We start from the raw sequence: 72089 nt of genomic DNA, 5'->3' as shown, positions 1-72089 counted from the left end.
GTGAGTTTTACACCTAGTTCATGTTATTAAAAGTATTGAGTAGTTGAAAGACTTAGATTAGAGAAGAAAGTAGAATATGAGCTCAAATATGGAAATAATGGTATTTTGAATAGTAAGTTAATTTGAGTCATGATTCTTAGTATCAGATGAGTACAATCTTGTTATGAATGATGCTAATGATGTTGAGGAAGTATTATGTGAAGAACGAATATGGTGTTGTGTTGTAATTATGATTATGAATGACTTTGGAAAGGAGTTTTGAGGATTGAACCATGCTTAACTTGAAGAAAACGATTAATTATGATATTATGAGTGTTTACTATGATGTTTGGGAGTTGTTTAGTACATGGAGAAAGTTGTTGAAACAAAGGAAATGTTGCCCAATTTTCGTTAGCTCTTAGTCGCTTTAGTTTAGACTAAAAAATGATCTAATTTAGCACGAATTCTCTTGAATGTAGAGTTGTGGGCTTGGAAGGAGAACAATTAGTCATTAAGAAGACATAAAGGTATGTTAAGGCTAGTCCCCTTTCTTCCAAAGGAATGACTTCTATATTATGATTTCCTCTCTATATTTCCATGAACTTCTTACATCCCAAAAGATGAAATGTTAAAGACTTCTTAAGAGCTTCTTATGAGAAAGAGATAAGATGTGTTCTATGATAATGATGACGATGATGATTTTACTTCTAGAGACTCCAAAGCTTATGAATTGATGCTATTACGAGCTTAATCATCTTATTTCGTAAGTTCCTTGATGTTATTCATTGTTGGCCATCTCACCTCATGATATTAGTTCCTTCAAGGTGAGACATAGTGATGATGGTTGTCCCATAATGCAATCGGAGGTTACCGACCTTACGTCACTCCGATAGAGTTGTAGCTTTCACTTGGGCTCTCATGCATGATTTATGTTATGTATATGTATGATTACACCGTTCCTAATTGGCCGGGCAGATACCACTGCGCGAGGCGTAGTGGGCGGCTATGATGATAATTACACCGTGCCTAGTTGGCCGGGCAGACACCACTAGTGGGCGGCATGAGATGGTTACCCCGGACGTGGGAGGCCCAGACGCGGGCTAATGATGATCACACCGTACCTATATGGTCGGGCAGTTTATGTATGTATGTATGTGTGATATGATGTTGTTTATTATAAAAGTTAGCATGCATGACTCCGCCTTAAGAGGCCATCAGTTACAGGTTATATTTTTATTTTATGCTCTCTTATTTCTCGATTATGTTGTTATACATGCCTTACATACTCAGTATATTGTTCGTACTGACGTCATTTATTTTATAGACGCTGCGTTCATGCCCGCAGGTAGACAGGGAGACGGTACAGACGTCTAAGAGCTTTATCAGCAGATATTCAGGACCACTCCACTACTCCGGAGTTGCCGCTTATTGGTATATTCTTTTGTGTACATATTTGGGCAAGGCGGGGTCCTGTACCGTCCTTATGATTTCAGTACTCCAGTTAGAGGCTCGTAGATACAGATATGTGGGTAGTAGTTATCTCATAATCTCTTCAGTGTATCTTTTGTATGTCGTTTTGTAGCCTTGTGGTCTTACGTACATATATGTTTTGGGAGATATTTGAGGATCATTTCATGATAAGCTTGTGTTGGAAATGGTGTATGTTCAGGCTAAGTTTGATGATAAGTCTGATGGGTGTTGCTCGGTAGTCAGCTCCGGATACCCGTCATAGCCCTCTAGTTGGGTCTTGACATTTTGCTCCTGATTAATTTCAACAATATTTCATAAACGTCATGAAATGCACCAATTAATTTCTAAATAATACATGATTTCGTAAAAATCTCTTTATCAAATTTAAAGGGGTAGAATATTGACTTGAATAATTTTATAAAATTATTTAATCCCTTTAAAGGCATGGCTCACTTTATTTATCATCCAAGGACCCGGAGTAATTAAAATAAATTATTAAAGGTCAAAAATTAGGTGTCAACAAACATTAAGCGAAGAAAGTTGGTGATGAAGTCTTACCTTTGATGGAGAATAGTGCCCTAGCCTTAGAAATTTGCCTCTATGCTCTTGGGAACTGTTTTGGGGATTATGAGAAGTGTGGGAGCGGAATAACTACATAAACTCATCATTAGACTTAAGTGATCTTCATTACAGCGACCCAAGTCTCGCTGCAACGAGTCGGGTCCCTCACTGCAACAAACCCTGGATTTTCCCACCCTTCGCTGGAGCGAACCAAGTCTTCGCTGCAACGAGGCGTTGTGAACCAGTGAGCACACAAATTCCAACATTTTTATACTTAGTCTCTCTTAAAATCATTCTAAGGCCCTATGAACACAAGCCAACAACTAAACCAAGTTAAAAATGTCACACCCCGACCTTACTAGGGTGTGATGGGCACCCGACCCCATACTTGGAGCCGAGCGAACCCGCTGACTCTTATTACATATATAAACTCTGGAATCAATTCAGAATAAAATACATAGTAAGCTCTCAATATTTTTTTTTCTTTTTATAAGTAAAGTCTATCATCATATAGGACCCGTGACGTGAAACATAATAACATATCGACGGGTGAAGCCGTCTACAAAGCTGACACTCTATACCCACGACTCTGTCTGCAAAGTCTCTAACATAGAACAAAACATCATAGTATAGCACGCTGATTCGGCTACACTCCAGGGCCAAGTGGAGCTCGCCAACTTCGCTGGAACATCTTCTATAATGGCTTCGGCTCATCTGGGTGTACCTGCGTGGCATGAAACGCAGCCCCCAAAGAAGAGGTGTCAGTACGAGCAATGTACTGAGTATGTAAGGCATGAACGACAATACAAGGAGAGGTACCAGTGGAGATAATCACAAAGGAATCATATGGCATCTCGTATGGAACATATCATGTCGTGTCATATCATATCATGTCATATCATGTCATATCGTATCATATCATGTCGTATCATATCATATCATTTCATATCATATCATATCATAGGGAGTCATATAGTGTATCATAGGCTGATTGAGATACCTGTACATATGAATGCCACTTAGGGCGGAAACCATGCATGCTTATCGGGTCATATCATATCATAGCACCGAACAAGTCGGCTCGCCCACATTGCGCCGAAATATGTCGGCTCGCCCATATATCCCGCGTCCGGGATGATAATGCCAGCTGACCAGGTGGCGATGAAACATGTGTCCCTTCCCCATATCCTCATATACATGTATCCCTTCCCCCCCCCCCCCCCCCCTCCCATATATATATATAGCATGCATGAGAGCCCAATGAAAGTCATGTGTCTATCGGAGTGACGTAAGGTCGGTAACCTCCGATTGTATTATGGAATCATCATGGTCGTCATGTCACGCCTTGAAGGAACAATTATAAGGCAAGACTATCAATGAAGAACATTATCTCGGGAAAACATAAAACAGGATCATAACATATTACTTCATATACTTTAAAACCTTCAAAGTAGTCATTATCCAAAAGTAGCTTAACATTTCATATCGTCGTATTCATGGTAAGAACATATCCTTGGCATATTCGTCATAGACACTTTCTCATGTCTGGCTTCATTATTGTCATCATAACTTCGTAGACGTTGTTTTAGTTATAAAAACTTTCAAAATCGTAAAACTTGGATTTTGGAGAAAAATATATATTTTGGAAAACATTTATAACTTTTGGAAAGGAAATCATGTTTTGAATTCATAACTTCTAGCTTTTGAAAACAAGGACGTTATGGGGAACATTTATAAGACTACATCATAGGATTCATGCCATAGAAAGAAAGGGCTTAGCCTTAACATACCTGCGTCGCGCCTTACTAGCTACGCTTATTCGTCCAACTTGTTAATCTACATTCAAAGGAGTTCACACATTCATTAGATCTTTTGTCATATACTTGCCTTAACCTTTCAAGCACATTCATTTATATTCTGCCGGAATTTCGGCAGCATTTCCCCTGTAAATACACCACCCCCGAGATTCTAACTCGGCCAAATTTAGCAACGACAATCCGAGAATGGAACTCGGCCAAACCAACAACGATACCAACAATTTTTCTAGCCACATTTCAATATTCATTTCAATCCGATTCAATTCAATTCGATTCACATAATCTTTCAACGACTTAATCAACATATTACTTTACCCAAAACCTTCCAATTCAACAACAACCATGCATATCATCATCATTCATGTATGCTAACTTCGACAACAACCTTCATTCTTCATCGCATAATCCGTAACGACGACTACTAGAATGTCAAATGACATCAATTTACATTAACTTACCAAAACGTCTATTATTTGACCATAACCACTTCTTACATATTTTCGCGCATTTTCATCCATCCCTTTACATTTCAACAATAACCATACCTTTCACCCATTAACAACATCATTTTCATAAGAGTCTATGTTAAAGTCATATTAATTTTCAAAACAGCCCGCAACCATTACAACTTCAACATACGTCATTAAACCTTCATTCTTTACCATAAATTTTACAACAACCACAACTAGAACACTAAGTAAAATCAACTCTTTCCTTGTCATACCAAATCAGCCCATAAACACAATAGCTTCAACACAACACTTTATGACCCTTCTCCATAACTATTTTCGTTTTTAAAGCTTGCTAGACCTTAAAATAAACTCAACACAAGATATGGGATGAATAAAATACCTTATACTTGAAGACACTCAGCCACATAAATTTTCTTCAACGCCACACTTGAGTAGAAGGAAGAACAATCACCTTTCATGAACTAGTTTGGCGAAATCTTGTTAAATTCTTGATTTTTCAAACTATAATATTTGGGAGAAATTTTGAGAGGCTTCTAGGACTTTTGGAATACTAATCTTGCTGAAAAAATGGGATTTATGGGGTATTTATAGCACCCCTAAGTCGGTTTCACCGACCTCCCCACGTGGGGCCCGCGGTTCTCTTTATTATTTTTTTGGCAGTTTAAGGTATCTCTCTTAAAATGGCCATAACTTATGATTCCGACATCGTGTGAGGGTCCACAACCTACCGTTGGAAAGCTAATTCAATTATCTACAACTTTTATTTCTGGGGGTTTTCCCAAATTCCAAACGTATAATGCCGTTTTTGCCCCTCCAAGTCAGGTCATCCGGAAACGTTTTCTTAAATTGTCCTTTTGGAGGGCTTACACTCATTTTTGGCTTATGGGTCCTTCTTAGGACTTGCTCAACTTCACATGTACTACTCATATATCTCTTTATATGTCTTTTATAAAGTCCCGATGAGTGGGCCCCACCTTGGCTTATGGTTACGAGGGCTATCATCGAGTGATCACGTTAACCGATTTACTTCCTACGCTCTCCAAATGCCATGTATATACATTCTCATACTCAGATAATATAATATTTATCTCTGATCCTTGTGTGAAATTCCCGTTTTGCCCCAGTTCTTCCGCATTATTTCCATGAACCATTTTGCGAATTCCTCTTTTTACCCTTAACCTTTCCCGATATTTCCATACTACTAATATTCATAACCAACTTGTACATTAAAATAATTTTGGGAGATGGTCATTCCCTTAGCTTTTCCACGACTACCTTGAAATATCCGAACATATAAAATACGGGATATAACAAAAAACACATCACAGATTCACTTACAAGTCACAAAACACAACATACATCACAACCAAATTATTTAGGCTCGCTCATTTCTAGCCTCGGGGAAGTACTAGCAAGGATAGAATGGTCAAAGCACGCATAACGACCGAGCAGGTCATTACAATTCAAAACTTTGTCCATTCATTCACTGTTGACACGCTGGTCCTGGAGCATCTAGTCCTTGAGCTCATCTACCTTCCGTGTTAATCTCTCATTTTTTGCTTTGAGCCTCTCAATCTCAATTCTTGCAGCCTCTAAAGTACTTTGAGAACCAGCTTCTTTCTCTTTGTCAAATAGTCGAGCCTGAAGAAGAGCATTTTCAGCTTTGACCTTTTGTAATTCGGCAATGTTTATCTCTTGTGCCTCAAGTAGAGTTGAGACTGTGGAGGTACTTCCAACACCACCTTTCCTAGGTGTACATTCACATTCTTCTGGGGTGGGCATGGTACGGTATGGTACAGTGTTTGAAACTTCAGAATGGTAATTTCGATTTTCAGTTTCTAAAAATACTATACCATTACCGTACCAAATTAATTCGGTATGGTTCAGTATTTTAAAGTTCGGTTTCGGTATTTTATGGTACAGTAAATCGGTACCATAGTTTGTTCGACTTTGACTTACATATACTCATATCGTGGAGAATTATGACTCCCGTTACTTAAGAAACATCTCGATTATTACGTACTAAACACTAAACACCTCACACATGTACAAATATTAAAAATAAAGTACAAGCAATCCCCTTCATAAATCAATTACACAAAAAAGACATTTAAATCAAGATAGAGTAGTCACAGTTCCAACGTTTAAACAATAAGTTTTCTAATAATGCTAGTTTATATATTTGTTATTATTATAATACTAAGATATATGAATTGTATATGCAATTATATACTTTGGTATGGTATTCGGTATTTTGATATTTTCTTTATGAATACCCAATACCGTACCAAATACCAAACTTTTTAAAAATGCATACCAAATACCATAATACCGAAATCGCGATATAAAAAATTTCAGTTTTGGTATGCTAATCGGTATCTACCATACCATGTCCACCCCTAGCCATGGAGAACATATGCTTCTTGGATCCTTTGGTAGCTTTGTCAGTCTTGACCTTGAAATGCGCAAATACCTAGGTCAGAAAGAACCCGTAAGGAAGCCCATGTTTTCCTTCTGGTGCATTTACCACCTTGATCATATGCTCAATCATGATTGCAGGAAGGTTGATGGATTGGAAGTTAGTCAATGCCTCTATAAGCACAAGGTCTGTGATGGAGGCAATAGTGCGACCCTCAGCCCTTGGAAGCAGCACTTTGTTGACCAACTCAAACATGAGTTGGTACTCCGGTTTGAGTTCTTTTTTTAGGAGTCTTGTCATTCCACCTGAATCTTCTACCACATCTTTGGCAATCATGACTTTGAAGTTGCTTGAAGCAGCTCCATCGATGGTCCTTATTCCTTCAATAGGAACATCTAGAATTTCACCCAAAACCTCTTCAATTAACACAAACTCAGTCTCGCTGACTGATGCAATAAGGGTACTGTGATCATAAGAGTAGCAGAGACTAGCAAACAACTCAGCTACTTGTACCCCGTAAGAACTTAGGACTGGTGGAGCAAACAAATGACTCCATTTCTAAAATTCATTGATTTCAAGCAGTCCTCTCGTCCCAAATTTGTCAGCAATTTCATTGTCAAACACCCTACTCAGCAACACTTTTTGTTTCTTCATATTTTCCCTTCTTTCTTTTTCACTCTGAGCAACAATTTTGCCCACCATCTATTTCTTTGAGGAACATGATTCCTCATTTCCTCTATCCTTCCTTTTCTTAGAAGATTGAATTCCTTTGGTAGATTTGTCACCCCCAACTGGTATGACCCTTTCCTCACTCCTTTTCTTCTTTTCCTTCTTTCCTTTCTTTGAGTTTTTTCTCTCAAGTGGAGCATCTTCCACTTTTACCTCTTCTTCATTATTTTCATCAATCAATCGACTTCTCACCAGATAGCCTCTAGTATTTTTAGTACCTTTTGCTTTATTGGCCTGAAGAGCCGAATCCAAAGCAACCTTTGCAACCTTCTTTCTTGGCCTAATTCTCGGTGCAGTTCGAGCAAAGGTAGTTCTCACAGTGGATGCAGATTCTTCGGATTCTTCAGCCCCAGATCTTTTTGCCCGCTTAAAGATTAGAGGTATTTTATCCTCATCAGATTCATCAGCACGGTCATTATGACCATGATCCTTCTCCGGTGAAATCTCAGCCAGAGGTACAGTATCGTGTGGCACAGGTTCAGGATTTTAAATTAAGTCTAAGTTCATTCTAGACGAACCTGGTGTCTTGTACCACACAGGAGATATCCTAAGTTCAGATTCAGGTGCTCTTTGTACTAGGGGAGCAGGTCCCTCCTTCATTTGCTCTGAAGGCCTTACACTCCCTAAATCACTTATAATGATCATGGTTTGTGCAATCTCTTCCCTAAGAATGGCATTAATGTCCAACCCACCAGACCGCCCTTGACCAATCCCAAAAATAGACCTATCCACTTTGATGGGAGACTCATCTACTAACTCATCTACTCCTTTAATAAGATCATATGAAGGAGAGTTACTTTCATAGATGTCCTGAGAGACCAGGTTTTCTTTATCTAGGTTCGAATCCTCAGTTTTCCCAATAGATTGACTCATAACTTCTACTCCATTGTCTTTTCCTTCCATTTCATCAGTAGTCAGAAAGTATCTAGAAACAGATATTGTATGGCCACTACTGACAGAGTCAGGTTTTTCGATTTGATCAAGAATGGTTGATGAAGGTACAGTTTTTTTGAGAGTTTGGCTGGAGACGGGGGATTTTCAGGAAGTGGTGACGGGATTTTGATCGATGGGAGTTTGGGGTTTTGGGGAGGACATACGCTGTTCTGATTCAGGAGGAGTTTGGACTTTGGACGGTGAGAAAGTGGGGGCAGTTTCAGTTAAAGCTTGAATGGTGGATTCTTCGTTAAACATTATGCGTTTTTTTTATTCTAAGAAGGATGAGGAGAGTTTAGAGAGAGCAGGTTTGTGGGAAAGAGAAATCAAGGGTGTTTTAATGGGTAAAGTGATGAATGGGTTGGGTTGTGAGTTTTTTTTTATCGGGTCGATTTAGAGAAGGTGTAACGTTTGGAGGAAGATTTGTAAAATTAAGAGGGAGCAGCTTTGGTGACTTGGCACTTAAATGACAGATTCAATTTCATACAGGTGTTGAAGAGACTACTAACCTGAGTTGCAAAGACCAGGTCTCTTGACTGTTTTTGTTTGAAAAACATCTAGGCAAACACTCTGAAATATGCAGTATCACTTATGCTTGTGTTGTTCTGAAACATCCATGCGTGTATATGTGTGACATTACATATGCGAGTTAGATGTCACCGAAAAATACTTTTTACTAAAATGTGCCTCTCCTCTTATCATAGCCATTGTAGAAGGGAAAGAGCTTCTTCTAATCATTTTGTCTGCTTAGTGTCAGCGACCTGGTCTTTCATGTTGCATAGAATGTTTTTCCTTGTTGAATAAGCTCATGCACTCAGCAACCACACTCAGAAACATCACACTTTCTTGAGAGGTAGGAAGGACCAGGTCTCTTTATGTTTGCTCCAACACGGCATCTTTGATTACATATCTTCACTCTGTGCCTTCTGCACCTTTGCTGCATCTTCTTCAGCAGTAGCCATTTTCAATATCATGGGAGAGTGTCTTGCTTATAACTTCTATTTTCAGAAACACACCCTCTCCTTGGAAGCTCTTGAGTGAGAAGAAGAAAAAAATTATTTTTCTTGACAGGCCTTTTCTCACCCAAGCCTTCTGACTGGATTACTGACTCCGTTTGGGAACCAGCACCAAATTGGGTCCCTTGGAGTGATGATTAGTGTGGATTGAGCTTCCTCTTTTCAATTCAAGTAAGTTTTCACCTTTCTGGTGCTGATCGGATTCCTCCTTTCTTGGCTTTTTTTAGCAGTGTCTTCATTGTGGGGATAGTTGGAAATACTGGTCTTTTGAGATCCACACTCTTGTCTGCCCTTTGTGCTCATCGGTGTGGTTGAGAAGCAGTTCCCTTGTATAGACTCCTCTAGCTTGATGTTCACGATTTTCTGAGGTTCCTTATTCTTTCCGAGCTCAGCTTTGGGACCCATTTTGGATTGTACACGCTTGATCGGAGCTCTACTATCCTTCTCCTTCCCTCTAAACTATTCATCCATCAGCTCTTTGATATAACTATTTAGAAGAAGGTTTTCCTTATTTACTTCCTCAACTTGTTCCCTCAGATCTGCAATGCAAACCACCATGTCATCTCTTTCTTGTTTGGCACTGTTAAGTTTTTCAGTTAAAATATCTTTTTCTTTAATGAGTCGACAATGCTCATTTATCAACTTCTTCGCCAAAGAGACTAATCTTTTATGAGAACAACCCTCCAGATTTACTTGATCGTCAAGAAGATTCCCTTTATCCTTCTTGCTTTCATCATCAGTCCCAAATTGTTCCATGAGAACAATATCTGAGTTACCTATTGAGGATTTATTTCTGACAGCAGTCTTGGGAGAATTTCTTGAGTTAGCTTCATCTTCAGATTCTCTCATGAAGTCTTTCAAGCAGTTAAAGCCTACCTCATTTGATTTTCAGCTACTTCTTTTCTTCTGAGTCCTTTGTCAAGCACCTGGTTCCTTGTAGTTGTTTTGTTGGAGTTGTCCTTGAGGTAATCCTGCTTGAGATTTTTGTCATGGCTGTTTTTCTTAATCTAGCACTTCTTCGGGCCAAACTTTAAAGTCTGTGAGTGAGATGCGCCATTTCTGATTCATCATCATAACTTGAATATCTCCTACTCCCATCATCCAGACAATTCCTTTTTTCTTCCCTTGCCTCCTCTTCTCTCAAATCTGACTTTCTCCTGAGCTCATGTATCTTGAGATCACTAATGAGTTCATAAATGGTTAGATTTTGGAGGCCCTTAGTTTAAGTAATAACATTTACCTTGTTTAACCATATTGTGGACAGATTCACTGTCCTTCATTACGAAAAACTCATATTTTTCGGTGAGCGGCTGACGAGCATCGCAGAAGTTCCTTGCAGATCTGCATGAAGATTTGCCCCTGTACTAATCAGTCTCAATACATTTACTCTTGAAGTTTTGCAACCATAAGCTGGATTTTCCTTCTTTGTTTGGTAAAGCAGCCATGAGAACGATCCTTTCTAGGCGTCAACCTTTTAGAAAGAACCCCCTCTAATACCAATTGTTAAAAGCTATGCGTCCACCAAAACCATGTATGAAGGGACCAAGTTATCTACCAGTTCCCTTATGCAGTATAGCAAGAAAATAACATGGGATATTCACATGGAAAACTCCTTGCTCAAGGGATTAAAAACCACGACCTACCACGTAGGATTTCAACTCCACTAACTAAGCAACTTTCAGATTACAGCCTTTTGCAATATAGTCTAGGAATTAACCTCTTAATCCCTCACCCTTACAATACCTCTATTGTAAGCTACACACTCTTGACTACCTCTAGCCAAGCACTTAACAAAGTTTGACTACCTCTAGCCAAACCAACTAATACACCTTGACTACCTTTAGACAAGTGTACCACTCAAAAACTTAAGTAGGTAAACAGCCTACAAACAACTTTTGAGAATTCAGTATACCTACACAACAGCTTCCTTTAGAGAAGAGTAGGTTAAAATTTATATAGAAAAAGACAAAGACTCAACAAACTTAAGGACCTAAAACATCTTCACTTGTAAGGAGCAGGTCTTGCAGCTTGTTGTAGCTTTGCACTTAGAGGCACTTGAAGAACCCTGTGTCAGCTGCTTCTCAAAATGGTGAAATTAGGTTTTTCAAGGTTCACATAAGACCTTGTAACATGTTGCTTATTTACTAGGGAAACATGAGAAGTGATATGGAGATAACTCATCTTTATGTTTGACCTTTAGTCCACTGCAGCACTGCTATCCTTGCACACAGTGAACAGTTGCAACTTTGCAGCTATGACTGTTGACTGCAGGTTGTATAGAGAGAACAGATAGAAGACTAGCTCCAGCTCTGGTTCTTCACAGTTTGACAATCATCAAAACATAGAACGTATCATATCTTATCACTTCCAATGGGCATGGCGATTTTGGAGCCGGATTGCAATTTGTCTTGGTCGCAAGTCTAACTCTTGTGTCGTGATTTTTATCGTGTTCTTTAGCAGTCTACTTTCAAGTATCGAAGAATCAAGCCTGAAAAACAAATTACTTGGAAAATGCAGTGACTTTTATCGCGTTCTTTCGCAGTCTTATAACTACTTGGATGATTTATAGTTGGAAAAATGTTTAATTTCATCTTAACCCAAAAAGGGGGCATGATTTAACTATCGTACCCGACACAGAGATTAATCAGCATCGACAGATTGGACATGGAGTAGTGAACGGGTTCGGGTCATGTCAATGGTGGACCTATAAAAAAGGAAAAATTTGTGAAGGTCAAAACGCAATTCGCGGGTTTTTAAAATCCACTATGAAGGAACAAGTTTTGAAGATTTGGATGAGTATTAAAAAGAGAAAAAAAGAAAAGAAAATGGTTGAGTTTTAATTTTTCGTCGACCGGCTCGAATGGGTGGGTTAAAAAAATTTAAATACGTCAGTAAATTTAATTGGAAAAAAAAAACACATAGATGCCACGTGAGAAAATTAAGGTGGTACACGGGGAATTGACAGAGTACAGATAAATATGACCTTTTCTTAAAGTACAAGGGTAAATATGTTGAAAGTATAATGAAGGTAAATATAGCTTATTTGTGAGATCACAAGGGCAAATCTGATCCTTTTTTGTTCTTTGTTTATAGTGTAAAAAACATTAAGTCTTTAACTTAATATTATTGTAGATTTTATATTAGTAAGGATTAATTCAAGTTTATAAAATTTTAGTCATTTGTTTGCAATACAATCTATTGGATGGTGTTGTATAAAGTTTTAATTACTAATCAGTGTTTTAAAAGGCGAGGCGTTTTACACAGTACGAGGCGAGGCGTAAGCCCCGAGACACGGGGCATAAGTCTCATGGATCTACGGGGCATATATCTCATGTATGTTCAATTTTATAGTTTTATTACTAAAAAATAAGTAAAAGTAAGATTTTAATCAAATTCTACAAATAAATTCAAATAAATCACCAATAATATAAAAATAATTATTATACTTATTATTTGAGAAAGGTAACACCACAAAAATGATAGTATCCTAGATAATCATTAAATGAAATCTTCATTCACTTCAACATCAATCTCCAAATCTATTAGTCCTTTCTACCCTCAACTAATATTTGCACAGACCTATATTTGTATATTCAAAGGAGAAGGGCAAAAAGTGTAAGAGCAATGAGAAAAAAATGGATAATGTTGCTTGAGGAACATGGTGCTATGAAATTTCTATCATATCAATATCAGACATAATCATCTAAAAAAACTATTTATGGCGGTGTTGTTTTCTATAAGAGTTGTTTTCTTTATTTATATATTTTAGAAAAAATCACTACAATATGAAAACATGTAACATAAAGCTAAATATCATACACCAATATTAAAAAGCATAATCTATAGCAAAAATACTTTTAAAACAACAAAAATCAAATTTAACGCACTGGGCATACGCCCGGGGCTTATGCTTTTGCCCCCGGGGACTTACGCCCCAAATTTTAGGGGCGTACACCCTACAGATCTACGTCTTTCATTTACGTCCCGGAGTGTTTTTGGTACGTCCCGCCCCAAGACTCGCCCCGAAAACGCCTTTGAAAACACTGTTATTAATATGAAGATGTGAGTAGTTTAATAAATTCTAAAATATTTACTATAAAGAGTAGGCAATTTTTTTAATAAAGGTTTTTTTATTTTCTATCTTTTATACAAATTTCAATATTATCTAAGTAAAAACAAAATCATGAAGATCATTATTAAGTTAAAAAAATTATGGACCAAATTTTTGGGGGCCTAAAACAAAAACAAAACAAAAAAACTTCACTAGCCTCCCTCGAGCCACCTCTGATTATAACAACACCCAATAGTTTAGGAACGTAAGATACATGAGTTTTCATTTTGAAGAAAATAGCATTTCTCAAGCCAAGTGGCTTAAGTTGACACGTGTACGGTGCGGGAAATTCACCCATCAATTCAGTTTCATTCAGGGAGATTTTAGGTCGAATAATTATAGTTCATGGGGCATATAGCAACAATCTTCTTTTTTTTGCACGGGTTATCCTTCTTTTGGAGTGGTCTTTAACTTTTGACCCTCAAATTGCTAGTCTTTAATTCTTGTCCTTCACTTAAAAAGGTGGCCGAAAATATCTCGAGATTCTACGTTTGCATTCCCGCTCCATAAGAAAAAAAAATCTCAAAAAAATAGTTTATTTAAATAGAAAAGGGTCAAAATTGCATTAAGACTATGTTGGACAGTTTTACGCTCTGTTAAAACTTGGTATCAAATCTATCCGTGCCGTGATCAAAGTGGCTTAAAATTGCCCTTATGAACTAACCAAGATCCCTTTTTATTTTTTATTAACATCCCAACATTTTTATTCCAAATGTATCTTAATTAAATTAAAGTGGACCAGATTCACCCTTACAATATACATGATTCACTTTTGCCCCTATACTACATGTATGATTCAAATTTGCCTCCACCAGCACGACCATTACTAGTTCTTTATCACTATAGTTTTGACAATATGCTTGTATCTTAAACCAGAAAAGTCTTATTTTATTTACAATTGTACCCGAAGTTTTGATGGTTTAGCTATTTCAACAAGATGAAGCCTGGACATAAATGCATGTTAACGCTACATCATCCAATCATCGTAAATCAAATATCTCTAGTCTTAGACATGAATTAATATAGACATTGGAGCAATCCCCATAGAGGGGACTCCCATCAACTGGTTCTTTATGAAGATGAAATCCTTTCTCTGGGCAGTCCTTGAGGATTTTCTTTCCACCATCAGATAGCTGGAATATTCCATATGCCCTAGCACATTTCAATTAAAGATAAGCTTCACCCCTGATCTATAATTACTGAGATCATTACAGTTCAGTGCTTTTCGATGATCTAATATACAAATTAGCCAGCAAATGTATAGATTTTGTATATTAAGTATAAATATACATATATTATACATATGATATGCATAATCAGTGTATAGATTTTGTATATTTCGGCTAACGCCCGCAATTAATTTGGCCGACAGGCCAAAAATGAAAAGAAAAAATACCCAATAGCAATTCCACAGATAAGCAAGTTATGGTTATCTCTATGTGTTTCAGACTGCTTTTGCTTACGTTCTACTCCCTCCGATTCAAAATAAGTATCCACTTAGCCTTTAGCACACCCCTAGAAAATACTAACTCCAAGAAGACAATAGATATCTTTACTCAAATACCCTTAATTAAAGTTTACATATTACTATTAACTTGAGACATCGGGAAATGGTCACTTTACACTTAAATAAGGGTAAATCTAGAGAAAAAAAATCTAGAAAAATAAAGTTAATCCTTCTTGATTATGTAAGTGGATACTTATTTTTAACCAAAATGAAAAGGCTAAGTGGACACTTATTATGAAACGGAGGGAGCAATACCTTTCACAAGGACTATTACATTTCAACTCACTACTAAAGTGCCTTAATGTTGCAAACTGTCAAACCATGAAGCAAATATCCCTTTCCTTCTTTTCCTTGCAGTAATGAATTCTCATAATTTCCTATTAGAGGTTATTGTTAAAGTTTTTTCTTTTTTTTCGAAAAAGGTTGTTAAAGTACTTTGCAATTAATAAATGGTCCAAAAAGAAATGAGGTAAATCTAACAGGCAGTAGTCATAGATGTGCTTTCTTATAACCTTTTTTGAGATGTGATAGAGTGATTCATTTAGCAAAACTAACAGAGGAATCGTCATGAATAAATTGGTTTTCTGCCGACATGGATATAGCTTAAAGCATTTTTATCAGCTATGTACCAGAATTTTGATGGCAAAGAAGCATCTCAAACTTGACAAGTACACTTAGAAACCTGCAAATATAATCACCAAAGAACAAGGAAAAGACCTTGATGTATCGGTAGGAGCCATGACAATTCCAATAGCCTCTGGTACCATGACCTAAAAATAAAGCAGAAAGTGAGAAAATATGACAAATAGCACGGATGTAAATGATCACAAGCGCAAGGTGTATTATAGCACAATAACAAGTTTAGTGGAAAATCTTGGGAAGTAATGCTGAAACAAAGCACGTAGGTGAATGCTAAGGGTAAAGAATGGACTTGGGCCTAACTCAACCCCAAAGACTAGCTCATGAGGGGAGAATTGCCCAAGTCCATATAAGGAGACCGTATACTCTTTAAGCCACCAATGTGGGACTTAACGCCTCACCTCACGCCCAGGGCTGGATATCTAGTGCGTTGGATATCTAGTGCGTGGCAATTATAATATGGGGGCCCAACATCGGAAACAATGAACTGGGCGGGCCTGGCTCTGATACCATGTAAAGAATGGATTCAAGAATATTGCTTTAGTTGATATCATTTATGTGACTATTTGACAGTCTAACACAAGAAATGGCTTGAGGAGTTCAATTCCAAATGGATATAGGTGTAAATTTGAAGTTGAGATACTGTTCCTATAAATTGAAGTTGTTAAACTGAACTATTACGCTGATAGATGGACGGTAAAAATGGAAAAATAAATGAAGGATAGAACAGCTAATATCATTTAAATTTGCTATTCTAAATTTATAGCACATAAAAGGGAGTAATGACACCCCATTCACAATTAGTCAAGGTTAAGCGTTTCAAAAGTAATTAAGTGCATGACCAAATGTTCATTTGGCAGGCGGAGTTTCTTGATTCTCAGTTTAAAAGTGTAGCATAAACATATGAACTCCAAATATTTTGGACTTAAATTTCTATAGTCCAAAGTTAATATTCCTCCTAAATCACGCATTGCACTATATTTTTGGTTTGCGTACCTTCTTCTTCAGTGTTACCAAGAATGGTGGAAGAATGCTGATTTCAGTGATAAAAATATTCAGTTTTAATTGGAAATGAAAGCGTGGAAGCTAGAAAAAGGAGTGTTTTCTTTGTCTGACTCACCTATTATTTATAATGACAGAAATACTTTTAGATATTCCAATCACATCGTGTACCACAAGTTAGCACAAGTTATACCTGTAACTCAGTTCTATCAATCACAATCAGAATGAAGTAATCTCTTCCATTAAATTCTCAACATCTTAACTATCTCCAATAATGAAATGCACAAAGGTATAAATCCATCAGGAGTGAACGTACCTGATACGAATATTGAGTATGCAAATCGATCGATGACATGAAACAGCTCTGAGATGGATGCGTCTGGAGAAAAATTAGAACAAAGCCAATGGCAATGGAAGTTGATTTTCAACTATATATTTCAAGATATTACCTTAAGAATAATTGAAATGAGTATTAAACTTGACAATCAATTTGATCTAGACAGTTCATATTTAAGGCGTCTCTGTAGACTATCAAAGATGAAGCTGACAACAGAGAAAAATCTTCCCTGTCGAAACTCAAAAACATATAACGGTGGATACATCTTGATTACTGGTGCAGAATTAAAGGGAATAATAGCTCTAACAGATGTTCTGAAGATTCTATAATATCGGAGTTCAGGACTTTCTTACAAATTTAATTATCTCGATGTTATTCAAGTCGCAGAACATAAAGTCCCATATGAATAGATTAAAGGTTCTTTTAAACTCTTGAATGTCATTTTACGGATAAAAGAAACTCAAACCAGAGTTTGCAGCATGTTCGCCATCAAAAGTAATATACAGGTCAGACGCCAAATGCATTAAGTCACTTAAAATTCAGTTTTCTTTCAATTATTTTATCGCCTTATATACGATTCCATCTAAATATATATAAAGCACATTAAAGTTAACTGAGAAAGAGAAGAGGACTTACATGAATCCATCCAATTGGAAAGAGGGACTGTTCATGTAGTATGGCAAACATTTCCTCCTCTTGTAGGGCTTGACACTAGCAGTAAGTACAAATAAGTTTAGAATCTTGTTCTGCTTACCAAATTGGCCATGAGTAGAGCAACAATTCTCAGATGTTGAATTACTTACAGAATTGGAGGTTGATTCTTGTTTTGGTATTATTAGAGAGGTAATATAAAAGATGTCATCTTTCTGCATGTATTATGGAGGAAAATTGCAAAAAGTCAGTGCATGAAAAGTTCAGTTTCAAGCTACTCTTAACATTCTCAATGACGAAAGGGGAAGAAATGTCTGCAGGAAGGTGCCAGTAAACAGGCAAATAGTTTACCTATCAAAAAGAAAAACAAAAGGAAGAAAAGTTTGCAGGAAGGTGTCATTGAATAGGTACATAGTTGATGCCCCAAAATAAACAACATTACAGCCAATGAACATGGTCCTAGAAAGCATCACCTAGAGACTATAACAGAAAATTAGAACCAAAGTTACATAATATAGCCACTGAATAATCTGTGCAGTTTCTACTTCACGAGAAGTCATCACTACAAACATTGAAGAGGGGAACAATAACTACTGCCACAAGGATAACAGCTCGTGCCAAGTAGAGCAGGTTATGTGGCAACAATCGGATAATCTATTATAGAATGCCACAAGACAGTAACTTGGTGAAAAGGCATACATGGCACACAAGAATACGGAGATTAATCTCAACGCTGTAATGTAAAATTGCAGCTTCCTTAACCACTACCATGGTACTAGTTGCACACCTTGATGGAACATAAGAGTTGCATACCTTGGAGGCTTGAAGTATAGGCTTGTTACAGTGAGAGATCATTCTTTAGGGGTGTCACCGGTTGGGCTGGATTTGGGTGGGTAAAAATTAGCCGAGATAATAAATGGGCGGTCATTAACCCACCCAAAGTTACTTGGGCTGAAATGGGTTGTGCTAAAAAGTGGGTCATAACCCAACCCGCCCAATTCTACTAAGTTATAATTTTGTTTTTATAATTCTTTAAGTACCTAATAAAACTATATTTTTTTTCTTTATTATGGTTATATATAACATATAAAAAAAAAGGTTTTTCTAAAAATATTTTGACAAGATTTCTATGGTTCAATTTAGGCTACATTTCACCCAAACGTTTTTTTTTTTTTTTTTTTTTTTGGGTAAGGAATCAGGCCAAACTTTAGATGGGCCGAAATGGATTGGGCTGAACTAATAAATGGGCGGATCAGCAGATTTGGCAGGTCATGGTTTCATGGCTAAACTTTGCCACTCCTACATTCTCAAAGACAACCACAGTACTTTAATATGAAGTTACTCACACAACGTGGCACAACATCTGTATCAGCCGATGCATCACTAGTTCTATTTCAGAGCTCCATTCAAGTTTCAACTGTTTCCAATTGTATAGTTTGGAAGCTTGGAGGGTAGGCAACCTTAGTACTTCAATTTGAGACAGTCACTCACTCACCTTGGCAGAACATACATATCAGCCTATGCATCACTAGTTCTGTTCTTACAGGCTCCATTCAACCGTTACCAGCTATAGTGATATCAGCTATAGTGCAAAATCTAGAGCACTATAAATAGGTGTTACTCATCATTCAACAATATGTCCTTAAAGTATCATTCCAGAAAGAAAAATGAATACTAGTGAGCTTACAAAGATGCACCAAGAAATCCATAGGTCTCTATATCCTTCTTAGTGTTGTCGCTGGCGATTTCCAGAAAATTCTCCATCAACCTTGTTGGCTAAGAAGAAAAAAAATGTTACCTTGTCAAGGATTTATTATGGGATTTTTTAATTTTTGGCCCCACAGCCAAAATTAATTACGGGCGCTAGCCAAAATATACAAAACGTATACACTGATTATGTATATTATATGTACCTTATGTATATTATATGTATATTTTGGGCATAAAATACGTATATTATATGTATATTTATACTTAATATACCAAATTTATACATTTGTAGGCTATAATTCTTTTGAGCAGTCCAAAAATGTAATTATGGCATTTATTTATTATCATGCATGACCTTGTATTCCCAGCACGACACCCTGGTTTTGGTACCAAGGGAAGGAAAATAGTGAAGCAAAGTATTTAGGCTACTGCTGGACCTCTGTTGTATCTCAGAAGGCATAATAAATTGAGTACTTACTACATGTACATCTTTGAGAGGCCCAGATTTGGTCTGCACATTGCGTGAATAGTTTGAAGGACCACTTGATGAATCAGTACTTGAGACACTTGAGATTTCAGCTTCATGAGGCAAAGTGTGTATCAAGGAGATTCCCGGAGAAGGAGCAGTCTGTGAAACTGTATGCACATTAGTCTGGCAACATACTCCACCAGCCATGAACTGCGAGGAATTCAGACGTGCTCAGATTTGCTGATCATTTCTATGCAAAAGCTACCTAATAGTAATACTTAACAACAGAAGTAAGCTTATGCTACTCTGTATCGAATGTTAACAGCCCAACGCAGCAAGTGATGCAAAAAAGTATAATCCAAACCCTAAGAAAAAGGTTGAGATAATTATAGTCCAATGCCTTTCTTTGATCTAATTTACAAATAGCCAGCAAATGTACAGATTTTGTACATTAAGTATAAACACACATATAACATACATAAAATATACATACAATATATATACAATATACATAACCAGTGTATAGGTTTTGTATAGTTCGGATAGGACCCGTAATTAACTTTGGCCGATGGGCCAAAAATGAAAAACGCCCTAAATATAAACACATATTTAAATGTAAAGCTCAGCTTTAATATAAGAAAGACAGCATTCCTTGGTGGTCTCTTGTATAGTCTTGCATCCATGCGGTGCATAGAATTTGGACACAAAGGTACTCAATATTGAGATCATACATAAAGGTAGATAAGGTTCAAAAATCATGCTCTTTACGGAACCAATTGAATCATTTTCTTCTTGATTAGTTGAGTACAAGATATAGTATCCAAGTCCAACAATGAACGTCGTATCTATCTTTTACCCCCCCTCACATTCTAATCATAAAGTCTCTATCTTTTCCTTTCTCTCTTTTTTTCCCTTTCACATTCTGATCACTCAGTAATAAAATTCATCACAGTGCACAACTTCAAAAGGAATATTTCATATTACTATCATGATCCAAAGGAAGGTGGAATATATTACTCGCTCCCTCCGCCTATATTTACTTATCCATGTTTGACTTGACACTCCTTAAGAAACAATAAATAAAATTATAGTTTTACTATATCACCCCCTAATTATTACTCCTATAAGTCATCTAAATATTGAGAAATGAATAGTACTTAATAATAAGGATAACACATGTATAAAATGGTAAATTATTTCTGATTTTTCAAACTGGACATGTAAAATTGGACATCTATTTTAGTATGGCGGGCAAGTAAAAGGGGATGGAGGAGTAATAGAAAGGACAAGAAAAGTAGAGATACAAATCAAATGGATATACACAAAATTCTTGATTGTCAATATACCATATCTAAGTTACTACTACTCCAAAAGAGTAAAGATTTTCAAGATTTATAGATGATAACCCAATTAACACCAGTCCAATAGAAGAACATCTGAATAATCTTGGGCATGGAAAATCATTTCATTATTCAGAAAACTGAAAACAGTATAAATTAACTTTGACAAATTGTTTTTTTGAAAAAAGAAAAGCAACTAGTTGGAATACATAAGACTCTTATAAAGGGGGTGGAAGGGAAGAACCTGATACCTTCTGTACTTTGTTTATGATTGTTTCTTTTCATCTCAGCTTAGCATCACTGGAGGACATGAAAGGATTGTCTCGTCATCAAGTCAACCCGACCAAAAATATACCTTGTGGGGTTGTTTGGTTTGCCAACATGTTATACTCCCTCCCTCTCAATTTATATCATGTTTTGACTGGACATCAAATTTAAGAAAAAAAAATATGTTTGACTGAACACGAAATTTAAGAAAAAAATGTGTTTGACTGAACACGAAATTTAAAAAAAAATTATATAAGGTGTGTTTGATTAAGGCACGAAATTTAAGAAAGAAAGTAAAAAATTTGAATCTTGAGATCTCAAACAAGCTAAGTACAAGCTAAGTAAACTTTTGTGACTAGAAATTATTCCATTAAGATTGTTGTTAAATATAAAAATGCATCATTTTTTTTTTTTTGACTGACTAAAAGAAATAGGGTATCATATTAATAGATCGGGTGGAGTATTTAGATTATAATATAAAATTAAAATTGTTTTATTGATATATATTTTTTAATATATATTTGTTCATTAGATTAAAAATAAAATATTACGAGTATAATAAAAATCATATGTTTGGCTTTGACACTAAGACAAATTTGGATAAATTCTTATTTCAATTTTAAATTTTAATTTTGGCCTTCTTAAATAATTGGGAAAAGGGTTATATTTGCCCATCCATTAGATCTACTAATGGAAAGGGTTTAATATTATCTTTTGTTATGCTATCGGTCCACATATATATCTAACATCATAAAAATAGTTTAAATTTACATATCTTCTGTTAACCAGATTCATTTTAGTCAAAATGACATGTCAACCCACAATATCAACCATCTTCTATCACTACCTAAAATTAGAAACACTTTCACCATACGTACCAACTATCACCACCACCAACATAAATGATCTACACATCTTCTATTTTTTTAAAATAAAAATTTAACAAAAAGACAAATTTGCACATAGGAAACTTGTTTTTGTTGTTATAGAAATGGAAGTGTACAAAGAGAAACTGTAGAGGCTTGTGTCTAAATAAATGGAGAAAGCACTAAAATTCTCCGACCTTTACACCCTTATATGATTCGAACTTAGAACTATATACACAGCTATATTGTATGTGATTCTGCTTTGCACGGTTATAAAAATAACAAATTGAATGTATAAAAATATATTTTGTGAACGTAGCCAAGATTGAGGAGATAAAAAAAATCTCCATATGACCTTATACTGATAAATTAAATTACACTTATATCGCGAAAAAGATACAAAATAAATTTTATAAATTAATTAAATCATATGTATAAATAATTTATCTTCACCAGAAACTTGGTGAATTTACCGGAGGATGTTATTACTTCCATTATTGTGGAGTAATTGAGCTTTATAGTACTGAAATGTTTTACCTCCTCGGTCTGCTTCACCAAAAGGTTGTCATTACATTGCTTAATTAAATAAGTTTCAGTATTTTAAGACAAATGAAAATAACACTCAAATAAGTCATACCTTGAAATTTGAATCAAATAGCTATTTTAGGAGTACCAAAATTTCAGGAACCACAGACGTATAAAGACAATTAATCTTGTTTAGTGTAATAATTGATATCAGGTTATTTATTTGCTTAGTTTTAGCTTTTTCGGTTTTGAACGATATGTCTTTTCCAACTATGTTGGATTATCCTATATATTCTCATGTTTTACTTTGATCCAGCACCATGATGCTGAATCGGTTAATGGTTAATGACCCTAATTTACTCAGGAGAATGAGGTGAGGAGGACATTCAAGTCTTCAATTAAAAAAAGAGACAAGTGGGTCCCTTTTTTTTCCTTTTCTCTTTTACTCACTTAAACACTAATTAAGTAAAATGGGGGCTAACTTGTAATGTTAAGAACTTAGAGATACAAAAGAGCCCCTTTTTTTTCAAAAATCAAAAGGCATTCACTTAGCCCCAAATTTTCTTTCATTATTGAGTTGTGAAGCTTTTGGGTTATAATTAAATTTGTGATTGAAATTCAAAATTAATGGTAAATTGTTGCATAACTAAGTAGATATTATTTATTTGTGCTTAAATAGGTTGTTAAAACACTACTTGGAAGTGGATTTTGTGTAAGAAAAATTAAAACTCCATTGTTGGGTTTGTTGAAGTTGAAAATTCGGATCTGAAAATTGGTTATTATTTTGAGTGGGTGTTCTTGAAAATCCTTGTAAACACCTGTGAGAAGCTAAATATCAAATTTGAGTTTATTCAATGGTGATTTGAGTGAATTTTGAAAACAAATTTTAGAACCAATAAATAAAATTTTGCGCTCGCGAACAACTACAAGAGTTGTTGGACAACTACACTAGTTGTTAGACAACTATTAAAGTTGTTGTAACACGTAATAGTAAAGTTCTTGAAACAACAACTATTATTGTTCCCACAACTTCAATATTTGTTCCATCATCTGTCGAAGTTGTTCCAACATTTAATAATCATAATTAAGTTAATATTTTACTATATTAAAAAATCTTACTGGTTCAAATTCGATAGTGGTTGGGACAACTTCAGCAGTTGTCCATCAATCGCAGTAGTTATTGGGACAACTTTAACATTTGTTCCAGCAACTACAATAGATGTTGGGGACCTACAATCATTTGTATTATAGATTCTTAATAATTCTTGTCCTTTTATATTTCAGGTACGATGTAATGACCTCAAATATTGCTAAGTTTGTTATATAGCTTAATGTTTCGGAGAGAAATAGATTTTATTTGTCATAAGTATTTGATGTTGCTATTATTACTGATCTACGTTTAATAAACAACCTTGATGTATATTTAAAAGCTTGTGGTAACAAATCATTCTATGAATTACGTTGCATTAATGGAGCCATTCTACTACAGTAGTCACCACATGTTAAAATTATTGAGTTTTTTCAACAACTTCGGTAGTTGTTTGTCAGACAACTTCTGAAGTTGTTGAAAAATTCTATTAGGTGTAAGTCAACAACTTTAGCAGTTGTCGTACAACTAGATTAGTTGTCCGACAACAACTACTAAAATTGTTGGAACAACTTCTTTAGTTGTTACCACAACTAAAATAGTTATTGGGCATAAATGTAGTAACCCAATGATAATTGAAAATGGATCAAGTGATTATATAAATTATTACACATAATCTAAATTATTTAGAAAATTGAAGCTAAATTATGAATTATTAAGGATAAATGTAGTGATTTAATGACAATTGAAGATCGGTCGATCTATTATATGGATTATAGCACACAAACTAAGGGATTTAATAAAAATTGATAATCAATTGAGTCATTCGATAAATTATTAAATATAAACATAGTGATTCAATAACAATAGTGCCTCTATGAATTATCACACATAAATTAAGTGATTTAATGATAATTAATGATCAATTGAGCGATTCTATGATTTATTAGGGATAAACATGGCAATCCAATGCCAAAATAAAAGATCGATCGAGCAATTATATGTGTTATTACACATAAACTAAATGATTTAATGACAATTGATGATCAATTGAGTCATTTTATGGCTTATTAAGGATAAACATAGTGATATAATGACAGTTGATGCTCAATTGAATCATTCTATGTATTATTAAGAATAGACGTAGTGATTCAAAGACAATTGAAAATCGATCGAGTCATTCTATGAGTTACTGCACATAAACGAAGTGATACAACGACAATTGATTATCAATTGAACCATTCTATGAATTAAGGATGAACGTAGTGATCCAATAACAATTCAAGATCGATTGAACAATAATATGAATTATTACACATAAAATAAGTAATTTAACAAAAATTAATGATCAAAGGATAGACGTAGTAATTCGATAACAATTGAAGTTGATGGAGTGAGTATGAATTATTACGCATAAAGAACATAATTTTATGAAAATTAATGATCAATTGAGCCATAATACAAATTATTAAGGATAAAGTTAGTGATTCGATAACAATTAAAGAAAGGTTGAGTGACTGTATTGAGCATTACACATAAACAAAGCAATAATAAAATGGATAATCACTTGAGCCATATTATGAATAATTTAGGATAAACATAGTAGTTCAATAAGAATTGAAGGTCGATCACGTGATTCTATTATTATGTTGGGAAAAAACATAGTGATTCAATAACGATTGAAGATTGTGTGATTTTATGAAATATTATACATAAAGTAAGTAATGTATTGACAATTGATGATCAATCAAGAGATTCGATGAATTATTAAGTATAACACAGTTATTGTATTAACGATCTATGAATTATTTAAGAGTTGTTAGGATAACTACATAAAATGATGGAACAACTAACATAGTTGTTGGGACAACTAAAGAAATTGTTGGAACAACTCAAGCAGTTGATGGGACAATTAAAAATATTGTTGGTACAATTGAAGCAATGGCTGGGCAACTATATAAATTATAGGAGCAAATAAAGTAATTATTAGGACAACTATAAAAATAACGACTAATTCATTATAACTGAATATCAACAGAGCGATACAATGCATAATAAAACATTAGCTAAGAGATTTAATGATAGTTGGAGATTAATTGAGTGATTCAACATATTATTAGACATAAACTTATTGATTTGATTATAATCGAACATTAATCAAGTGATTATACACATAGTAAAATATTAACTTAAAGATTATGATTATTAAATATTGGAACAACTTCGACAGATGATGGAACAATTATTCAAGTTGTGGGACAACTATCGTAGTTTATGGGAACAACCATAGTTGTTGTTTCAAGAACTTTAATATTACTTGTTACAACAAATTTAATAGTTGTCCAACAACTCCCGTAGTTGTTCCCGACTGCAAAAGTGTCACGACCCAAATCTTGGATCGAGCGGGCACCCACGCTAATCCCCCTGGTGGGCGAACCCTTCGCTTATTCAACATTCAAATTAAGCATACCAAAAGAAACAGAATTATCTAAGAAGTCTCCATATCATATAAAGTATATAAGTGCGGAAATACAACAACTAACCAAGGAACCTGGTTAAGTGTCATGACCCAACCAGAGGGCCGCGACGGGCACCTGGAGCTAACCTACTGAGCACCTCCTAACATCCATCTCATAATCATATCTAGGTGGGCCACATGGCTAACTTATAAATATCACAAACCATAAGAGACACGAGTTCAATAAATATATGCATGTCTATATAATCACCATCAACTATGCCCATGTGTACAAGCCGGCAACGCTGCCAAAAATGATATACAAATGTGACCTGATAAGGTTATAGAGCATCTAACTATATACATCTGTCTACGAGCCTCTACATGGAGTGTATAACATCATAAAGACAGGACAAGACCTTGCCATGCCTATATATATACACAAAAGAATAATACCGGCTAAACTGCAGCTCCGAAACAAATGAAGCGCTCCTGAACAATCACTGATGAAGCAACCTAGGGGTCTGATCCGTCTCCCTGCCTACCTGTGGGCATGAACGCAGCTTCCACAAACAAAAGGATATCAGTACGAATGATGTACCGAGTATGTAAGGCATGAGTAAATAAATAAGGAAAATATGAAGACAACATAAGATAAATAGATCAATATGTACTTCTGAATGCCTTTTAAGGCAGCTATCATGCATGCTTAGCTTTTAAAAAAAATATTTTCATACATACATATATATAATATCCTGCCCGACCATTGAGGCTCGGTGTTATCATCATAATCCCGCGTCCGGGGTAACATCATAACCTGCCCACTGCAATGGTGTGCACATCTACGTGCCTGCCCGGCCGACTATAGCATGGCGCGGTGTGAGCAAATACATACATAGATATAAAAGCATGCATGAGAGCCCAAATGAAAGGTATAACTCTTATCGGAGTGACGTAAGGTCGGTAAACCTCCAATGTGCCATTATGGAATCATTATCATCGCTATATCTCACCTTGAAGGAACAACTACCATAAGATGATATCAACATCAATGAATAAAATAAATAATCATATGAGAAGGATCAACAATTATGGGGAAATTATCAACAATATCATATGAACCTCAAGAATCATAAGCTTTAGCTTTTCTAGAAATAGAATCATCATAGAGGACGTTTGTACGTATGTTCGTATCTAAGTGATCATGCCATAAGAAGGAAAGGTGTCACGACCCAGCTAGGGGCCGTGACGGGTACCCGGGGCTAGCCACCGAGCACCACTCGTTCTAATACTCATCTTACTCATTTAATGCCCTTTTACCAATTTTATACACGAATTGTAGGAAAATCATATTTTATATAGAAACATAAATACTTATATACATTTGCCTCTCGGCCATCAAAATAATATATACATAATAATAACATCTTGTGAGACCATCTGACCCACACTGCGTATCTACGAGCCTCTACTGACATACTAAACATATAGACGGAACAAGACTCCGTCGTGCCCAAAATATGCATATATACCAAAAGAAGAATCATAAGCACCTCCGGACAATGGAGTGCTCTCAATCAGCTGACAGTTACTAAGGGTCTGGACCAAGCTCACCTCCTTGTCTACCTGTGGGCATGAACACAACGTCCAAAGAAAACGGACGTCAGTACGAACATTGTACTGAGTATGAGAGGCATAAATAATAAAGAAAGACAGTGTTAATATAATGTGAACATCAATATGAAACATCTAAATCTGAATGACAATCATAAAAGAAGTAATGCATGTTGTCTTACTCATACTCATCATAATATCATATATGCATAATATGCAAGCTGCCCGTCCATATCGGAACGGTGTGATAATCAATAACATTAGCCCGCGTCCAGGCCTCCCGCGTCCGGGGTACCATCTCATGCCGCCCACTAGTGGTGTCTGCCCATGCCAAAAGGTCATGGTGTATCCGTATAGCTGCCCGCCTTAGCGGTGACTGCCCGGCCAACTAGGCACGGTGTAATATGCTCATGACATGCTCATAAAAAAATACTTGTAATAATATGCTTATCATAGTACATGCATAAGACTCAAGATCAACTGTACTCTGTCGGGGTGGCGTAAGGTCGTGATCCCCCGATTTCATTATGGAACAATTATTGACATTCTGCCTCACCTTGAAAGAATTAGTACATAAGGTGAGTGTAAGAAATAAATAGCATCATTATCAATATGGCATCATCATATCATATCTCTTATCTCTTATCTTATATAGACATTTATGGACTTAGGCTTCTAGCTTTCCGGAAAATAGGAACTCATGAAGAGGAAAAGAACTTATGTGATTCATGCCATTAGAAAGAAAGGACTAGCCTCACATACCTTTGTCGTTTAGCTATGTTATCGTTCACTTGCTCTCCCCCAATGTCACATCGTTACCTTCACCGGAGAATTCGTATTAACATTAGTTAATCGATTATAAGAACGCGTCGTAAATTTTAGAAAAAGAATTGGGCAGCATCTCCCCTGTAAACTTAACAAATCCTCGAAATTCCAACTTAGCCAAACATCAATAAAAATACCAACAACAACAATACCAACAATTTCATATCAAACTAGAATTAAATCCATTCTTAAATTACTCCTAAAACAGCCCAATATACATTCTCATACCGATACTTGTATACCCTTCCTTATTTTTGCATATACATAGTATAACAACAAGCACAACCACAACAATTACAGCCAATTCCACGATATTCCAGTACACCAAACAATTTATAACGACCACCAAACAGTCCATATGATAACAACAACAATAACTCATCCGATTTCCCGCAATTAATTTTGTAGTTCTCATCTCAAATTTTAGCTATGACGGGGATGAATTTAAATATATCAAGTAGAGGAGAATTCTTACATACCTAGTCAAGTCCCGTAGCAATCTTTATTCCATAGTAACATCCAAACCTTATATTGTTGCTCGTTTATATTCTCCAAAATAACCTCTCCAAGATTAAAATTGCTGGAAAGTTTTGTGTTAAAAAAAAATATCCAAGGTTGAAATATGAATTCTCAAAGTAAGGAATAATTCTCCAAAATGAATGTATTGATGCTCATTTTTCTTGCAAGTTTCGCTGCTGCCCGCATCCTCTCAAGATAACTCTCTTAATCCTTATGAAATATCAAAAGTGAACTCCTTTAAATAAAATGTGGGGCCCACCTAATTATTACATTCATATGATGCTCTTTGTTTTTAATCCAAGAGGCAGTCATCTTCCACGTACATGCATCTGCCTCATCATTACATTCATATGATACTTTTTAATCCAAGAAGCAGCCACCTTACACGTACATGCATATATACAAGTCATCTTTCTCATTTCATAATAATGCTCCACGTGGAAATATGAGCACTTAGTACTTGTCATATTTAAACCTTAATTAACTCCCTTAATCTTCTATTGTATTCCACATTTAACCAATTATGCCCATAATTAATTTCTTGACCTCAATTCACTTAAATAGTAATAACCTTTAACATACTCCATATATCCATTACCGTGACCATGTGATACAACACTAGTCCATAGCCTCATTTGTCACTCATAAAATATTATTTTCAATCATCATCGTTACACTTTTTCATCTTAAATAATGTCGGGACGTCATTCATTGTATACACCGAGTTTTTAATTTTCATACTTGAATATGACCAAATTCTTTGGGCTTGGGTAAATTTACTCATGTTGGATGGTTCAATTTCCTAATCCAAAACAATATGAGGTATTATAGCTTAGATTGTATTTCATTCAAATAAATTTCGAACCTCAATTTCATTGTAAATGATAAAAGTTTTATAATTACCAACAATTACTTACTCATCTTTGATCCACTTAAGTGTAATGATTTCCATGGTGACAAGACCAAAAACGTGGAAGCATAACATATATAGTAATCCATACTCATCCTTGCTGGCACATGAAATATTCTTAGCTTTTCAACCCAATGGTTTACCTTTAATTATTACAAATAATGAAAGTGTCAATGAAGACCATGTGGGATGGCCCACCATTTGTCACAAAAACATATCCATTTTTTTTTCTTCACGTGACATTTCTAAAGAGCAATGCTCTTGTACCAATTCTTTCCTTAATCCTAAGTACATGTATAAGTATATCAACTTGCTGCTTTATGCCAACAACTTACATGAGATTTTTCCATATAATATTTATCCCACAATCTTAATTAAATTATGTCTTTTGCTATAATTCTTCGGGGCTCAGGTCCACTTACTTATATCGAGGGGTTCAAACCATATCCCGAAACTCAGCGTATTATATCGATGAAACTTATACTTCCGTTCGCTTAACATCTAACCTTCACGGACGTGGTCTTAAATCCTTATGTACTCGATATAAACATGTCTATCTCATAGGACCTCGAAGATAGTCCCGCTCTCCAATTGTACATTGACTAACTCATTGTGAAACTCGACGTACTAAAGTATGAGATGTAACAAAAGGGTTAGCCTTAACATACCTCTTCGTCTCCCTAACTACTTAATGTTTCTCCTCCCAAGCTGGCAAATCTACATTCAAAGGGATTCACACTAGAATTAAGTCTTGAAAAAACTCATAAGTTCAAACTAGAGTAATTAGTAAGCTAGCAGAATTTGGGCAGCATTTTCCCTTTATTGTCTACTTCCACCAATTTCCAAAACAACTCCAAATAAACAATAACAACATCAACAATAACATAATCAAGAGTTTTCCTTCAAAATAAGCTTAAATTAATCCAAATTTCCCTTCCAATTGACCTCATAGTCATCAACTTCAATTCAATACTTTGTGACTTCTCCACTGTGATTCTTTGCCTTCCCAAGAGTTGCTAAACCTTTTAACCAACTTAATAATATTGATAAGATGAATAACATACCTTATAATAGAATAACTTCACTTCACTCAACTTCTTCCAAGACCAAGTTCATCACAACATTGATTAGAAGCAAGGATAATCATCTTACATAGATTATCTTGGGGTTTTTGGAGTTTGATCTTCTCTTTCGATGGTGTGGAAGGTTTTGGAATGTTGGATAACCTTCAAGAACTCTCTAATAATGTGGGGAGATAAGTGTGGGAGGTGGATATGAAAAATGGGATTTTTTGGATATTAACAAGGGTTGAAAACCGCCCCACCGCTCCGTGTTGCGAGGAGTATACGGCACCACATACTCCCTCCAAAACATGGGGGTGGTGTTGGGCAGTAAGGTCACAAAATTTTGGGAGTTTGTGGCTATTATGCTGCATAGCAAACTCAGTTTGCGGCCGCATATTGGCCCACAAACTCCAATTTTCGCGAAAACGCGTTCTTTTCAATTCGTTTGACCTCCAATCCTTATGAAACCTTCTTGGCACTTGTATAAAACTTCATTAACCATCTAATGAGACCTATAACTCCCCATCAAGGTAATTATAAGAAATTTATAGCTCAAATGATATGAAATCTTCCCAAAAACATGACATAAATCCTAACCTTCAACGAACTTACTTCCGTCGATTCATTTAACCTCGAAACCTTAAGGTACATACTTAAAATTATTGGATACCCTCCTTAACCTTGTAAGGACTTCATATCCACTTTAGGCTTGTGTTCGTTTATTTATAATGCAAAAGACGTGAAATTCCAAGGTGTAACATTCTTCCCCCCTTAGGAACATTCGTCCTCCAATGTTAGACTCTTAGGGATTCTATAAAAATTTCGGCAGATTTTACCCTGTAAATATACCACTATCATCTTGTCACAATAACCCAAAATACATAACACCTCACAGGGCCATAACAACAATAACAATAATAGCCCCACACGACTAAGAAATCACAAAAGAAAGCATTACGCACCTGAAGACAATGATGTCTCTATTTGAACCTCCTATGGAAATAGAAACAAGTGTGGATACCTGAACCTCATATCTTCTTCAGCTTCCCAAGTCATTTCTTCCTTATTCCTATTCCTCCAGAGGACCATCACTGAAGCTACATCTTTAGTCCTTAATCTCCGAACATGTCTGTCTAGAATAGCAATGAGAACTTCTTCATAGGATAATTTCTCGGTGACTTGGACATCATCTATGGGTACTGTTACACCCAGGATTTTCACACGTTAAAGTCGCATCATGAGTTAGTTGACGCAAGTTCAAAAGAAATTATCTTAAGGTTAAAAGGGATTGAGCTTATTAATAGAAATGGTTATAAGAGTCTATAAATAATATTAGTAAGTGGCGGAAGGTTTGAAGGGTGAGTGAATCGAAGAAGGATGAGTTTCGTCAAAAGTCGGCAAGTTGGGAATACGATAACTTGTACTTTCGGGTGAGATTAGAAGTGCTTCACATGCTAATCAAGTAATGATATGAAGTATTTGAATCGTATAATGGTCGCTTGTTAAGTTTGGAAGTCAAACGAGTTGTAATACGAAATTCGACAAAGGGTGTCACAAGTGAAGTTTGTAAATTTCACTGAAATTTGGGTCAGATGTCGAAGAGCTTTTCTCTCAATCTACTTGCAGTTACGGGGTGATCCACCTACCAAATCGAAGTTCTACGAGTCTATTTTCCAGATCATTTTACCGTTCATCAATAAGACATCGGAGTAGAGAGATATTCCCATTTTCGTCCAGGGACATAAACTGTCGCGGGAACAGTGCTCTAGGTCGGTGGCAGCTTATTCCTTTTTATATAAAAGACCCACAAATCAGATTGGAACCTCATTTCTCTTCAAAGAACAAACCCTAAACACTCCCTATACTCTCTCAAACATTTCTCCATCAATCATAAGCAAATACAAAGGCTAATCAAGTAACTTTAACGTAAGGAATCACGTGGTAATCGTACAATCGTCGTTTCTTCGTTATTTCGCTTTTCGGAAGAAATCTTCAACTTGAAGAAATCTCTGTTTTGGATTGATTCTGGGAATATAAGGTATGTTTTATCCTCTTAATCATCTCCTTATGATTCTCCAAGTATTTAACCTAAGAAATTTGGAGGAAAACCCATGTATATGAACCATATGAACTAGTATGGATGAAATTGATTGGTTGAGCTGATTTATGTGGTTTAAATGTATTTTCTTGGAGCTGTGAAGGTATGGATGGATTGATAAGGAAGACTAGGAGTAAAGGAAAATAAAAATGGTAGTCTTGAATGAAGAAATTGAACTACAAATGACCCTACGAACTTACGCCCGCAAGTTGTTCGACGAGATGTCTCATTGAGTATTTCCATAAGCTATGAACTTGGAATTGATCCCATCATATGATGTAGGTGATCATTCGTAAGGCATTCGAGGACTCGGGAAACACATATAACTCCATCGGCGAGGTATGTAAGGCTTTCTATTCTCTTTGTGGCATGACTAGATTTCAAATGACCTTTCATTGAAAAGTTGTTCCGCTAACTTAGATCGATCGCGTTCCATGATAATTGAGCTGAAACATACTCATCTATGACTTGTGCCAAATTATGGTCCACTTCTCCTTTTGGCTATCGATTAAAAGACTTTCCGTTCAACTTGTGTCGATTATGTCCCAAAATGGTTAAGCTTACCCTTTTCTCATGAATAGCTTGTATTGAGGTACCTTTCACATTTCGTATCCCTCTTGTTTATCGAATGAAGAATGATATTAGTTATGGTACTCTTCACATCAAAGTTGAGTTGATTGTACTTCCTTTAATTGAGTTAATCCTTATCTTCTTGTCTATTGCTCCAAGGTGACGAACCTCTCGTTGGCTCACTCTTTCCGATAAAAGTTGTGTCGATCATATTTCATAAGAGTTTGGCTAACTTTGGCTTCGTGAATAATTCATAACAAGATGTTTCCTTGTACTTTTACTTCTTTGGCCTAATGATCAAATAATGATAAACGCAGCGACAATAATGATAGTCGGAGGATAATGATGATAGGTCACTCCGACTCTTTCCATGATATTTCTTCTGACGTCAGTCTTTCATTGCACTTATACATACATACATACATACATACATACATATATATATATATATATATATGTATGTATTTATTTTCATTACCGAGCCGCGCTATAGTCGGCCGGGTAGACACTTATATGTGCACCTAGATGTATTTCTTTCTTTACCGAGCCGTGTTATAGGCGGCCGGGTAGGCACGTAGCTGTGCATTGCCACTGATCAGTTGGGCAGAGACGATGTTATGATGATGAGCTCACCCTACAGAGGGATTTATTATTGTTATATGATATGATATATGCCTCCACAGTGAGGAATGATTTTACGGGCATACATTTACATTTATATCATAATTATGGTCGCCCTCAGTGACCTCGTTCAGAGTTTCAGGTTGTCTCTACATCTTTTCCCAAGTTATCTGTATCTTTTATGCTTATGTTATGTTTATGCTTACTGCCTTACATACTCGGTACATCTTTCGTACTGACGCATTTTGTGAGCTGTGATCATGCCCACAGGTACGGTAGACGGATTGTTGTACCTTTCTCAGCAAGATACCAGAGTTCAGCAAAGATGTTCACACTCCATTCTCCGGAGTTACTGGTCAGAGTCATTAAATAGGATGCATGCATGTATATATGTATTATGAGTATGGCTGTGGGTACGTCGGGGCCACTGTCCCGACCAGTTGATGCATATTAGTGCTCTTAGAGGCTTACAGACTATCAGTCAGTGTACAGGTATTGTGTTTGGCCTTGCCGGCCTTCTGACTAGTTTTCTTTCTTGGTTGTGGCCTTGTCGGCCCTAGTTATGCATATATGTGTTGTTGGCCCTTTTCTGCTTGCAGGTTCTCATGATATACTTCTTACAATTGTTATTCAGCGGCCTTGTCGGCCTATGATTCATGTTACAGAGTTCAGATACCACAGTTGGTTCGCTCGGTCCTTCGGGTGCCGAGTGCCGGCCACACCCCCCCCCCCCCCCCCCCCAAGGTTGGGGTGTGACAGGTACAACTTCGAAAGGATCTCCAATGCACTTGCGAAGCATTGATACATGGGAAATTAGATGAACTGACTTCAAGTTTGAAGGTAGATCTAACTCGTAGGCCACTTGGCCCACTTTGCGTACAATCCTGTAAGACCCAATATACCGAGGACTAAGCTTACCCTTCTTACCAAATCTCACAACATCTTTCATAGGTGACACCTTCAAGAATAACCAGTCATCAACTTGAAACTCAAAGTCTCGTCGGCGATTATCTACATAAGACTTCTGATGACTCTAGGCTTTCAATAATGGGTCCTGAATAAGCTTGACCTTCTCTACTGCTTGCTGAATCAAATATAGTCCTACAAAATTAGTCTTCCCTACTGCGAACCATCTAATTGGTGATCTACACTTTTGCCCGTATAAAGCCTCATATGGGGCCATTTGGATATTAGAATGATAAATATTATTATATGCAAACTCAATGAGCGGAAAGTGATAATCCCAACTACCTCCAAAATCTAACACACATGACCGTAGAATATCCTAGAGAGTCTTAATAGTACGTTCAGCTTGTACATCAGTCTAGGGGTGAAATGTTGTGCTAAGACTCACCTGATTCCCCAAACCTTATTGAAACGACTTCCAGAAGTTAGCCGTAAACTGCGCACCCCTATCGGAGATAATGAATACCAGAACACTATGGAGTCATACTATTTCCTTGATATAAAGCTTTGCATAATCTTCAGCTGAATACGTAGTTCTAACAGGCAGAAAATGAGCTGATTTTGTAAGTCTATCCATGATTACCCATATAGAATCATCCTTATGCTGAGAACGAGGCAAGCCTGTAATGAAATCCATATTAATTACCTCCCATTTCCAGGTCGGAATCTCCATGGCTTGGAACAATCCACTAGGTTTCTGATGCTCGACCTTTACTTGCTGATAGTTAGGACATTGACCTACGAACTCTGCTATGTCTTTCTTCATTCCATCCCACCAATAAATTGAATTAATATCATGATACGTCTTTGTCGCTCCCGGATGAATAGAATAACAGGAATAATGGGCTTCCCCTAAAATCTACGACGCAATTCTGCAACATTAGGAACACATAATCTGCCTCGATACCTGAGAACTCCATCTACAGAAGTCTCAAATGGTGACTTTTTATTCTGAGGGAATGCATCTCTATAATGAACTAACATGGGATCTTCATACTAGCTCTCTTTCAACTCAACTACTAAGGACGAAACAGCTGAATTCTGAATAGTAACTCCTGTATTGCCCGAGTCCATCAATCGAACTCCTAGGCTAGCTAACTGTTGAATCTCACGAGCTAACTCCCTCTTCTCTGGCTGAACATCACATAAGCTACCTATGGATCTACGGTTAAGAGCATCGGCTACGACGTTCGCCTTCTTCGGATGATACAAAATACTAACATCATAATCTTTCAATAGTTCCAACCGTCGCCTTTGCCGCAAGTTCAACTCCTTCTGCTTGAAAATATACTGGAGACAATTATGGTATGTATAAATATCGACATGAACACCATACAAATAATGTCCCCACATCTTCAATGTAGGAATCACCGCAGCCAACTCTAGATCATGGGTTGGATAGTTTTTCTCGTGTTTCCGTAACTGCCTTGAAACATAACCAATAATCTTACCATAATGCATCAATACACAACCTAGTCCAACACCTGAAGCATCACAATAAATAACATAGCCTTCCGATCCTTCTGGAAGTGTCAGAACCGGGGCCGAAGTCAATCTGTTTTTCAACTCCTAAAAAATGTGCTCACAAGCATCCGTCCATTGAAATTTAGTTGATTTTTGAGTCAGCTTCGTCAGTGGTGCAGAGATAGAGGAAAAACCTTCTACAAATCTTCTGTAATAACCGGACAAACCCAGAAAACTATGAACTTTTAGTAGGTGTTGTAGGTCTCAGCCAAGTCTTTACAACTTCAATCTTCTGGATATCTACCCGAATACCATCAGCTGAAATAATATGCCCCAGAAAAGTCAGAGAATTCAACCAGAACTCACATTTAGAGAACTTCGCATATAACTTCGGGCCTAAAGAACTCTAAGAACAGCACGCAAATGATCTGCATGCTCTGTCTCGGTTCGGAAATATATCAAAATATCATCGATAACACAATCACAAACGAATCTAGAAAAGGCCTGAATACACTGTTTATCAAATCCATAAATACCGCTGGTGCATTAGTCAATTCGAATGACATTACCCGAAATTCGAAATGACCGTACCTTGTTCTGAACGCCGTCTTCGGAATATCATTCTCTCTACCTCTCACTTGGTGATACCTTGATCTTAACCATTTGGCACCTTGCAGCTGATCAAATAAATCATCAATTCTTGGGAGTGGATACTTGTACTTTATTGTCACCTTATTCAGGTGCCTATAGTCGATACACATCTGTAACGAACCATCGTTCTTTCTTACAAACAACACAGGTGCTCCCCATGGCAACGAACTAGGCCTAATAAAGCCTTTCTCAAGCAAATCCTTCAGTTGCTCCTTCAACTCCTTCAATTCTGCAGGAGCCATTCCATAAAAAGGAATAGACATTGTCTTAGTATCTGGTAACACATCAATGGCAAAATCAATCTCTCGTTCTGGCGGAAGGCCTGGAAGCTCGTCCAGGAATACATCCGAAAATTCATTAACTACTAGGACAGACTGAAGAGTCGGCGACTTTGCTTTAGTATCTTGAACCCGGACTAAATGATAAATACAACCTTTAGTAATCATCTTCCTTGCCTTGAGATAGGAAATAAACCTAACTCTCGGATACACTGTATTACCCTTCCACTCTAGAACTGGTTCTCCCAAATATTGGAAACGACCATTTTCATTCTACAATCAACATTAGCATAACAAGAAGCCAACCAGTCTATACTCATAATAACATCGAAATCTAATATATTTAGCTCAATCAAATCAGCTATGGTATGACGGTCACAGACTACAACCACACAATTTCTATATACCCATCTAGTTATCACTGGGTCACCAACGGGTATAGACACCTCAAAAGGTTTAATCGACTCAGGTTTCACCCCAAACCGGCCGGCAATAGAAGGAGTAACATACGACAATATAGAACCTGGATCAATCAATGCATATACATCATGAGAAGATACTGATAATATACCTGTAACCACATCAGGTAAAGACTCGAGATCCTGTCGCCTAACTAGTGCATCTTGAACTAGATGCTCCCCCTCTACCACTACCACTGCCTGCTAGTGTATGTGAACTTTTCCCCAGAAGGTGTACGGATGATGAAGAACCAGCTACTGATCCTGTGAGCTGAATCATACCTTTACCCCCCCCCCCCCCTCCCCCCCTTGATGGACAATCTCGCATCATATGGCATGTCTGACCGCAGGCATAGCAAGCATCTGAACCTAAGTGGCACTGTCCCGAATATAGCCTACCACACTGAGTACATCGTGGTAAGGGTGCCCTCATCTGGCCTGAATCACCCCTATGCTGGGAACCCGAGGCTTTGGAGCTATGACCCGATCCAGAATAAATAGGTCGATCAAATCTCTTGCCTGCAAATCGCGGAGGTGTACTAGTTGTTGAATAGCTGGAGTGTCTAGAATACTACTGCCTCTGACTCCCCCCTAAATTTACTAACAGCACCTGAGGACCTAACTCTCTTACTATAACCCCTATCATGCTCATGCTCAACCCTTCGCTGCTGCTGTCGCTCCTCCAAATTCTGGGCATGGGCCTGAATGCCAGAAATATCCATACCTTCCTGAAGTGAGGCCGTCAAGAAACCATCAATCAAATGGGGTCCCAATCCATTCACAAATTGGTCACGATCTCCCATATCAGCTACCATAGCTGGAGCATACCTAGCCAATGAATTAACACAAAGACTATACTCCAGAGCGCTCATGTGCCCCTGTCTAAGGTCCAGGAACCTATCAGCTCTGGCCCGTCAAACCTCTGGCGGCAAATAATGTCGAAGAAACGCATCTACAAACTCCTGCCATATGGGTGGAGGTGCATTCGCCCCTCTAGAAGACACCAAGGTACTATACTAATGAACAACCACATCTCGCAATCTATAAGAGTCCAACTCTACCGATTCAACATCTAAAGCATGCATTACCCACAATTTCATCAACATCTCATCAATGAAGTTTTGCGGGTCCTCGTCTGGTTTTGACCCAAAAAATTCTAGAGGCTCTAAGTTGATGAAATCACGAACTCTGGCGCTGACAGATTTATCACCATGACCCACATCCTGCCTCTAGGCCTGAGCGGCTAATAATTGGGTCAGCAACTGAATAGCCTCCCTCACCTCCTGGCCTGAGGCATCCGATGGAGGAACTGGGGGTGCTGGAGCTGGAACTCCTCTATGCTCCTCTGGAGGGGCAGAGTGTGAGAGGAACTGGGGGTGCTGGAACCTCATTCTGAGACTTGCCCTCCTCCACATCTGTAGGCATTACCCATTCAGTCCTCCTACCTGCCGCTGACTTTCCCTTCTGGGCAGCTGTAGCTTTTCTCTTCACAGGGATTACTGAAATCATAACACACGATTAGGAATAAGAGAATCCTTATATCATGGCTTTATCCCACGATCTAAGACGAGAAAGAAAGGTCAATCATTCTTAAATGCCCCGCAGCCTCCTGTTTATAAGTGTGGTGCACTTCACACCCATAAACAAGACTCTATTGGACACGGCTCGTAGACACACCCTAAGACGAACTGCTCTGATACCACTTTTGTCATGACCCAACCAGAGGGCTGTGACGGGCACCCGGAGCTAACCTACCGAGCACCTCCTAACATCCATCTCATAATCATATCTAGGTAGGACACATGGCTAACTTATAAGTATCAAAAACCACAAGAGACACGAGTTCAATAAATATATGCACATCCATATAATCACCATCAACTATGCCCATGTGTACAAGCCGACAAGGCTGCCAAAAATGATATACAAATGTGACCTGATAAGGTTATAGAGCATCTAACTATATACATCTGCCTACGAGCCTCTACATGAAGTTCATAACATTATAAAGACGGGACAAGACGCTGTCATGCCTATATATGTACACAAAAGAATAATACCAGCTAAACTGCAGCTCCGAAACAAATAGAGCGCTCCTGAACAATCGCTGATGAAGAAACCTAGGGGTCTGATCCGTCTCCCTGCCTACCTGCGGGCATGAACGCAGTGTCCACAAACAAAAGGACGTCAGTACGAATGATGTATCGAGTATGTAAGGCATGAGTAAATAAATAAGGAAAATATGAAGACAACATAAGACAAAGAGATCAATCTGTACCTCTGAATGCCTCTTAAAGCGGCTATCATGCATGCTTAGCTTTTAAAAAAAAAGTCATACATACATATATATAATATCCTGCCCGGCCATTGAGGCTCAGTGTTATCATCATCATCCTGCGTCCGGGGTAACATCATAACCTGCCCACTGCAATGGTGTGCACATCTACGTGTCTGCCCGACTGACTATAGCATGGCACGGTGTGAGAAAATACATATATATATATAAAGCATGCATGAGAGCCCAAATGAAAGCTATAACTCTTATCGGAGTGACATAAGGTCAGTAAACCTTCGATGTGTCATTATGGAATCATTATCATCGCTATATCTCACCTTGAAGGAACAACTACCATAAGATGATATCAACATCAATGAATAAAATAAATAATCATATGAGAAGGATCAACAATTATGGGGAAATTATCAACAATATCATATGAACCTCAAGAATCATAAGCATTAGCTTTTCTAGAAATAGAATCATCATAGAGGACGTTTGTACGTATGTTCGTATCTAAGTGATCATGCCATAAGAAGGAAAGGGTTAGCCTTAACATACTTCTTAGTCTCCTTAACTACTTAATGTTTCTCCTCCCAAGCTGGAAAATCTACATTCAAAAGGATTCACACTAGAATTAAGTCTTGAAAACACTCATAAGTTCAAACTAGAGTAATTAGTAAGCTAGCGGAATTTGGGCAGCATTTCCCCTATATTGTCTACTTCCACCAATTTCCAAAACAACTCCCAATAAACAATAACAACATCAACAATACCATAATCAAGAGTTTTCCTTCAAACTAGGCTTAAATTAATCCAAATTCCCCTTCAAATTCACCTCATAGTGATCAACTTCAATGCAATACTTTGTGATTTCTCCACTATGATTCTTTTCCTTCCCAAGAGTTGCTAAACCTTTTAACCTACTTAATCATATTGATAAGATGAATAACATACCTTATAATAGAAGAACTGAACTTCACTCAACTTCTTCCAAGACCAAGTTCATCACAACATTGATTAGAAGCAAGGATAATCATATTCCATGGATTATCTTGGGGTTTTTGGAGTTTGATATTCTCTTTTGATGGTGTGGAAGGTTTTGGAATGTTGGAGAACCTTCAAGAACTCTCTAATAATGTGAGGAGATAAGTGTGGGAGGTGGATATCAAAAATGGGATCTTTTGGACATTAAAAAAGGTTGAAAACTGCCCTACCGCTCCGTGTTTCGGGGAGTATGTGGCACCACATACTCAATATGCGGCCGCATACTCCCTCCAAATCATAGGGGTGGTGTTGGGAAGTGAGGTAACCAAATATTGGGAGTTTGCGGCCAGTATGCTGCACAGCAAACTCAGTTTGCGGCCGCATATTGGTCCACAAACTCCAATTTTCGCGAAAACGCGTTCTTTTCGATTCGTTTGACCTCCAATCCTTATGAAACCTTCTTGGCACTTGTATAAAATTTAATTAACCATTTAAGAATCCCTATAAATCCCCCCTCAAGGTAATTCTAAGCAATGTATAGCTCAAATGACACGAAATCTTCCCAAAAACATGACACCAATCCTAACCTTCAACGAACTTACTTCCGCCGATTCATTTAACTCCGAAACCTTAAGGTACATACTTAAAATTATTGGATAACCTCATTAACCTTGTAAGGACTACATATCTATTTTAGGCTTGTGTTAATTTACTTATAATGCAAACACCGCGAAATTCCAAGGTGTAACATTAAGTCGCAGTACAAGAGCTACTAAGTAAGTGCATAAATCTGAATTGTAGAAATACATCAAGTCTGAATAATACTGTCACAAATACAATTGAAAGATATCATGATAGAAGAGTTTTTTGGGTAGCAGATTGGAACATGGCTCACCCTGGAAACTCTAACTACTGCCTCAGGAAACTCACTCACGAGGGCTTGATGTGGAATCTGTATCAAACTCTGCACTCAGAAAAGAATGCAACAAGGTAGCATCAGTACGAAGGCATCGTAGGCCGACTAAGATTAGTTCGCGCATATAAGACACAGAATTAATAAGTTAAACAGAGAGGCGCATAATAACCACTCAAGACACAGAATATCACACAACTGAATCATTGCCTAAGGTGAAGCACCTAAGCACAAGTCTATCAAGTTTCCAACATTTCCTTAAATAACCACAACACGAATACAACCAACAATCCAGTCAATCTATGTATAGTGTGATGATGATATATGTGATGCAATGAAATGGACGTCATGCAATGCAATGGTCAGTATCTCAACCTGTACACATATGCTCCGGACGAAATATCGACGTCTAAGCAGTCATGAGCCATGGAGGACCCGCGAGGTCATGCTTTCTCCCATGGATGTACCAGTCACTCCGCACAAATCCCAGAGGTGACTTTCATAAAACTAGCCACTCCGCACAAAGTCCAGAGGTGACTTTCATAAAACTAGTCACTCCGCACAAAGCCCGGAGGTGACTTTCTATCATACGTTTCCAAGTCTTTTTCCATCAATTGTTCTATGATCCTTTCATCACGCAGTTTTCCACAACATTTCCATCATGCATGAATGTATGAATGCAAGAATACGAAATCAATTCAATCAAAACCAATAAATATGCTATGGATATCACAAAGCACCAAAAGTCATATCAAGATTTGCATAAATCACAACAACCATGGAAATGGAATCAACATAGAATTTCAATCATCATAGTGAATCTATCACCTCACATCAATCCAACCACATATACAGGTACACCATATGTCACAATGCGTAAAATAACAGCGACAAGTCCACATAATAAGAAGTTATACCAACCTAAGAGTGTATCCATCCCAACATCATGTCCGAAGACTTAATCATGCTTTCTCCCATCAATTCTACACATACATACGTTTCACTAATCAAAGTCTAACTAAAGTAACTCGTAGCCTACCTCAATGTCGAGCGGGTGCCACGAACTATCCTACAAGAGCCTTGCACTTCTGAACGATCGAAATCTATTCGATATCATAATCTATGTTAGAAACGGAGACTAACAATACCCATATTAGTACAATATTATTCGAATCGAAAACAAACCTTTAAAAGAGAAAATCTGGCCCACAAGGGCAAAATGAGAATTTCAAGATTAGAATCGGTAACCCAAAGCTTAAGAAGTTCAATGTCATCCCCCAATTACTGAATAAACTCTATTAATCATCAATTTAACCATTAGATCAAAAACCCCCAATTTGGGATGAAACCCTAACTTACCATAATCTAATCCTTAATTAAAATAGAGATTTAGCTTAGAGACTAGTCATTCACAAGGTTCCATGATTAGATTTAACAAGATTCACCAATAAAGACCTTTTTCATAGCTTAGGACTCATATATCAATAATAGGGTTTGTAAACGCATCTTCCCCAACTATTCCCTTTAGTTTTACCTTAGAATCCATACTTAGAACATAAATAAAACATAAATAGAGTAGGAAGAGTTACCTAAATGAAGATTCACTCCCAAGAACTTCTCAAATCACCCTTAGAACTCTTTAGGTCAAGAATATAATAAATGGGAATAATGGTTTCAGAGCTGGAATAAAAAGGGTTTACTGATCAGTGATCTCCACATCTGTGAACGCTGAGTCGGTAGAAGCGGGCTCGCCTTCGCGAAAGAGTGGTCATCCCAGCGCATCCGCTTGCCCCATTAACTCTCACGTCTGCAAGCCAAGTCTCTCATAGGAGGACCCGCAGAAGAGCAATAATACCTGCTGAAGCGGGACACCAGGAAACCAGAAAAATCTGGTTTTCACCAAGTTCACCTAAAATCCCGACATCCATCCGAGACCTCCCGGATACAAACTGAACATGCAGACATATGTAAAGACGCGCTACGAACTCACTCGTGCTCTCAAAATTTCAAACGAAGGTCCGCTTGACCGGGTCAACCCCCAAACGGCCAAACTCAAGTTTCTAACCAATGGTACAAAACGCTCTCGAAAGCCTCGAGAACCGAACCACACATCCCACCAAGTTATAATTGACCCTCCGGACCTCATGAAATCGACAGGATTTAGGAAAAGTGTCACGACCCAAACTGATGAGTCGTGACGAGTGCCTAGCCTCTTTTGACCAAGCACCCCTATACTCGTACCTGGAGCTCACTGGAGAATGTTACACCTCTCATTTTCGTCGCAAGAAAGTCCTTGGCTTATTGGTAGTTTATACCCTTAGTATGGAGATCCAAACCCGAGTTTTAGAGATATTAAGTACCTTTCCCTGCGTATACCGAAGTATAAGCATATGTTCTTTGCAATACGATAGGATTAAAAGTTAAACGAATCGAATCGACGTGAGTCGGAGTGACTCAGGAAAACCTGCAGAAACCAGTCACCTTTGACGGGCCGTCGACATATCGACGAGCCTTCGTTGTGCGCCATCGATGAGCTGCCACCTCTGAAGTTTCAGGTGGAAGGTCAACGGAGCACATTGACGAGGCGTTGACCCTCCTGTCGACCCGCATCGCTGGAACTTTCTAGGTCCCACCTATATATATTTAGCCCTCACATTTTAATTCATTATTTTCATTCCCCAAATCAGAGAAAACCCTAAGATATTTCCTCTCAATATTTTCGATCATATTAGTGAAGATTTAGTAAGATCCGAGCCCCGTAAACCTGATCTTGTGAAGGGAAAGTTGTTCCTAGGGTTCCATTGAAGTGTTAAGCTTTGGAATTGGAGTTGAAGTTTGATTCTTGGAATCCGAGACCCCTCAAGGTATGTATATGATTCCTACCTTTGTGTTTGAGTTTATTATCAAGAGTTTTAGTGGTTTTAAGTAAAAGAAATATAGTTAAGGAAGTGGTAAGTTGAATAAGGGTAAGGTTAGGGTTAAGGGCTATTTTGAGGGATGATTTGGGATAGATTTTATTATATTTTGGTATGTAAGTATTGATATTATTGTTTTTGGTATTGTTGTTGATGTTAGATTGAATTGGAAGTTGAAGGATTGTTAAGTCTACAAGGGAGATGTTGTCCGCAATTTGTTAAGCTCTTTTCGTACTTAAATTGGTTAGTAAGTAAGGTAAATGGTCTAATGATGGCATATGCTACCTTGATTGTAGACTTACGAGTTCGTGAAGTAGACGTTGGACGACTAGATACGCTTCAAGGTATGTTAAGGTTGTCCCTTCTATTCTTTTTGGCATGATCCTTATCTTATGAACGAACAGAGTAAGCGAGCGAGTTCCAAAGACTCTACTCCTAGATGGTATAGGATTCATCGTATCCTTGATCTCCTATGTTTTATATCTATGGCTTCCAGAGATCTTATATTGCTCAGAGTAGTTCGGAGTATTCTTTTTCCGAGTCTTTCATGCATTTATATATATATGTACATCTATTTTCTTACACCGCGCTGCACTATAGTCGGCCGGGCAGGCACGTAGATGTGCACACCACTGCAGTGGGCAGATTATGAGAGTACCCCGGACGCGGGATGATATGAGATATGGATCGGGTTGTACGTTCCACAGCATCAGCAGATAGACTATATATATATATATATATACACACATATGTTTTTAAAAGAGAGCATGCATAGTATCCGCCGCAGAGGCACTTCCAGATATTGAGTTTAGCTTTTATGTTTCAGACATTTTTTCATGATTACTATGTATATGTTGTTCTTATGTCTTACATACTCGGTACATTTTCCGTACTAACTCCCTATTGCTTGGGGGGGGGGGGGGGGGGGGGGGGGCTGTGTTCATGCCCACAGGTTCAGGTAGACAGACAGGCGGTCCAGCTCAGTAGGACTTCCATCCAGCAGTGGTCAGTGCGCTCCATTTGATCCGGAGCTGCAGTCTATTTTGGTATGCCATTTTTTTGAGATGTATATATATATATATATATATATATATATGGGTATGACGGGGCCCTGTCCCGTCCCTTCTACAGCTTCGCATTCTATTAGAGGTCTGTAGACAGTTGTTTGGAGATGTCATGTGATGTAGCCTTGTCGACTCCTATTCTTTTGTGTACATCATATGTAGCGGCGTAGTCATCTTGCACGGTTCCTTTCAATATATATATATATATATATATTGAAAGGAACAGTGCACACAACCATCTGCGCGCACACACACACACACACACACACACACACACACATATATATATATATATATATGTGTGTGTGTGTGTGTGTGTGTGTGTGTGTGTGTGTGTGTGCAGATGGTTGTGAGTTCTTGATATAAAGTTCAAGATGTTGTCCTTTCAAGTCAGTATAGTCCAGCTGTAAGTTATGTATGGGCCACCCTATCCTCCAGTGAGCTCCAGGTACGAGTATAGGGGTGCTTGGTCAAAAGAGGTCAGGCACTCGTCACGACTCATCAGTTTGGGTCGTGACAAAAAGGTCCGTTTGCTCAAAAGCCAACTGTTGGTCAATGGTTTTCACATATTCAACTTAGAACTTCTAATTTCCTCGAAAATAAAAAAAGGCTCACACGATCGTTTCGGGAACTGTGCTACTCATCCCCACAAGTCAAACATGCTCTAACGAGGCTAGGGGAAAGTCAACTGGGGTAAAAGGGTAAAAACCGCAATAACGACCAAACGGGTCGTTACAAAAAGTTTATTTATTTGTTCTAAAATTTATTTTAAAAAATCACCATTAAACAATCTCAAATTTGATATTTAGCTTCTCTCAGGTGTTTACAATGATTTTCAAATCATACCCACTCAAAATAATAACTAATTTTCAGATTCGAATTTTCCACTTCTTCAAACCCAACAATGGAGTTTTATTTTTTCTTACACCAAATCTCCTTCCATGTAGTGTTTTAACAACCTATTTAAGCACAAATAAATACTATCTACTTAATTATGCAACAATTCACTAATTATTTTCGAACTTCAATCACAACTTTATAACCCAAAAGCTTCACAACTCAACAATGGATTTTTTTTTGGGGGGTAATTTTTAATTTTGATGGGGTTGAAGTGTAAACAAGTAAAGTTCGGGGCTATTAGAAAAAGTCTTTTTAATGAGGCTTGACCTCATTAACACTAAACACTTATTTGTCACTCCTACCTAATATTTAAAACTTGAAGGTCTCCCACTCAATTGTCAAACTTGTTTGTTCCTTTTAATTCATTCTCCCAAGTTACTCTATGACAACAAAACTTGTCCGTCCTAGTGTCCCTTATCAATCTTCCTCTAACCTTAACTATTAAATGTGTACTAGTTACATGAGGCGTGGGCTAAGCTCGGGGCCCAAACTTAAGATATCAAAATAGTAATATTTAGTTTAAAAAGTACTCCCTCCGTTCACTTTTACCTGTCCACTATTTCAAAAATAGATTTTCACTTTTACTTGTTCACTGTCGCATATCAAGAGAAAAATAATTTATTTTCCCTCTTTTGCCCTTAGCATTAATTACTCATTTCTAATCATTTTTCAAAGGGGGAATTTCAGTAATGTATTATAATTTAGCACACAAAATTATATTTGCATAGCCATATTTTTAAATTACAAACCTATGACCCAACAAATTATGACCACAACTTGTATATACAGCAATATACAACAATGTACAACTTTATACAACTTTATACACCTACTGTAGACAATGTATAAACCTTGTGTAAAAATGTATAATAACGTATAAGAGTTGTTTATACACACTTATACAGTGTTATACAGTGTTTATACAGTGTTAAAAGTGTAACATAATGTATGTGTTTTACACACTTTTTACCCTTAAAAAAACGCCAATATTAGAAAGAGATTTGGAAAGAAAAATAGCATCTTGGAGTTTGATATGGGGGGAAGGGGGGTGGCTATCTCGGGTAATCATTTTTTTTAAAAAATGGGATGAAGGATACAAAATGTCAAAAAAAAAAAAAAAAAACTATGGCCATTTCGGGTAAATACTTTACCCAAAATGCCATAGAGTGTTATTTTCCCTTTTTCAAATTCAATATAATTATACACCAATTAATATGGGTATCATGATAAAATATGCATTTTATTTATTATTTCTTAAGGGGTGTGCAAAATTCATAGTAGACAAGTAAAAGTGAACGGAGGGAGTATAAGCTGTATCATATTTTCTAACCACATAATTAATATAATTCAGTGTTACATTATATATGTGTTATTGATAAGTGTTCATAATTATTAAAGTTTCTTAGCCACCCGGTAATAAAATAACTTTTAAAATAAATTAGTTATGAAGAAAGAAGTTTGGCAGGAAAATTACAAATACCCACAGGAAACAAAAAATTAGACATTTTGTAGAGTAACATAATTTAATTTATGTAACATAATTATCACTTGGTGAAAATTGTAACTGAAAATATTGACATTCTTATTAATTTGTGGACATATAATCTGTATTTATAGATAGAAATAAATATTTTTGGTATTTATTAAGTTTTAGATTCACTACAGTTATTTCTTGCGACAAGAATTTATGCTGGCCAAATGTAATGATTTAAGGGAAAAAAAACAAATTCATTAAATGAACCTCAAGAATCAATTTAGTTCTTTATATATTATTTATGATTTAAAAAATGATTATCAGTTAAAATAACAATTTATAGTATTTTTTGTGTAGCTTAAAAAGAAATCTAAATTTTAATTCACGAAAAGTGTCACATAAATTAAAATGAAGGGAGAGTAATCAGTAAAATCTAATAAATGCTCTAGTTGAAAAATACAAATGTGGCTCCAAAGTTTCCAAAATATATAATGTCAAATAATGTAAAGGGTAATCTAATACCCCTAGGGGTGTCAATGGTACGATTCAGGCGGTTATTTTATAAAATTTATACCATACCAATTTTTCGATTATTTTATTTTGTACAATCAAAATTAGACTTTTTGAAACCATCTCATCATCTCGGTTTTTCTTCGGTATCGGTACGGTTCGATTAATTTTTCGGCAGTATTTTATAAAGAAAACGTCATATAAAACTCACAAGTACAAATTGTACACGATACCATGCTTACTTGTATTTTGGCAAAAACTCTCTAGACATTTTATTGTTTAAAACGTAAAGAATCAAGAAAACATGAACCACAACAAGAATAGATATACATCCCACTATTTTATAGTAGTGTAAGGTAATATTAAATAAAGACAACAAAATTTAGATCACACGAGCTGGAAGTAATCAACCAAGATGAAACACAAGAACTAAGTCTAATAAGATTCGATATCCAATAAAAGAATGTAAATCATACGTGAGGATAGATATGTAATACCTTGTAGCTTACTAATCAACATCGTTGGAATACCTTGTAACTTAGTGGTTACCACTCGAGGTGATAGAACAAATTAGTTTCAATAGGGGTAGCATAACAGGTTTCAGAGTTGGATTTTCGTGTTAATTACTTATGTTAAGGTTCACTTTTATATGGGCATATAAAAGTTACTACGAGATTGTTGGTGCTCTAATTGGATTTTAGTATTTTTAGAGTTGCAACCTAATTTTATAACGGAAATTAGGGAAACCAAGTAAAAGGATTTATCAAACAAGAAAAAAAAAATTTAAAACCAAAGTTCGAGGTAAGGGTTCTGGTGATCCCTAAGGAAGGTTTTACGCACCCTAGTATTAAAAATCCGTAGAATACAATTGACCTATGAGCTTCAATGTGTGATTAATGTAATTATTTCCTTAAAAAATGTTTAAATTTCCTCAAAATGCCATTTCATTTATATCATAAATTCAAGAAAATATTCGGCAAAAAATCCCTTCGAAAAAGGGGTTTTGGGTTTTCAAAAAATCCGCAGAAGTGTTCAACTCACTTTATTGCCAGACTGGAACACACCAAGGATTTCTCCCTATTAGAGTCAATACTATTCTAGTTCTAATAAAATGAATTTAGTACTTAGGGATTTTATTAGATATAATATACAGAAATATGGAATATATCTCCGTTTTATATATATATATATAGTTTATTTCGTTCATTTTTATCCATTTGAAGCTCAACAAGTCAACTTATATTCCAATCCAAATTCCATCTTCCTCAAACTGGTCCAAGTGAGTTTTCCTTTTGTTTTTTGAGTTCAATGAATTTTGGGCTTCCAGGCCCAAAACAGTCGCATTTTATTTTTTAAGAAATTTCATAAGTCCAGGCTCCAACTTCTTAGCTTATAAAATGTCCAAGTTTAACAAATCAATTCTAGTCCAAAAAATTGTTTCTTTGGTATATAAAAATGCTAATTTTTGAAGTCAGACTCATTTCACAACTTCGTCTCAGGTTTAAGGCAAACTTATCAAACAATTTTTATCACGGATTCAAAACTCAAAACTTGTTACTTATCATTTGAGAAATCCCTTTTGCATTGATCCAATTTTAGGCTCAACCAAAACTCCATTTTTTCATTTTTTACGCTTGGCCATAATCTCAAACAGTTTTAAACTCAAAATCGAGCTAAGTCTTGTCCTTTTTTTTCTTTCCATGCAAAGCAGTTTATTGTCCAAATTTAAAATGGTTTGGCGACTTCCTAGAACACTAAAGTTTTCCTAAGTTCTAACATACACAAGGGGTTCATTATTTACACGTTCAGGACATAACAATATATATACATACAAGATATATATGAAGTAAAGAAGTGAAGAAAGTAGATCTTTAACTGATAGGCCGACCCAAACCCATCAATGCCATTTTCACCCATGACTGGGCCTTCAACATATTAGCTTCCATTTCTCCTTCTTCGGACTCGATCAAGAAAGGGGTTGGCCCTCCAGCCCAACAGGTTTGATGCAAGGGTGGCCGAATGGCCCAAGTTGAATTCACATGGAACACAAAGGGATAAAGATTAGTATTCGTCTAAGTATTTGGACTAAGGCACACACAATTCATACTTAAGCAAGTAAAATACAGAGAGGAAATCAAGCAGCTACATAAAGAAAACAAAGCAGAGGAGATATAATAGCTTGAGGCGGAGGCCCAATATCAAATAACAATCAAGGAAAATTCATAAGCCAAACCATAATTCATGTATAGGCCCATATGACAAAAACATTCAAGAGGGGTAAATTTGGCCCAAATCTTTGTTCTCATGACAAATTCCAGCATTCATCCAAAGGGGTATATGAAGTATACCTCTTGTATACACCCTGGTGTATGCAGAATGTATACTTCATATACTCCCTACCTAACACATGATTTTTTGCAACACATAGAGGCAGAGAAGATACATAATTTAGGAAAAAGTCAACCTCAGCAAAATGGCACTTCACAGTTCAAGCACAACAGTCCATAACCAATTTTATACTAACTTTAAGACCTTTATAAAAAGAGACAGCCTATCTTTTGAAATGGTTTAAATGCCTAAATCATTTTACTAAAGTCTTCCCAATTCTAAATGTAACACATAGACATGAACAAGTTTGACAAATTAAACTAATGATCTTAAATAACATGATTCGGACCTCAGATTCACATAAACTAACATATGGAGACCAAATAAAACAACTACCAAGTTATTTACAATAGACGAAATCTTGATTAGCATGTTTATCCTCTTTCCAACTTCATATTTCATTAAAAATCCCAGACTTTAGCCTCTTAACTCATAACAGATTCCAAATATTGCATAAGCGAGAGTTGTTGTCCACGGATTGTTTCAAACAAACAAGATCAGCTTAGTAAGGGGACACTAACTTTAAATCACTTATATTTAAACACAAATCTAAACTTCAAAACTCACAGGACATCATTTTCATTTTTTAGTTTCAAAAGTGTTTTGAAAGGTAACACAAGTGTTTTATGTGATTCAAAACATCTGACAACATCAAGCAATACCAACAAAGACTTAGTTAAATAAGCTAGGGACTTTACTTATGTGGGAAATACATGAGGCATTTTGAAAACATGGTTGTAGTTTTGAATCTAGTGACATGATTTTTTTGGAAAAAGAATGCACAGATTAAGGCAATAATGATTCTTCAGACTCCACAATGGAATATTATGTACTCAACATCAATGTATAGCAAAGTCATGAACTCAACCACTTAGGTAGATTTAAAAAAAGACAGAGACAAGACTAAACAGTTTAAGTCTAGCTTAATTTCACAACACAAGTAGATATTTATATAGTTACCAGTTTAAGCCCTAAATGAATCAATAGACTACACATATTAACAGGGATTTAGCAATTTTAGGTGAGGCAAATGCTTAATCATGTTATATTACATACAAACTATCTTGAACAGATAAGCATACTAGACAGGATTGATTAGGGATTCTACATCTTTAATCCTACTTAACTGGCAAAAACAGGATTAATATGAGCTAACAATTACCTTAAACTAAACAACTAAGTATAACTTATAAGTAAATAATCTAAGCCAATTACAATTAAAGGGCATAATTAATAGCTCAAAACAGACCTAGGCTACACTAAAGCAAGATTAAACTAATTAACTACATAAGACATAAATCACATAAAACAATGAATTAACACATAATTACTGAAAAATTAACTAAAGAAAAAAAAAATACCTTTTTGAGGTGCAACCTTGTCGAGAATGGACTTGGATGCTTCCTTGCTCCTCAACTTCACAACTCAGCCACATAACACAAGGAAAGTATTTAAAAATTTTACTTGACCCGAATTTCAAAGTTTCCAAGCAATTCTTGCCAAAACTTAAGAGAAGTCGATTTTTTTTTTTTTGGTGAATATCTGTAAAATATTTGATCCAGGTCTTGTTCAAATGGTAGAAATGGGTTCTTATTTATAGAACCCCCAAACTTGAGAAACCAAATCCCAAGCCGATGTGGGACAAGTTCATATTCTGGAAATTTTCTCTCTAATTTAACATGCAACGGCTGGGATTCAAACAAATACACATATAGAGGGTCAGATTTGACCCAAACTGGATCAATCCGTTCGATTCTATATGAACGAATGAAAATCCATGATTCAAAATAGGTTAAGACAAATCCCATTAAGGGATTCCTCCTTGTTTGACCATGAATTCAGAAAACGGTAAGAGAAGGAGCGGTTATACCTCATTTGGGTTGCGTTTGGTAGAGAGAGGAGGCAAATATTTAATGTATTGCCTCAAATCATTGAACCACGACTGCATAAAGTGATTGTACACTGTACTTTGCCATTTCAGGCAACGGTGACGAGAAGAGAGGAAAGAGAAAGGGGAGGCGGCACTAGGGTTTCACAAGAAACCCTCCCCTCACCCATAGGCTCGTTTGGTTGCTGACTGAGGAAATGAGGGGTTATTACCCTCCTTAAACTTTTTCTTGGGCCGTTATAATAAAAAGGAAATGGGGCAGTCTTTGTGTATAAATGCCTATACACATGATATACATATATTAAGAATGGCCATAATTAAGAAGGTCTTTAATTTAAACCCTTCAATATGGCCAAACACAATTAATTAACCAATTAATCAAATTAATAGACATGACTAATTATGAAATTTGCAATTATGACCTAATCAAACTTAAACCATAAATTTGGACATTTCAATTACGGCCATATTTAATCCAATCAATCAATTAGGGACTAATTTGCAATAATGACTTCAATTGACTTAAGTCATGAAGTTGATTGCTCCAATTAAAGCCAGAATCAAACTATTCAAGCAATTAAAGGCTAATTTTATAATAATGACCCCAATTGAACTTAAACCATGAAAATTGGTCATTTCAATCAAAGCTAGAATTACCCAACAAATTGATTATTTCATTTATAGCCCTAATTAACCGTATAGTAAGCAATTCATGAAATTGACCATAATTAAACACTTGATTAATTACGATTAACTCAAAAAATTGTACAAATGTAAATTGACTACGCAAAATTAAGAATTGAGGGGTAGAAATGATTAATTCATTTAATTAATCAGATTTCTTGAATTAAACGGAGTAGAATGCTTAGTAATTTATTTTCTGGTAACTTTAACAATTAAATAAATAGTTGTTTTAAATTTTCTTTTTGATTAATATTTGACAAATACTCCATATTAATTATAAAAAATTTAAATTGATTTCTAAATGATTTATAATATTATCGAAGTTATTTTGCCAAATGAAATGGAGAAATATTATCTAAATAATTTTATAAAATCATTTTGACTTGTAGAAAATACACATTTTACTCCGTTTAATATCCAAGGACTCTGGGTAATTAAAATAAATTACGGGAGGTAAAAAATTAGGTGTCAACAACTTGTTGCTAACTTTGTAGTCATTTCCATCACCCCAGGCACAAGACGAAAAAATTAATGTTTTATTAATTTTAAACTTATTATATACAATATATTTTACACATATAAATGTATTCGGTAGGGTTCATTATTTTTTTGGCTTATTTTTATAAAATAAAAAACCTACCCGATTTTTTGATACAGTTAGAAATTTATATAAAAACCGTTTATTTTATTAAAAAATCCTAATGATCGGTTGGGTACAGTTCGGTTCAATCGATTAAATCAATTTTTACAAAATCATTAACACCCCTAATCCCTATGATTCATAGTATACAGTGTTTTTAGCAAACTCCTAGAATGTAAGAAGTATTCACACTAAAGTATCCTTTAAAAATAGTATCAATTTAATATGTTTTTTTTGGTTATATAAAAATTTATTTATCTAAATAAGATTAATTTTTTTAAAAAAAATCCATTAATACTTTCCTTACAGTATAAAAAGTCATTTATTTTGAAATTGATAAGTGAAAAGGAAAATTTATTTTTAGTATAAGAAATAAGTAAAAAGGAAGGGAGAAAATAATTTACTCCTTCCGTTTCAAAATGTTTGTTCTACATTCCTTTTTTTGTCCATTTAAAAAAGAATGTCTTTTTCCTTTTTAGCAATTTTTAATTTTAATTTTCCATATGGCAAGTTAAAGACCATATGATTAAAGGACATTTTGGTAGATTATATATATATATATATATATATATATATATATATATATATATATAATTTAAGACCATAATTTTTTTTTTTACCTTCTTAAACTTCGTACCAAATTAGAATTAGGTAAACATTTTGAAACGGAGAAAGTACTAAATGATAAGATCCAAAAAAAATACTATAGTGTCAGCATAGACCAATTATAGGCCCTATGAATTGACTTTGACAATGAATGAGGACAAATGAGTATAAGGAAAAATCTAACACGTGTAAGAGCTTCATAGGATGAAAGTTTAATGTGAGGAAGATAAAATTCTTTGATTCAACCTTAAATAGTACTAGTAATTTATCTTCACCTCAATTTTCTCGTCATAATTTAGTTGATGCAAAACTTAAGAAAATATTATTTGACAAATTACTATTATATATAAGAGGGACTGACGAGATTTGGTCGTCCTAACAGGGTAGTATCGAGTTTTGACATTTTGATGTAAAGCTGCGACACGTGACTGCTGCAGCATGCTCCTACTTTTGCCCTCATGGAAAGACCTTTGACTCTTTCGTGATATCATGGCCACGTGGTTGTTCATGTTGGTTGTTGCCTATTGCCCTTATTCTCATTTTTTCCTTTTTTTTTTTTTTACCTCATTCTCTTTCTTTAAGTCCATTGCACGTGGGCTTTGATATTGACATATGAAGTAGTATTTTTTGTGAATTTTTTCGTGCCCTTTGACCCTCTGGTATTTTCAGCTTTTATATTTAATTTAAAAAATACCTTTTTACATAATTAAAAAGGTATTAATAGTTTTTTTTAATTTTATCCTTATTTAAATAAGTAAATGTTTACATAACCAAGAAATCATATTAAACTGGTAATATTTAATTAAGGGTAATTTAGTGAAAGCACTTTTTATTTTTTAAGAGTAAGTAATTCCTTAAAGGGTGTGCCCAAGTTAAAAACTATATGAATCACATGGAGTATTAGATTACTCTTTCTACTAGTTAATTTATCCGCGCTTCGCGCGGAATGAGAAAAATGACAGAATACTTTTTGTTAGAAATTCTATTATAAAAATTAATTTTACTAATTAAATAAGTAACCTAAACGATAGAAACCACTATTGTAAAGACAGGGTCTAAAGAGATAGCTCTGTAGCAAAAAAAAAATTTAACAAAATAATATGCATGAGATTTTTTTGGCATTTAGAAATTGAATACTACATACAACAATAATTTAGCAACATTTTAATCTGCAAGATTCTTCTACAATGTTGAAAATCATTGTCAACAAAGTCAAAAATGCACCCTCCACATTTTCCACTTCCAACACATTAAGTCCCTAAGAAGAACAATCCCCCTTCTCACCAAATTCTTTAGCATCCTTGGTAGAAACATCTTGTCACTCCTCTGCGAATTGCAACTTTTAACCTCCGCAAATTATCTGTTTTTTTTGTAATGTGTTGATCTTCAAGATCTGTTTTATTTTCGATTAAAATGATTGCAATACTTCTATTAGCATATATGTAACAATTCGGATGACAACTTTTTATATATCTGCAGATGAAAAAGAAATGACAAAATCAATTATACAAAATTATTAAGTATCTACTCCACTTATTATCAAATATAAAATCAGTCTTATGATAGTTACTCTTGTTTCCTAATTTATAACAAAAGATTCATGAATATTTTTTTACAATTAACAAATTTTCGCTGTTACAAAATTAAAGAAACGACCTTCATATATATAGCTGAAGAAAGAAGTAAGAAGTACTCTCTTATTGAGAATTAAGTGAAGCAACCTAGTATAGTCTTGAGAAATCCAGTAGCATTTTGGTGTGATCATCCTTTAATCCTTATCCTCCTATTCTTCATGACACCCTCAAGAATTTTTTATTATCCTCTGTTCCTCTGTCTATCAGAATTGGTTCAATCACATGTAATTAGTCCTTTGATTTGATGAGATCATTTTTAGACTCTATTTCATCATATAATAATAACTTTTGATGGTTACCATTTTGAATTTTTAAAGAAGAAACTAATAAAAGAGGAGGAGATGAAGGTGTAGTTAATAGCATTTAGATTGAGCAGTTGCAATTATCAATGCACATGACATTTATTTATTGAAAAGGCTAAATGCAATCAGGTGGTGACTTTTTAAGAACCAAGAGTATTAGTCATTTAATAATTGAATAATGATTGCATTAAAATGAGGGGAAAAAACCATCAAATGCCAAAAAAGGAGAAAAAGAAGAAACACAATAGTTGGTCATTGAAAGGGGCACATCGCTTGGCTACGATCAACTTTATATAGATATATAAAATATTAGTTAATTTATTCACGTTTCGTACGATTATAAAATTAAATAGATTAAGTGAGATTAAGTAAATTTAAGAAATGACTTTTATTGTAAATTAAGCCTAGAGAAGTTTCATATATATGCATAAAAAATTTAATTTTACGCATTGAATGAATTCTAAATTATTCATCTCCAGCTTAAAATTTGAATGGTTGGATTAAAATCTTTAACAATTTTTTCATGAAGTATCTCTTAAGTGAAGTTATGATCAAGAATATAACTTAAGCTTACATGATAAAATTTTAAAGATAAAAACCACCTTAATACTAATCAAGATATAAGTCAGTTTAATAGTTTATTTTTCTCTTTTTCATTTTATCTCCATCCGTACCCATTACTTACTCTAGAGGACATAAATTTTCATTTTAATATTTGATTCAATTTCTTCACTTTTTCATTTTATCTCCATCCGTACCCATTACTTACTCTAGAAGACATAAACTTTCATTTTAATATTTGATTCAATTCCCCCTTTTCCTCCTAATTTTCTTACAAAATTCCATATAATCAGTTCTTTTTTAACTAATGGATCCTCTTACCATCCCAAGACCTCCACCATTATCTCCTTTAAATTCAAAGAGACCACCAAATGAGAAAAATGGTAGAGAAAAAATATCAAACTCTCCTTTTAAAAAAATGAAAGGTACAAATCTCTTGATCTATATCAATTGTTTTGAACAACTTTTCTCTTTTGCGCAGCAACGTTAAATAATTGATTCTGAATTCTTTATTTTTTGTTAGTATTTACTTGTTCGATCAGTTCATATCAATCGTTTAAAAGATATGTAATTATTCGTGGTATTTAAAAATTGTGATATTTTTTAAATTTGTGTGATCTTTTAATGTTGGATTTATGTATGTATTATGTGATCTCGTCATGCCCGTGACTACTTTGCTTCAAAATGCTACAATAATATTCCGCTATAATATACTATACACTTTTTAAGTACTCAAGAACTTTAAAATGAGATTCTCCATTTTTCATGCTTAACAAACATATACACCAAGTTCAGAAAAAGAACACATGAAATTTTAAAAGTTTAATCGTTTGACCAAGAAGTAGCACGATAAATGAAAATCTTTATTGTAGAGTTTAAAATATTCTAGTGAAAAAAATATAAATCATAAACAAAATCATTAAAATTGAAATATGTCTTACCTTTTGCAAAGCAAAATGCATGGCGTTTGTCAAATGTATTTGGATCAACCAATAGGCAGAAGGATAAAATATTGAATTGTTCATAGTGAAAGTAAAAGTAAATCTTGCAAGTTGCAACAATACACGGGTCTTCTTTATAAATAACTATCCCAACAAAAACATGGCTCTTGCTCTCCTCCCATAATCCCAACAATACATGGGTCTCTTGCTATCTACAACACAATGTATCTATAGCTACGAAATCTAAGCTACGAATTTAAAAAGCGTAGCTATTGCCTATTAATAGCCACAAAAATTTGAATTTCGTAGCTATTTACAAATTTGTAAAATTTCTTTGCCACGAAAATCAAATTGACAAAGCTAATTTCTCATTTTTGCCATAATTGCTAACTATCGTGGCAATAGTTACCGAAATAGCTACAACTTTATTGCTACGATAAACTCTTATAGCTAATCATAAGTTTTTGCCACGCGATAAAGGTTACTGTAGCAATAGTAACCTTTTAGCCACAATATATTATTTGAAACAAAATATTGTAGCTAAATCAATAATTTTGCTTCATGTTATAAAATTTGTGGCAATAGCTAAATGATATAACCACGAATGTTTTGCTAAAAAGAAATTTCGTAGCTAATTATAAATTTTTGCTACAGATTGAAACTTACTGTAGTAATAGTAACCTTTTAGCCACAACAAATTATTTGAAACAAAATGTTGTAGCTAAATAAATATATTTGCTTCAAGTTATAAAAGATTGTGGCAATAGTTACACAATATAGCTATAGAATTTTTGCTATAGTAAAATTTCGTAGCTAATTATTAATTTTCGCCACGTGTTGAAATTTATTGTAGCAATAGTAACCTTTTAGCCATAAAAAATTACTTAAAATAAAATATTACAACAAGATAAATATTTTTACTTCGAGTACTAAAATTCGTGACAATAATTGGCTTAATAGATATAGTTACTTGTCATGACAGAATTATATAGCCACAGATTTATTGTTATGATAAAATTTCATAGCTAATAATTAGTATTATTTAGCACGAATTGAATTTTGTTGTAGCAATACTAATCTTTTAGCCAAATTAAATAATTTGATTTCCTACACTTGTAGTTACCATAAAAATAGTATGAATACAATCATAATAAACACATTAAATTAAATGGCTGCAGAAATATACTTGTAGCTTAGAATTTTCAATGTTTCTATTAGTTTTTTCATTCACCATTCTTCAGAAGTTACAGATATAATACATGCACATTCTGTTACCATTTTCAAAAAATTATACCTTCACATTACACAAGGAAGAAAATAATACATTGTCTTTTTAAATGAAAAGATGTCAATACATGGCAAAATGAATTACAACAATCACCAAAAATCAATGTCATTACCAAAATTATTTTGAAAAACAATTATCACCATATATACCTGCACATTACATAAGGAAGCACAAAATACATTGTTAAAATGACAAAATGCCAACACGAGATGACATGAATAACTAGCCTCACCAAAAATCAATATCATTATCAAGACTCGAGCGTCATTCAATTGCAACAAACAGATAATGTCAGACTGGCTATTACTTTAGTCTATTGATCTGACAAAAAAAATCGACAGAGTTTCCCCTGTAACTGAATAATCCATCAACATACACTCGGTAGAAAATAACATTTCAACTCAATCCAATCAAAATTATCAACTCAACATTACTACATATTAACTCATATTCAATCAGAATAACTCAATATAATAAAGAAATAAACATCATCCCTCAAGAAATAAGTTAACTTGTTAACATCAATTTAGTATAAGCCATATCCATATAAGATTTTCAAATGTTCACAATAACAAATCTTCATCATCGGTTTCAGGCTCTGATTCGATGTCGTCAATAATATCATCAGCTAAAGCAACATCAGTGCTGATAACATCAAGATCATTTCTTCCCCAGTTTATAAAGTCTTCATCTTCCTCAAATGTACACAAGAAATCATTACAAGCATCTTGTTGAAAAGTATCTTCACCTACAGCATCTCTAGCAAAATAAGTAGAATGACCACTCAAGACAATTGACCAATTTGGATGAAGATTATCCTTGACATAAAAAACTTGTTCTGCTTGAGATGCAAGCACAAATGGTTCATTTGTTGCTAGTTTCGCTTAGTATTGACACTAACAACACCATGTTTATCTATTTTCACTCCTTTTCCTGTGTGATCAACGTCCCACCAGTCACATTTAAACAAAACAACCCGCTTACTTTTGAAGTATTGAAGTTCTACTATTTCAATTAGAACACCATAGTAATTAATATTTTGACCATTCACTACTCCTCTTACTAAAACCCCACTATTTTGCTTCACCCTATTTTCCTCAAGTAGTTTAGTGTGAAACCTGAAACCATTTATTTCATAACCCTTGAATCTTTGAACTCCATTAAAAGGGCCTCTAGCCAAAGAATACAATTCCCAACTTGCAAGTGAATTCCCTTCTCTGCGCATTTGTACAATTTGTACAAAAAATAAATGAATAAATAAGTATTGCAAATTGAATTCAGCACCTGTTCTTTGAGTGTTTAGTAGCTGGAGCTATCTGGAAGAAATTCATGGCATGGGTATCCAAAGAAGTTTATGGGGACGGAGGGAAGAGCTGCAATGGGCTGAAAGGCATCACATGGGAAGGAACAAAGCTAGTCAACTTTATAGAGTCTCACTAGCAGTTGCAACTTACTATGTATGGCAAGAGAGGATTGGTCGATTTTTCGGAAGCAACAGAGAGCAATTGAAAGCATGGTAAGAAGGATTATTCAGGAAATGGCTCATTTAAATGTCAAACTAGCTACTTATGTCCAACACTTTGATGTATATCCTAGTTGACTAAGTAGATCAGCTGAAAGAGTAGAAAGACCTTGGGTCTTGAGATTTCATATGTTGCACTAAGTTCGGGACTTTGTCCAGAAAGGTATTTACCAAAAAAAAAATTGAATTCAAAGTAACAATAAAAACTTACTCGATTGGAAAACCAATCATCGAAGTTCATGTCCCGATTGTTCTGCTCATACTCTCTGTTTAAACATAACCATAAGACTTGAGAAAAGCTAACAAATACTCCCTCCGTCTCAAATTATTTGTCGTGATTTCTAAAAATAGTTGTCTCAAATTATTTGTCATTTTAGAAGTTCTAGACAAAAATTATTATTTTTTCCCATTTTACCATTAATAGTAATTGTTTTTGAAGATTACAAACACAAACACCTCAGTTATGGGGAGATGACATATAAATAGAATAAATATTCAATGAAAAGAGATTACCCCTCTTAAGACATAAATAAGGGTAAAATAGTCAAAACATCCCAAAATTAATATTTTCTTAAGAGGCGTGTGAAAAAGAAACATAACAAATAATTTGAGACGGGAGACTGGTGAACACAATAATATAATGAAACATACCGTAGAAATGGTTGAAATTCTTCACAATTTCTCAAGACATAAAGATGAGCTTGTTTTCGCTCAAACTCTTCAAGATTTTTGAATGTATCTCTTAATAACGGACAACCCTTTTGTTCAAATATTGATAATCCACTGTATGACTCAACATGATCACCTTCGTAATTTTTGTCCATTCGCGCCAAAATGTAAATATCTTGAACAAAATATTATACTTTCTTCAACAATATACCCCTCTGCAATAGATCCTTCAGGCTGATTTCTATTACGAACGTAACATTTCCATTTGCCCATTAATCTACATGATAAACACACAGTTAAATTGCTTAGCATGATAAATTAACAAGTCACATAAAATTAAATCAAAATTATAATATTAAAAACATACCGCTCCATTGGGTACATCCACCTGTTTTGTACAGGTCCAGCAACCTTAGCTTCTGTTGGGAGATGAATGACCAAGTGCACCATAACGTCAAAAAATGTTGGTAGAAATATTTTTTCTAATTTGGATAATGTTATTGGAATTTGAGCTGCAAGTTGATCCAAAACATCAACCCTTAATGTTTTTTAACACAACTCTCTGAAGAAAATACTTAACTCGGTGATAGCATCATAGACATTGTTTGGCACGACTCCGCGAATTGCTAGAGGAAGCAACTGTTCCAACAGAATATGAGAATCGTGACTCTTCATTCCATAAACTTTACGATCCTTTAACTTCACCCACAGTGATACATTGGAAGAATAACCATTTGGAACCTTAACCATTTTCAAGAACTTCCATACTTTAGACTTCTCATCTGGTGATAAAGAATAGCATGCTGCTGGATAATACCATTTTCCATCCTTTTGAGTTGCGTGCAAATCTTTCCTTATACCCATTTCCTTCAAATCACGACGAGCATTCAGATTATCTTTTGCCTTTCCTTCTATATCTAATAATGTCCTAATGATATTATCACAAACATTTTTTTCAATATGCATCACATCTAAATTGTGGCGTATTAAATTATTTTTCCAGTAAGGAAGTTTGAAAAAAAATGCTTTTCTTCCTCCAGTTATGAATCCCTTTACTTTTTTCGTATTTTTGTTTTTTTTGGGTCTTACCAAATGTCACGTCTTCCAAACTGGACAACTGGTTTAAAACATCATCTCCAGAGAGAGCTTTAGGAGCAGATCGTTTTTCTACTTCTCCATTAAAATCACGTTTATTCCGCCGCCATTTATGATTAGATGATAGAAACCTACGAGCACCCATGTAAGAAAACTTACGACCATACTTTAATCGAGTAGAAGGAGTCTATTTGTTGCATGAAGGACAAGCCAAAGCTCCCTTCGTACTCCATCCAGACAAGTAGGCATAAGCTGGAAAATCATTTATAGTCCATAAGAGTGCTGCCCGCATACAAAAATTCTCTCTTCTCGAAGCATCATATGTATCGACTCCATAATACCATAACTCTCGCAACCCGTCTACCAATGGTTCTAAGTACACATCGGTATCATTTCCAGGAGCTTTAGGGCCAGGTATCAACAAAGACAAGAAGCAATATGGTGGCTTCATGCACATCCAAGGGGGTAAGTTATATACAGTAATAATCACTGGCCAAGTGCTATGAGAAACACTTAAGTTACCAAAAGGATTTATCCCGTCAGATGCTAATCCAAGTCTAACATTATGAGGATCTCTAGCAAATCCTGGATTAGATGTATCGAAATGTTTCCACGCCTCTTAGTCTACTGGATGTCTAAGAACCCCATCTTTCAAACGCTGATCATGATGCCATGTCATGTCTGAAGCAATTTCTGATGACATAAACAACCTTTGTAATCTTGGTTTCAAGGGCAAGTAACGTAAAAATTTTCGAGGAATTTTGTTCTTGGTCTTTCCTTGAGCACTGCCATTAGTTTTTGGACCTTCAACTGATTTCCACCTAGACTCACCACAAACCGAGCAAGATTCAGCTTTTGCATTATGTTTCCAGAATAACATGCAGTCATTCTCGCAAGCATGTATTTTTTCATAACGAAGGCCTAAATTTCTAATCAATTGTTTTGCTCCATAGAATGTCTCTGGTAAAATTTCACCAGAAGGAAGTGCTCGCTTAATTAACTTCAGTATGCTATCAGTTGCTTTATCACTTATCCCAAAAAGACACTTGATTTGGAATAGTTCCACAATCAGTGACAGCTTGGAGAATGTCTCACAACCAGGATAAAGTTGTTGTGCAGCATCCTCCAATAATTTGAAATTTTTTGAAGTAGGCTCCGAAGCATCACCATGTTGAAACTTCCCACTGGAATCATCTATGATTTCAGGGCCAGCAGCATCGTAAATCATTTCAAATATATCATCACCTCGCTCTTTTCTTACTTTTTCTGGTCTTACTTCACTGTTAGTGTTTTTCTCTTTAGGTGCAAATTCTCCATGATAAAGCCACCGCGTGTATCCCTTGACTATCCCATTAATTATTAAATGATCCCTGACTTCACCTCTAGGCCAGTGGAAAACATTGTTGCATTTCTTACAAGGACAAGGAATTGCACCTTCTAGTTCTGAGTGCTTAAAAGCAAATTCTAGAAAACTGTCAACTCCGTTTACATAAGTATCGCTCAATCTATCTTCACAACGCATCCAAGTTGTGTCCATTTTCAAATTTCCTACAAAGAAAAAAAAGATTAAGATTAAGATCAAGATGCATAAAAAACTCACGAACTTTCAAGAGTTCAGCAAAGTAGAACATGATTGCCTCAAACATCCTAGTATTTCAACCCAATTCACTAAATTTCACATCTTGGTGCTATATCTGTATTTATTTATCATACCTTATATGTCGTTCTACCAAGTGTATTATGGTTTTGAATTACTTATAAATGGTTCTAACAAGTGTTCAATATATTAGGCACCTAAACATGACTACATAACCAGAATGAAAGCTCAGGCATTATCCCAAACACCTTATTGACAGAACTCCAATCATGGCTAATAGCGAACCTTTTACTTTCTGCTTTTCTGATTGAGGATTCTAATATCACAAGATGACAAAAGATGACAAGTCCATCATATTTTATCATCTTCATCTTTAAGAAGTTTCAAGAAACTTGGAGAGAAGAAAAAATAGGAGGGCCATTCGGCCATGGTGCGTAAAAATTCACCTCTTGAAAAGTTGATCAAAAAAATTATTTCTTCTAGTACTCCAAGCAAGTTGAAGGCCCTAATTAACATGGAGTGGTTGTTGGAGCAGTAAAACCAATCATTCTTGCAAGGCACAATTCTAGCCAAGTTGAATAACTAAGTGAAAAAGGTAAGGTTTCATCTTCTTTTATATGTTGTAGAGTGAAGAAATGGATGAAATTCATGAAAGTGTGGATGCTATGTTGTAGCCGTGTGGGTTGATGTTGTGGCCGAATATAGTTATATTGTGTAGAGCAAATGAATTGATTTTATTTAGTAATTTGATTGTTGTTGTGTTGTGGATTCCATGATGAAAAATGAGGATTTAGTGGTTTGGAATGAATTTGAAATCGTTTGTGCGTTATTGAAGAAGTTAGTATGACATTAGTATGGTTTCTTATACTTGTAGGAACGATATTCCTAATGTGTAAGTTGTAAATATAATTTATGAATTTGGAAGTGAGACATGTGTTTGGAAGATTGTAGGTTGGTTGTTGTGATTGAATTGAATATAAGAAAATGTTGTCGAATTATGTAAAAGAAGTTACTAACGTTAGAAGGTACTTGGGATTGGTTGACAAAGTTGTTAATGTGTAGATTGTGGTGTAGTTCATGAATTTGGAAGAAAACAATGTGTTATTATTGTCCTTATTAAGTTTGGAAGATTTCAGATTATTGTGGATAATGTGGCCGAGTGAAATTCTCGGATTATTGTTGATAAATTGGCCGAGTTACATTCTCGGATTTGTTGTTGATGATTTGGGCCGAGTTAGATTCTCGGGGATGTGGTATTTACAGGGGAAATGCTGCCGAAATTTCGGCAGATTATAAGTGATTTTATTTGAAAGATTAAGACAAGTATATGCCGATGAATCTAATGATTATGTCAACTCTCTTGAATGTAGACTAGCAAGTTTGGACAAATAAGCGTAGCCAGTTGGTCGTGGGACAGGTATGTAAGGCTTACCCTTTCTTTCTTTTGGCATGTCCTAGAGCCAAATAAGGTATGATATGCATCTTGGGGTAACTCTATTCTTATGATCCGAGCATGTCTACGATTCCTATTCACTTCTTGATTTTAGCATTCTTAATGTAGTCGTAATATGGTCCTTGCGTCTTTTGTATGATTGGGAAGTAAATGTTGCATAAGAGTCTCTGTTCCTAAATGATTCTATGTCGAATAAAGTTCGTAACTTTCGTAAACGGGCTCGGATCGGTTTGATATATGACTATGATCCCCATGGTTCTTGATATGCCTATGATGTTTGATATGTTTCCGAATGGCACTCGAAAGATAATTGATATGACTAAAGTTTTGGATTTCAAATGCTAGTACGTTCGGTTATTCCATTGTGTATTTGATATATTTTGATACGTACGTATGGTTCCAAAGGCTCTATTTGATTTGATCCATAGCGGTATCCGAAAGGTACTTGATATGATTGTTGCTCTGATTTTCCAAAAATGGCTTCTGAAACGTTCGTAGAAGGTTCTGTATTTCGAACGCTCATAAATTTCTTATACTAAGTCGGATTGACCTGAAACTTGTTTCTGAGCCTTCAGGTGTCGGTAAGTATACTTATCCATCGAGTCTTGATATGTGTGCATATGGTTTCTCACGACTCTGCTCGTGCATGTCTTAATATGTTTGTCACTGAGTCCCGGGCCAGGACATGTTCTCGTGCGTACTCCACTGCATTGTTCACCGAGACCCACCCGTAGAGGGCCGGGACACGTTATATGATGATGGCGCCAGGTCCGGACCGGATCCCCTCTACCGAGTCCCTTATTGAAGGGCCGGGACACGTTATCCACCGAGTCCCTCACTGGCGGGCCGGGACACGTTACATGCATATATGATATTTGATGTGACATGCATGATTTTATCTACCGAGTCCCTCGCTAGAGGGCCGGGACACGTTATGCATATATGATATACGATGTTGACATACATGATTATATTCACCGAGTCCCTCACTAGAGGGCCGAGACACGTTATATGCACATGTGATGTATTATATGGATCGGGCTGCACGTTCTGCAGCGATATGTATGTATATATATGGATCGGGTTGTACGTTTCGCGACATTATCATATTACGTATGACATTGGCATCCATGATTTGTGTCTGGAAAAAAAACAAGCATCTTGATATTCTGGTGTTTTGGTATTCTGGATCTGCACTTCTTCTGATACATGATTCGTGTTCGGAAAATAAGTATTTGGTATTCTGGGTAATGTACGTACCTTTTGTACTGTTTGTTTCGATTATGGTTCCGTCTTCTGTATCTTATGCTTTACATACTCAGTACATATTCCGTACTGACCCCTTTTCTTCGGGGGCTGCATTTCATGCCGCGCAGGTACACCCAGATGAGTTGAGGCTATCATAGAAGATATTCTAGCAGATTTGGCAAGCTCCACTTGTTCCTGGAGTGCTGCCAAGTCAGAGTATATATGCAATGGTGTCAGGTTAATGTTAGAGACTTTGCAGATAGAGTCGTGGGTATTGGTTGGCAGCTCTGTAAGCGGCTCCATCAGCCGATGTGTCATTTGTATTACGATATAAGTTCTATATGATTACAGATTTTGTTTGATTTGAAAACAACGAAAAAGAATATTTCTGAAAGCTTTCTTATGTATTTCATGTTTATTTGATTTAAAGGTCCAAAAGATTATGTATGTAATAAGTGTTAGCGGGTTCGCTCGGCTCCGAGTATGGGTTCGGGTGCCCATCACACCCTAGCGGGATTAGGGTGTGACAAAGTGGTATCAGAGCAGGTTTGTCCTAGGGGTTGTCTGCAAAGTCGTGTCTGGTAGAGTCCTGTTTATGGTGTGAAGCGCGCCACATTTATAAACAGGAGGCTACGGGACATCTAGGGGTTGTTGACCTTCTTTCTGTCATAGATCGTGCGATAGAGCCAAGTCATAGGAAAATGAAATTCCATATGTAAGCCTTACATACGACGGAAGAAGTGAATGGCGATATGGAAAGTCACAGGGGTAAGTATGGATATATTTGTTCTGTTACCTGAAACTAGAAGCTCTGGATGGCTAGAATGCGATATATAGTCGTATGCTCTGTAAGGCATTGTTAGTATTTGCTGTGTACAGACTTTGAATGGTAGGAATTTGTAAAGGAGACCCGGTCAGAATTTTTCAAAATCAGGTTATTTGATCTGGAACGCCTAACAGAAGAAAGCGTGGAAAGAAAATATTGTGACCAAGACGATAAGTGAGGTGAGCTGTTAAAAAAGGTCTATGGATTTGGCATAGCATGAAGAATAATAGCGAGAAAGATGATTAGCAGTCCACAGGATTAAAATGGATAACATCCGAGGTTTAGTAGGAACAAAGTCTGTTGAAGGATTCAGAGAAAGTCGCCAAACAGTTCTGCTGTAGATTATTATACAAGAATGGTGAGTGGGAATCCGAAAAGACTGATACCCGAGTACTTACAAGTAACGACGACAAAGGTATATTTATTACCATCAGGAATTTGCGAATCTGGGATAAAAGGTAACCATACTCACAGGTGAAAGGTAAATGTTGAGGATCGAAAAGGGTAAAATAGTAATTGTAAAGGGAATGACGTGTTACGAAAATGCCTCGGAATTTGTAAGACCTCGACTTGCTCCAGACCATGTAATAAAGGTCATGCGAGGAAGCGGACGCGATTATATCAGCATTAAGGCACCGGATTCCATCGAAGATTCGAGGTTAAGCGTGCTAAGGTGGGAGAAATTTTAGGATGGGTGACCCCTTGGGAAGTATGTAAGAAATTCTATATATTCCGACATAAGAGACAGATGAGAAGCTAGAGTGGCCTAAGGGAAACTAGAACATATGGGATGGTTGGAGACCATAAGGGGTCGCGTAGGACGAGGCAGACTAAATCGGAGAAGAGACAGAAAATGCATTACAGCTTGGGAATTAGGATAGGCTTGAATAGCGTTTGGAGATATTTTGTGGGCAAGGTAGTAATAATTATATATATATATATATATATATTTATATATATATATATGAATCCGTAGGATATCCCATATGTGATTTCCTCGGTGGGCATGTGTGTGTCCTAACAACCGGCGTTATGGTAGGGAAGGCCTCACTCGAGTGAAGGATACCGAAGTCCGAGTGACAGTAAAGATAAATGGTACAAGTATTACAAAGTAAGCTGAGGAGTGTATGAGGTTCGAGAACCAATTTCAATAAGTGAGTCTGAAAGAATAGTGACCACGACAAGGAATGTGAAGTAAGAGAAAGAACGATAAAGCCTTGCGACGATGTTAGGAGATTTGGTATATAAAGGGACAAATGTGCAATCGCATTAATGTGATTACCTCGGACATAGAAGTGTTCTCCTGAAAGGATGACTTAGAAATGAAACGGATTTGCGAGCTTAAAGTAAAAATTTCGCGAACTTCAGAGCCAACGCCACAAATGGCGAAAGAAGAAAGGTGTTTGAGGAGGATACCCTAACGAGTTAGCGATAGAGACCCGGTTACGTACCTCGGAAAGAATAAGGATTTGGAAACTAAAGGTGTGGAGCGAGAATTCATGTGAGGTCTGAAGGTTTTGATCTTAGAAGAAATGGAAATGAAATGCAAAGAATGTGCATGGAAGACCGCTCGGTCATAGTGCCATAAGTATAGTTAAAAGTTCGACGAGCAAGGATAAGAGAGCGTAAGCGGCAAAAATTCTATGCTAAGAGCAAAAGCAATTGGGCGCTCGAAAAACATGAATGCGCAGCTGCAATACGAGCGCATAGTTAAGAAGAATTACGAGTAAGTGTGCTAAATGAGTGACAGGACTAATAGTGGATGAAAGGGTATGGAAATGTGGACAAAACCACGATGTAGACAGAAAGTAAAAGAAAAACTTATGGTAAGAAGTTTCGATATGTTGTGCATAGGGTTGGAAAGAAAGATGAGGAGTAAGGTATAACCGAAGACCCCACAAAGGACTGTTGGCATATAAGGAGCCCCTTAAAGGGGGGGAGACCATATTATATTAGGCTTAAAACGAATCACAACAATCTCAAACGCCAGAAAAGGAAATTTGTTAGCTCGGGGCTAAAATTCAAAACATATCAGCATACCAAGAGAATACATGAAGGAGATAGAAACGAATTGGCAATGAGTGTACCGTGAAGCTGACATGAATTATGATATGGTTGGACCATAATTTGAATTCCCCGTATCGAGCAAAAAAACAAATTGCGTAGTATCTAAGTACGCAGCGACATGCAGTAAAGAGTAATAAAAAGAGCAATAAAATGCTTATAAGCTAAGTTTACAAAGAATAATGGAGAGAATGATAAAACTCAAAGGATATTTCGGATGACAACGACTATTGTAATAAAAGTACCTACGATTGGTGGTTTGGAAATTTTTGAAAGAAAGAAAGAACGCAGCGCTTGTGAAGGAGCTAAAAGGGTTCATTGGATACTAGAAAATAGTTCATGGACCATTAATGATGCGGAGCATGAGAATATACGCTATGAATTTATATGAATCACCGATGAGAAGTGATGCTCGATCATGGTTATAAGGAATCCACATTGAAGAGCCAACAAGGAATAACGATGGATGAAACGAGCGCCAACACAAAGAAATCAAGGACAAGTATACTTGAGTCGAGAAATGTGAGGGAAGGAAGCAAAGAAAAAGTTGTAATAAGAACTTAGAGATGTTGTGAACTAAGAAGTTAAATGAACTCGAATCATAGGCTACCATAAGGATAACTGGACTGCAGGGATGATGAATGGTAAAGAAACATTATGTACATACGTTTTTGGATAAATATATGGAATGAAAGATTAAAAAGGGATAGTGACAAAGACATAAAGAAACAGGGGGCGAAGAAAAGAAAACACCAAAGGCTGATGAATATTTATAGCATGGTAAGCGAGACTGCAATACTGCAGATAAAACGAGAGCAAGGAGCAGCCTGTGGCCATATTGGATCATCAAGTGAAAATTGCGTACTAAAGACATGACTTCCGTCAAGGTGTGGTGACGAAACAATAGCAGAGAAGAGATGATCTGGGGAGTACAAGGATAATAAGTTGGCGCGGCGGATTAGAAAGCCCATGATAAGGACTGAGCATGGAGAAAAAGACCATAATAAGAGGGACCCCCCCTGAAGTGTCACAAGACCCCATAAGATCAGTTGAACATTCGAGGACGAATGTTCTAAAGGGGGGGAGGATGTTATATCCCGTACTTTGCCCATTCGGATATTTTCAGGTAATTGCGACAAGTTAAGGGCAAGGCCATATTTTGATCTTGTTTAACACGTAAGTTGTTTATGAAAATTTTGATGTGGAAATATTAAGAATGGCTAGGGGTAAAAAGGGAA

General features: G+C 36.0%; 2 protein-coding genes and 2 long non-coding RNA genes across 14 annotated transcripts; all 4 read right to left on the bottom strand.

Annotated features, from left to right (window-relative positions):
* Positions 1–14463: 14463 nt before the first annotated feature.
* Positions 14464–21551, bottom strand: LOC132614025 (AMSH-like ubiquitin thioesterase 2). Of its 11 annotated transcripts, XM_060328367.1 has the most exons (9): positions 21230–21397; positions 19833–20033; positions 19332–19420; position 17923; positions 17797–17859; positions 17630–17704; positions 16973–17035; positions 15733–15785; positions 14464–14660 (listed from the first exon to the last, which is right to left on the bottom strand). In XM_060328367.1, the coding sequence occupies exons 1-9, from the start codon at positions 21275–21277 to the stop codon at positions 14489–14491; spliced, it is 765 nt and encodes a 254-aa protein (XP_060184350.1). In that variant the 5' UTR covers positions 21278–21397; the 3' UTR covers positions 14464–14488. The 11 variants fall into 11 exon arrangements, 6 of the variants coding, with proteins under 6 accessions (XP_060184350.1, XP_060184347.1, XP_060184348.1 ...); XR_009572158.1 differs by lacking the exon at position 17923 and adding an exon at positions 16651–16687 and having other exon boundaries at positions 14506–14660; positions 16775–17704; positions 21170–21401; XR_009572157.1 differs by lacking the exon at position 17923 and having other exon boundaries at positions 15733–16849; positions 16973–17704; positions 21170–21401.
* A 5384-nt stretch (positions 21552–26935) lies between these two features.
* Positions 26936–29597, bottom strand: LOC132614268 (uncharacterized). The gene is made up of 3 exons (XR_009572229.1): positions 29285–29597; positions 28743–28799; positions 26936–27992 (listed from the first exon to the last, which is right to left on the bottom strand). It is a non-coding gene; the product is annotated as an uncharacterized LOC132614268 (long non-coding RNA).
* A 21516-nt stretch (positions 29598–51113) lies between these two features.
* LOC132613959 (uncharacterized) lies at positions 51114–53970 on the bottom strand. The gene is made up of 2 exons (XR_009572137.1): positions 53704–53970; positions 51114–53249 (listed from the first exon to the last, which is right to left on the bottom strand). It is a non-coding gene; the product is annotated as an uncharacterized LOC132613959 (long non-coding RNA).
* Positions 53971–64282: 10312 nt separating this feature from the next.
* LOC132613104 (uncharacterized) lies at positions 64283–65309 on the bottom strand. The gene is made up of 2 exons (XM_060327156.1): positions 65264–65309; positions 64283–65211 (listed from the first exon to the last, which is right to left on the bottom strand). The coding sequence occupies exons 1-2, from the start codon at positions 65307–65309 to the stop codon at positions 64283–64285; spliced, it is 975 nt and encodes a 324-aa protein (XP_060183139.1).
* Positions 65310–72089: the final 6780 nt, after the last annotated feature.

The sequence above is a fragment of the Lycium barbarum genome, chromosome 10, assembly GCF_019175385.1.
Source record: "Lycium barbarum isolate Lr01 chromosome 10, ASM1917538v2, whole genome shotgun sequence".
Classification (NCBI taxonomy): Eukaryota; Viridiplantae; Streptophyta; class Magnoliopsida; order Solanales; family Solanaceae; genus Lycium; species Lycium barbarum.
This window is presented reverse-complemented; position numbering and strand designations above follow the sequence as displayed.

What these genes read in the sequence shown, in the direction of transcription:
- LOC132614025 (XM_060328367.1), bottom strand. Translation starts at nt 21,277, where the DNA reads ATGCCCAAGATTATTCAGATGTTCTTCTATTGGACTGGTGTTAATTGG. An exon ending in ATTGGACTGGTGTTAATTGG is followed by an intron (nt 20,034 to 21,229) that starts GTTATCATCTAT and finishes AATTCCTCGCAG; the next exon opens with TTCATGGCTGGTGGAGTATG. An exon ending in ATACTCAATATTCGTATCAG is followed by an intron (nt 15,786 to 16,972) that starts GTACGTTCACTC and finishes CTTTATTTTTAG; the next exon opens with GTCATGGTACCAGAGGCTAT.
- LOC132613104 (XM_060327156.1), bottom strand. Translation starts at nt 65,309, where the DNA reads ATGTTTGAGGCAATCATGTTCTACTTTGCTGAACTCTTGAAAGTTC. An exon ending in TGCTGAACTCTTGAAAGTTC is followed by an intron (nt 65,212 to 65,263) that starts GTGAGTTTTTTA and finishes TTTTCTTTGTAG; the next exon opens with GAAATTTGAAAATGGACACA.